We start from the raw sequence: 65,000 nt of genomic DNA, 5'->3' as shown, positions 1-65,000 counted from the left end.
AAAATTAGGTAAAACAAACTTATAAGTTAAACAATCCTTCGTTTTTTAGCTTCAATAATAAATTTACCTAACAAATTCAGTTCTTTTACATTGTGTGTATTTACTAATTCGATAAGTTTGAATATGGATGGTTTTTGCCAGTAATATTTTTTAATATATTTTCTTCTTAGATCTAGATGACGTGGGCAGGTAAATAAAAAATGAAATTCATCTTCTATCTCTATTAGGTCACAGTTACTGCAATATCTATTATTCCTTGCAACATTCCTGTATCTTCCCGTTTCTATTTTAAGATTGTGAGCTGACATACGTAATTTGGTAATCATAATTCGACGTTATTTTGGTATAAACTTTGTTGAATAATAATGCAGCAACACGGTATCTACCATGTATCTATAGAGATCACATTTACTTGAGATGGCCAACGAGTTGAATAAAGTTTGTTTTGCCTGATAATCTATGCGCTGTTTAATAATAGGTAGTAGACAGATGTCGGTAGCTGCCTACCTTAACCATATATATCCAAACCCTAGTTCTCATAATTTATGCTTTATGAATAATAACCAATTTCGTTTTGGGTTTTCCCACCAAGTTTATTTTAATAAAAAACTGATATGCCTCTTTTAGAATACAATTTTCACAATTTAACAACTTAAACCAATATTTAAACATTCGAATCATCTGATTGTTTGCCAGAGGAAGTCGTCCAAGCTCAAAATATACCATAGCATTGCACGTAGATTTTTTAACACACAGTATATTTTTACAAAATTCCATATGAACCCTTTCTATTCCAACTCCCTTATAACTACCCCATATTTCACAGCCATAATATAATACACTACTCACATATGTGTCAAAGAGGTGTAGCATAGTTTTGATGTTTAAATCAATGTGTTTACATTTAGATCGTAAGGCAAAAAGCGCTTTACGACCTTGCTCTGCTACATGTTTAACCATGAAACTGAATTTGTTATTAAATCTAAACAGAACCCCCAGATAAAATAATTGATCCACAATTGAAATTTTGTTGCCGTTATACACCCAGCTTTCTGATTCTCTAATAATTCCACTATTTCTGAAAACCATAATTTTGGTTTTATCGGTATTAACTGTTAATTTCCACTTATTCGAATACTCACTTAGATTGTTCAAGAGGCTTTGTAAACCTACGATTGACTCAGAAAATAAAACTAAATCATCTGCATATAGAAGAAGAAATAAACTCCATTTTCTATAAAACTATTTTCAAAGTCATTTAAAAACAAAGAAAAAAGTAACGGGGATAAAATTTCCCCTTGCATCAATCCAACATTATTAGAAAAAAAGTTCGAACATTTGCCATTAACTAAAACACAAGATTTAACTAATGAGTATAGAGACTTAATTGTAGACAAAAATTTACATCGAACACCCAGCTTTGTTAACTTGCACCACAGGCTTACTCTATCTACGAAATCAAATGCCTTGCGGAAATCTACGAAACAACAATATAACCTCTTTCTTTCAGATAACGTTTTCGAAATTATAGTTTGCAAAGCAAAGAATCTAATTTGATAATAACAGAATGGTCAAATACAACTTTTTTCGATGGACACTATTTGCTTAATGGTTTCTTTACAATAAATAACAATTCCTCCAGCCCTTCCGTCAATTCTAGGAACAGATTTAATATCATAACCAGGTAAAGTAACATCGTCATTTTCATTCACCAAACATTCATGCAGGCAAATAATATCATATTCAGCAATAGTATTAATAAAATCATTATCATTTAGTTTTTCTACAAGGGATCTGGCGACATTCCATGATATTACAGAGCTATGTCCCTGGCTGTCCTAATATTGTCTATTGTGGGATCTCCCAGTGGAACCTTATAGTCCGTGATATAATTAATATCCTGAAACTATTTTGTGTAAATTGTTTCAGTTCTATTCACGAAGCTTTTTCTTCGAAGTCGACATGTATAATTCATTTGAACCATTGTTGTCAGATTAACAGGCATCGTATACCATTTACACTTTTTACTTCATTCTATTACGTAACGGGATTAACTGGTATTACCAGATCGGACACTGCATTCAGTCTCAGACAAAGGACAGATAAATTGACCTACCTGGTCGGGTACGGCCTGGGTCTGAAACGCCGATTGCTATGAATGGCTACAATTGTTACAATTCAACTTTATTCTATTTCACAATACAATGTATAGAGAAACATATTTACAATATAATATATAGTAATTGTAGTGTTCGTAGTCGGTAGTACACAGTACTGTTTCATAATATATACACATTTATATCGAGGAGGTCAACTATTGTTATTAATTATTCTGATAAAAGTACAAAGTTTCTTCAGTGTTTTTAAGTATTATACGTCTCTGGTAGTATTCATTAATTCATAAAACTTAATTACATTTGGTCTCGTCCAAAAATATTTGTCTATATATAAAATTCGAAACCCAGATAGTGACGGACACTCAAGGAAGTAATGGAATTCGTCACCAATTTGTTGACTGTTACCACGGAATTAGAATAGTGGTAGAATTTATCTAAGTCCGTGCTGTTACAGTGTGGACATTTTCTTTCATTATACTCTATATTATGCCATCTGCCGGTTTCAACAATAAATTTGTGATTAGTAGTCTTAAATTTACAAAATGTAACTCTATCTGTATCATTTTAAATATCTAAGTAATTTTCAAAATGACAATTATTTTTTTAAATCCTATGACATGTAGCTTTTGATGAAGTGTGTACATCACTCTGTCATTTCTGTAAATACTGGTCGTACAATCTTTGTTTAATCACATGCTTTAGCCATGTGATATTACATTCTGAAGTATATTGGACATTCCATAGGTAACTCATACCACATTCATTTAAAATACGTTTAATAAAGCTTATATATGGAACCGGTTTATCATCAACATTATGATGATGGCAAAGAAGTTTATACAATATAATATTAATGTTCTTTTCTTTTGAATGAGTCAATTGCGATTGCTATGAATGGCAGATGTCATTAAAAAACGAATTACATGAAGTTTGTACAGTCAAACACATTTTAATGCCATAAGTTTAATCGAAGTAATTATGACCGAGCGTAAGCTGCTCTATGAGAACGATGTTTACCGTAGCACGTATCAAATAATTAAAGAATATATGATAGACTTGTGAATCTTAAGAAACTTCGAGGTAGGAGATGTTTTTATGTAGGATTTTCGTTGTTGGGACCGATGTTTCACTTCGGGATATCCGAGTTTTTCGAGTTTTCAGAGTTCGAATGATCAGAGTTTTTATTACTAAGATTAAGAAGAGTTTTGGCCGGGAGCGATGAAATACTTCGAGTTAAACGGGGTCATCGAGTTATACGAGTTCGAGATAACGAGGTTCGACTGTACTTAATTGCCACTGTGTAATGTGCTTAGGACATAACTCCAGTTAGGACCTAGACATCGGACTGTACGGGTGTGTTTTTGGATACTCCAGAAATCACCCACCGACGTAGAGAAAGTTATTCTAATACATTTATATTTGGACCATACAACATCTCCAGAAATTTTCCTTCAAATTAGATAACAACATCGCTCAAAAGTGTTAATACATGTAATAGTCAGAACACACAGCACTAGCATACATAGTCACCAACATGAAAGTGGACATTTTCCCATCATGTATAGCCCCTCATTCAACCCAATCATTTATTTCTCTTCAGTTTTGCTTGATAATTTTATAACTGTAAACTTTAACGTGCAATAACGAGTGTCATGAAAAACAGTAAAAAAAACATCCATAATTACAGAAATAGATACTGGTGTACCTTGTGGTGTATACTGGTGTACCTAGTGGTGTATACTGGTGTACCTAGTGGTGTATACTGGTGAACCTTGTGGTGTATACTGGTGTACCTAGTAGTGATAACTGGTGTACCTTGTGGTGTATACTGTTGTACCTAGTGGTGTATACTGGTGAACCTTGTGGTTTATACTGGTGTACCTTGTGGTGTATACTGGTGTACCTGGTGGTGTAAACTGGTGTACCTTGTGGTGTATACTGGTGAACCTAGTGGTGTATACTGGTGTACCTAGTAGTGTATACTGGTATACCCAGTGGTGTATACTGGTGTACCTAGTGGTGTATACTGGTGTACCTTGTGGTGTATACTGGTGTACCTAGTAGTGATAACTGGTGTACCTTGTGGTGTATACTGGTGTACCTAGTGGTGTAAACTGGTGTACCTTGTGGTGTATACTGGTGTACCAAGTGGTGTATACTGGTGTACCTAGTGGTGTATACTGGTGTACCTAGTAGTGTATACTGGTGTACCTTGTGGTGTATACTGGTGTACCTTGTGGTGCATATTGGTGTACCCAGTGGTGTATACTGGTGTACTTTGTGGTGTATACTGGTGTACCTAGAGGTGTATACTGGTGTACCTTGTGGTGTATACTGGTGTACCTAGTGGTGTATACTGGTGTACCTTGTGGTGTATACTGGTGTACCTAGTGGTGTATACTGGTGTACCTTGTGGTGTATACTGGTGTACCTAGTGGTGTATACTGGTGTACCTTGTGGTGTATACTGGTGTACCTAGTGGTGTATACTGGTGTACCTTGTGGTGTATACTGGTGTACCTAGTGGTGTATACTGGTGTACCTTGTGGTGTATACTGGTGTACCTAGTGGTGTATACTGGTGTACCTTGTGGTGTATACTGGTGTACCTAGTGGTGTATACTGGTGTACCTTGTGGTGTATACTGGTGTACCTAGTGGTGTATACTGGTGTACCTTGTGGTGTATACTGGTGTACCTAGTGGTGTATACTGGTGTACCTTGTGGTGTATACTGGTGTACCTAGTGGTGTATACTGGTGTACCTTGTGGTGTATACTGGTGTACCTAGTGGTGTATACTGGTGTACCTTGTGGTGTATACTGGTGTACCTAGTGGTGTATACTGGTGTACCTTGTGGTGTATACTGGTGTACCTAGTGGTGTATACTGGTGTACCTTGTGGTGTATACTGGTGTACCTAGTGGTGTATACTGGTGTACCTTGTGGTGTATACTGGTGTACCTAGTGGTGTATACTGGTGTACCTTGTGGTGTATACTGGTGTACCTAGTGGTGTATACTGGTGTACCTTGTGGTGTATACTGGTGTACCTAGTGGTGTATACTGGTGTACCTTGTGGTGTATACTGGTGTACCTAGTGGTGTATACTGGTGTACCTTGTGGTGTATACTGGTGTACCTAGTGGTGTATACTGGTGTACCTTGTGGTGTATACTGGTGTACCTAGTGGTGTATACTGGTGTACCTTGTGGTGTATACTGGTGTACCTAGTGGTGTATACTGGTGTACCTTGTGGTGTATACTGGTGTACCTAGTGGTGTATACTGGTGTACCTTGTGGTGTATACTGGTGTACCTAGTGGTGTATACTGGTGTACCTTGTGGTGTATACTGGTGTACCTAGTGGTGTATACTGGTGTACCTTGTGGTGTATACTGGTGTACCTAGTGGTGTATACTGGTGTACCTTGTGGTGTATACTGGTGTACCTAGTGGTGTATACTGGTGTACCTTGTGGTGTATACTGGTGTACCTAGTGGTGTATACTGGTGTACCTTGTGGTGTATACTGGTGTACCTAGTGGTGTATACTGGTGTACCTTGTGGTGTATACTGGTGTACCTAGTGGTGTATACTGGTGTACCTTGTGGTGTATACTGGTGTACCTAGTGGTGTATACTGGTGTACCTTGTGGTGTATACTGGTGTACCTAGTGGTGTATACTGGTGTACCTTGTGGTGTATACTGGTGTACCTAGTGGTGTATACTGGTGTACCTTGTGGTGTATACTGGTGTACCTAGTGGTGTATACTGGTGTACCTTGTGGTGTATACTGGTGTACCTAGTGGTGTATACTGGTGTACCTTGTGGTGTATACTGGTGTACCTAGTGGTGTATACTGGTGTACCTTGTGGTGTATACTGGTGTACCTAGTGGTGTATACTGGTGTACCTTGTGGTGTATACTGGTGTACCTAGTGGTGTATACTGGTGTACCTTGTGGTGTATACTGGTGTACCTAGTGGTGTATACTGGTGTACCTTGTGGTGTATACTGGTGTACCTAGTGGTGTATACTGGTGTACCTTGTGGTGTATACTGGTGTACCTAGTGGTGTATACTGGTGTACCTTGTGGTGTATACTGGTGTACCTAGTGGTGTATACTGGTGTACCTTGTGGTGTATACTGGTGTACCTAGTGGTGTATACTGGTGTACCTTGTGGTGTATACTGGTGTACCTAGTGGTGTATACTGGTGTACCTTGTGGTGTATACTGGTGTACCTAGTGGTGTATACTGGTGTACCTTGTGGTGTATACTGGTGTACCTAGTGGTGTATACTGGTGTACCTTGTGGTGTATACTGGTGTACCTAGTGGTGTATACTGGTGTACCTTGTGGTGTATACTGGTGTACCTAGTGGTGTATACTGGTGTACCTTGTGGTGTATACTGGTGTACCTAGTGGTGTATACTGGTGTACCTTGTGGTGTATACTGGTGTACCTAGTGGTGTATACTGGTGTACCTTGTGGTGTATACTGGTGTACCTAGTGGTGTATACTGGTGTACCTTGTGGTGTATACTGGTGTACCTAGTGGTGTATACTGGTGTACCTTGTGGTGTATACTGGTGTACCTAGTGGTGTATACTGGTGTACCTTGTGGTGTATACTGGTGTACCTAGTGGTGTATACTGGTGTACCTTGTGGTGTATACTGGTGTACCTAGTGGTGTATACTGGTGTACCTTGTGGTGTATACTGGTGTACCTAGTGGTGTATACTGGTGTACCTTGTGGTGTATACTGGTGTACCTAGTGGTGTATACTGGTGTACCTTGTGGTGTATACTGGTGTACCTAGTGGTGTATACTGGTGTACCTTGTGGTGTATACTGGTGTACCTAGTGGTGTATACTGGTGTACCTTGTGGTGTATACTGGTGTACCTAGTGGTGTATACTGGTGTACCTTGTGGTGTATACTGGTGTACCTAGTGGTGTATACTGGTGTACCTTGTGGTGTATACTGGTGTACCTAGTGGTGTATACTGGTGTACCTTGTGGTGTATACTGGTGTACCTAGTGGTGTATACTGGTGTACCTTGTGGTGTATACTGGTGTACCTAGTGGTGTATACTGGTGTACCTTGTGGTGTATACTGGTGTACCTAGTGGTGTATACTGGTGTACCTTGTGGTGTATACTGGTGTACCTTGTGGTGTATACTGGTGTACCTTGTGGTGTATACTGGTGTACCTTGTGGTGTATACTGGTGTACCTTGTGGTGTATACTGGTGTACCTTGTGGTGTATACTGGTGTACCTTGTGGTGTATACTGGTGTACCTTGTGGTGTATACTGGTGTACCTTGTGGTGTATACTGGTGTACCTTGTGGTGTATACTGGTGTACCTTGTGGTGTATACTGGTGTACCTTGTGGTGTATACTGGTGTACCTTGTGGTGTATACTGGTGTACCTTGTGGTGTATACTGGTGTACCTTGTGGTGTATACTGGTGTACCTTGTGGTGTATACTGGTGTACCTTGTGGTGTATACTGGTGTACCTTGTGGTGTATACTGGTGTACCTTGTGGTGTATACTGGTGTACCTTGTGGTGTATACTGGTGTACCTTGTGGTGTATACTGGTGTACCTTGTGGTGTATACTGGTGTACCTTGTGGTGTATACTGGTGTACCTTGTGGTGTATACTGGTGTACCTTGTGGTGTATACTGGTGTACCTTGTGGTGTATACTGGTGTACCTTGTGGTGTATACTGGTGTACCTTGTGGTGTATACTGGTGTACCTTGTGGTGTATACTGGTGTACCTTGTGGTGTATACTGGTGTACCTTGTGGTGTATACTGGTGTACCTTGTGGTGTATACTGGTGTACCTTGTGGTGTATACTGGTGTACCTTGTGGTGTATACTGGTGTACCTTGTGGTGTATACTGGTGTACCTTGTGGTGTATACTGGTGTACCTTGTGGTGTATACTGGTGTACCTTGTGGTGTATACTGGTGTACCTTGTGGTGTATACTGGTGTACCTTGTGGTGTATACTGGTGTACCTTGTGGTGTATACTGGTGTACCTTGTGGTGTATACTGGTGTACCTTGTGGTGTATACTGGTGTACCTTGTGGTGTATACTGGTGTACCTTGTGGTGTATACTGGTGAACCTTGTGGTGTATACTGGTGTACCTTGTGGTGTATACTGGTGAACCTAGTGGTGTATACTGGTGTACCTAGTGGTGTATACTGGTGTACCCAGTGGTGTATACTGGTGAACCTTGTGGTGTATACTAGTGTACCTTGTGGTGTATACTGGTGTACCTAGTGGTGTATACTTGTGTACCTTGTGGTGTATACTAGTGGAATACCTTTATCAAAGATCACCGGAAACTGACAGAAAAGACAGAGAACTCGCACAACAAATGAAGTTTCGACTTACAAAACAAGCTGTGTGGCTCAGAGGGTGAAAACAGAACCAGCTCTCTCCAAGAGAGCAAAGTCGTCAGAATTCGTAAAGATGGTTGAATCTTCACTCCCTTTTCCAGAGCTCAATGTGGAACTTACCCGTTAGCATTAGCTCCGGGCAATATCAGTGATCGTCTTAGATGATGATGGAGATTATGAACTATGGGTGAATTAGCACTCTCAAGACCTCATCCGTTGTCAGATTCGTGTCCGACACAAGAGCCAGACTAAATTTAATGTTTGGATTCAGTACAGCACGACACCAAATGATAATAATAGACTGACAATGCCCAGTTGGTCAAAGAGCTATGGGCATTTGTGTGCTAATATATCAAGTATACTTTATTATCTTGGCTATCAAAGCAATCTTCACAATCCAGAACAGTTGCACTCAAGGGCTAAGAACTTCCGACAAAGCTTGAAATCAGTTGTTTTCTTGTGAATCTAGAAACACCAATTTGAAAACAAACTCAGAGCCTCTCTTTATTTTTCTCTTCCTTTATTCCAAGTCTGCCATTCGAACACATTTGATACTCTTGCATCTTACCAAATATTATCTGTAAATGTCATCAGCTGTAAATAGGGCGTCTAATTTTGAAATAATATAAAAACAATCAAAAGCATTCCATTGATATTGCAAGAAAATGGTCTGGGAATCTGACAACTGACCATATGGTCATTTGATCCCTTCTTTGAATATATTCCACCATCTATTTTGGATTGATATTATTGTCCTTGGTAGGTAATGACCTAGTCCTTCTATATTCAAAACATTTTTGGTATACAAACGTTATAAGATACTTTTATTTTAAGATGAACACAATTATTTCGTCTTGACAATATCATTGCTTGGGATGGCCTTTAGACATTTGACAAATAGATGCCCGGTGTCAGTGCCAGAGGAAACTCGGGCTAATTGTATACATGAAGCTTTGTTAGAACCATGTATTTGAAATATAAAGATAACTGTATCTTTTACCTGTAAATGTAACTGTAGATCTCCGTAGAGGTGTAACTTTGCACTTGTAATAGTATTGTAATAGCGTTCCGATATTTTTGTTCTTGTAAGAGTTATTTCCCTTTGTATGTACGAGTTGTAAATGTATGGTTATTATTTGTTACAGAGCTTAATAAAATGCCCTAATGGAAAAATGTAACTAATTAAAACTACGCCTTGGGCTATTTATGTAAGAGTAACGCCGCTATTACATCCAGATTATGACATGACACACCAGACTTAATCTCAAGTTTCTGTTATTCGCTAGAGAAACGATCCGATGTCTCAGCAATAGGAGTCTGTTATTCGCTAGAGAACCGAGCTGATATCTCAGCAATAGGAGTCTGATATTCGCTAGAGAACCGATCCAATGTGTCAGCAATAGGAGTCTGATATTCGCTAGAGAACCGATTCGATGTCTCAGCAATAGGAGTCTGTTATTCGCTAGAGAACCGATCTGATATCTCAGCAGTAGGAGTCTGTTATTCGCTAGAGAACCGATCTGATATCTCAGCAATAGGAGTCTGATATTCGCTAGAGAACCGATCCGATGTGTCAGCAATATGAGTCTGTTATTCGCCAGAGAACCGATCCGATATCTCAGCAATAGGAGTCTGTTATTCGCTGGAGAACCGATCCGATGTGTCAGCAGTAGGAGTCATATATTCGCTAGAGAACCGATCCGATGGGTCAGCAATAGGAGTCTGATATTCGCTAGAGAACCGATCCGATGGGTCAGCAATAGGAGTCTGATATTCGCTAGAGAACGGATCCGATGTGTCAGCAATAGGAGTCTATTATTCGCCAGAGAACCGATCCGATATCTCAGCAATAGGAGTCTGTTATTCGCTAGAGAAACGATCCGATGTCTCAGCAGTAGGAGCCTGTTATTCGCCAGAGAACCGATCTGATATCTTAGCAGTAGGAGTATGATATTCGCCAGAGAACCGATCCGATGTGTCAACAATAGGAGTCTATTATTCGCCAGAGAACCGATCCGATATCTCAGCAGTAGGAGTCTGATATTCGCCAGAGAACCGATCTGATATCTTAGCAGTAGGAGTCTGTTATTCGCTAGAGAACAGATATGATATCTCAGCAGTAGGAGTCTGTTATTCGCCAGAGAACCGATTCGATATCTCAGCAGTAGGGGTCTGTTATTCGCTAGAGAACCGATCTGATATCTCATCAGTAGGAGTCTGTTATTCGCTAGAGAACCGCTCTGATATCTCAGCAGTAGGAGTCTGATATTCCCTAGAGAACCGATCCGATGTGTCAGCAATAGGAGCCTGTTATTCGCCAGAGAACCGATCTGATATCTCAGCAATAGGAGTCTGTTATTCGCTGGAGAACCGATCCGATGTGTCAGCAGTAGGAGTCATATATTCGCGAGAGAACCGATCCGATGTGTCAGCAATAGGAGTCTATTATTCGCCAGAGAACCGATCCGATGTCTCAGCAGTAGGAGCCTGTTATTCGCCAGAGAACCGATCTGATATCTTAGCAGTAGGAGTATGATATTCGCCAGAGAACCGATCCGATGTCTCAGCAGTAGGAGCCTGTTATTCGCCAGAGAACCGATCTGATATCTCAGCAATAGGAGTCTGATATTCGCTAGAGAACCGATCCGATGTCTCAGCAGTAGGAGTCTGATATTCGCCAGAGAACCGATCCGATGTCTCAGCAATGCGAAATCCTGTGAAGCGATTGCTTCAACAACTAGAGTCTGCTCTTCATTGATGTAATCGGTTTACAGAGGAGATGTCATCAAAATATCAGATGTTTGCATTTTGGAAGAAATATTAAGTCATGATTGACATACTTACTAAGTTTGTTGGAGGAGAAGGAGCGAGAGACTAGGAAATACAATTGTCATCCTTGAGGTTAACGCTACCATTTTTCTTTGCATTTGCCAAATCAAAGCATTCAAGATACGCTACCCTTCATTTGGCACAAATGGTACAAATGAAGGAAAAAGCCTCATACGTACACGAACAATTTATGAACTGGAACTTTGTGTTTACCAGGCCCAGACACGACCAAATACCCGTTGATCAAATGCACCAGCAAATGATGAACAGAGACAAATGGATTTTCTAATAAAGTCGAGTGTTTATCAATGGATTACTATAGTACAATAGAAAGCTAACTTTCTTTCTCACCTCCGTATCATATTAAGACTCATGAACATTTAACTATGTATTTTTTGAATATATTCCACCACATATTTTGGATTGATATTATTGTCACTGGTAGTTAATGTCCTAGTCCTTCTATATTCAAAATATTTTTGGTATACAAACGTTATAAGATACTTTTTTTTAAGATAAATTACGTGTATTAACAGGTAGCTTTCGGTGACCTCCTGGTTGCCTTCTTCAGCCCTTACTGAGATCAGTTGTGGGCTGCAGACTAATCTGGTGGTTCAGGCAAGGGACCCAGGAACTATCTCCAAAGTCATGTAACTGAATCAGGCTGGCATAGGCTGTAGGTGATAGCGCCCTAGGTCTTGGTTCAAGACTGGACTGGTGGCCGTGATGCAGACGGCCTTTTAGCCCCTCTCTGGAACCAGCGGGGTCCTTGGTCCAAAACTCTTATGTTGGGAGCCATAAAAGAGTGAAATATTTGGCTCATGTGAGCTCCAACTGGTGACGAGTATCTATAATGTTCTGAAAGTCGTTTCCGTCGGACTCTTTCTCTCTCACCCTCATATGCTGCTGGACATTTTGCTAACGAGATCTGGTATATGGCTCCTGACTTTTCTAGTGTCTTGGTCTTGCCTTTGGAGACATAAACAGGCTACGGGTCGTATTTGTAGGTTTAGTGTGTACAGTGACACTCAGCTTTCGGATCTTTCTATTGATCACCTCAGACACCCCGCCTACATAGGGAATGAAAACATATCCCTTCACTCGGTGCTCGCTCTTCACGGATTGGTGAGGGGTCTTCTTTCTGCTGATGTGTTGGCCCCATGCCCACTTACTGTAACCTAATATGCTGATCACCTGCTTAAGATGGTCAGCTTCTCTGTCCTTCATATCCAATGATGAGCAGATGGTACTGGACCGAAGGATGAGGATTCTAATTACATCCAGTTTGTGTTCAAGGGGTTGGTGACTGTCAATCTGTAGGTACTGATCTGCATGGGTGGGTTTCCGGTAAACAATGAAAGACAGAGTGCCATCGTCAAGTTTGGGGATCTGAGTGTCTAGGTCAGGGAACTTGTTGTCATGCATCCGCTTCATAATGAACTTGATGACAGGGTGGATGTTGTTCACATGTTCCGAGAGGGTGTCTAACACGCTCGACTTCACGATGACAAGGGTATCGACTGAATTATCGTATGTAACATAGAGCAAAAGTCACAGGATGGGAAAACGTATTTGTAACAGATGAAATTCCTTTACTGTCTCGGCTCGGAGCGTCAGCTGTCACTGCTCCACATTTGTCAAGGAACGTTTACTGAAAATTTTGAACCCTAGCGGTTCGGTTCCTTTTCTTCTCTAGATTTGTGGGCTGTATTTTAATTTGATAAATGCTTTCTTCATCTTACCGAAATTATCATAAGCTGGTCTCTGTTGGCTGTTCGGAAGGATATTTCAACTGAATAGAAATATTCATACATACATATATATATATATACAGATTTCCGTGTAATTATTTGTACATATAACTGGGTTTTTTAAGGGATCCAATGCATATTACTCCTGATCACAGGGACTTGACACGTTCCTATGACACAGAATGAAAAAAATACCCCACGGTCCGACCCCCAGATCAATTATTATTGACAAGGGCAGTAACATAGTCTTTCGAACTTCCTGATTTAAAAAAAAAAAATGATGTCCGATTCTTTCCATCCATGGTCCGTTTTAAAGAAAATACTCTAACCTTTCAAGCGATACCAAATATAACATATACCGAGTCAAAGTTTTAAAACCACCACAAGCAAAAGTCAGAATAATGCTCGCGAAATGCTAGGTAGACATTTGCTATACATCCGTCACCGATCCGATTTCCCTAATGAGCACAGCTTTGTTCGAATGCGGTCACTCACAATCGAGCTTGTCATACTCAACAAAAGGCATAAACATATCCACCTACCATACAGTAGTCTCTTTATAACATCGCTATTGGTTGTTGTCGGGGTTAAACCCATGGATCACTGACGATTTAACAACAGACGCCAGACACCGCATGACTGACCAAAGCTAATGTGCTTGCTCATTAATAAACATTACGTAACCCAATCAAAACTCCCAACGGGTCTGTCTAAAACCATAAAAAGGATAGATTCGATACATATGGGGACTGTTTTAGAGTATCGTGTCATCAGCAGCGGGCTACAAACTGTCACCAGTGTATGGGCGACTCTATCACAAAGACGTAAGGCGTGGCATACAGACATGGTGTGGCTGGTGGTATCATCTTTGTTGACAAGTAAGTACAATATCTCCAAGAACATTGAAACTGTTTTATGCATTTGATGGTTTTCTCTATTTTGTGTGATGCATGTTTACGTGTTATGCACATTCTGCTCTTATTAATTTAGTTATAATTTGAATAATAAAGATAGTGACAGACGGTGATCGATATTATTCAAGCAATTGTGTTTTGTCCTTTTTGGTTATTTATTGTAAGCTAACGTTCGATCTGTTTGTTACTTAATGATGTCAATTTATTAAATATAATATAAGTCAATAACAACATCCAATATTCGTTACAGTTATTGGAGCAGTCATTAGTTACGAAACTACACAGAACATATGCAACACGAAGACAGTCTTCGATACTACACATTTACCTGACACCACATATCTTAAAGTGTTGGCCGACTCCCCCATACAGTGTGTGTTGACCGCTCTGACGTATAACCGGTCATTGGCGACGTATGACGGATCATCGAAATTGTGTTTTCTCCACGATACCGTAAAACAGACGGCAAACTCCATTGAGATGTCTTTGCTCTCCTTATATGTAGTCAGTCAAGGTAACACAATACTATCTTTTCTTCTGTATGTGTTTTTGATTGTGGTCATATATCGTCTAAATAATATTCTCCAGAACCTGGTGATTCATTCCTAATATTCCTCCATAGAACTAAAACTGCTCATACAACTGGTTATACCGTTCTATTGCATAATTACTTTTCTACACGTTAACGAATCATTGTCCAATTCAACTCTCATACACAACAGCAAGGCACAGAGTTTCTTGACTAAAGTAAAGTCTTGAAGTATTAACAATTCCTCTCCTACCTACCGTACATCTGTTAACATGTATCTGTTGATTCGGTATTCAAAAGCTTATTCCGACTATCATGGCCCCCTTGATATAATTATGTCGATTGCTTATAAACAAACTTACAGCATCTTTCGAAAAAAGGGTTACAGGGGTGTCAGCCTTACAGTTGATAGATTTTGCGTTTTCATTCCGTTTTCATTCCATTTCATTCGCGTTTTCATTTCATTTCGTTCTCAAGATTTAATTCGTTCCGTTTCCGTCGCAGACTGTTTTTTTCGTTTCGTTCTGCTTCGTTCCATGTAAAACCCGCTTTACCCTAACCGTTCCGTTTCGCTCCGTCCCAGTCCGAGTCGAGCTATTACATTGATGTGAAACAAAATGGCGGTGGTAACTGAGGCAGCCTAAAAACCTTATCGACTCAACTTTTTAAGACAACTCTACACATTCTTCCGATTTTGTCGCAAAATGCCTGTTAGATGCAGTTTCGTCGAGTTTTCAGGCTTAGTGTACAAGAATCTCACGGATATACTTTATTCATACGAGCTCGTCGGTTCGGAATGAGAGAAAAAAACAATAAGAATGCACATGTGTGACTATTTTCCTGTCATCCGCGATAGGTACCTGTGGTTATAAGTAAGCTGTGATCCTTATCAGTATAACATGCATAAGTGCATTCAGAGACATTTAAAACGAATGATGTAACGAACAGTGCGGCTGAAGTTGCAGGATATTTACTATCCCGAGGCGGGGGGTGTTAAAAAATAGCTTACAATTTGTTTGTTTGTTATATGCCTAATAGGATATTAGTAATTATCATCCTCATTTTTGACACATGCGTTAGGCAACGCAGGTGTCTAGGGGATCGGCCATACTAGGAAATCTGCTTAACGTGGAATTGCACAGTAGATACTTACGCCACCTACGACTTTATATAGTCTTTCGGTCCTTACATGGTAGCTGATATATCCTTATATGGATGTCATTCATTCACATTTCATTCATATGCAAATGTTTTTCGCAGCGGCCCCTAGCATTTTCATTCATACCGTAGTGACGTCATTTTGTGGTTCGCCAACTAATAGGCAGAGAAAGCATTCACTTCGATACTTTCTTAACTAGCCATATGTATGTGAAAAATACAACAATGCATGTATTTTGTGAGTATACAATTAATAAAATATATTCTGATTAATTTTCTAACGATACTCTGCTTGCTGAAATTGTGCTTCACAAAACTCTTCCCCGAAGTGGATGGTTTCCTCTGACCTACTTACTGTAGTGTTCCTACCTAACTACAGTACACAATTCCCGTCACAATGTTTGGGTCACTAACGTTTTGCTATATATCACAAAAATTACCACTGCAAATAAGCCTGAAATTGTACCACTGACCACATGCATATGACTATTCCTTCCCTCAGAATTGAGAAACTCTCTCCAAAGTGTTCTGTCCATTTCAGTATATTCAAGAAATAAATCGACAGGACCAATACATTAACACAAAAGAACTGTAAAGCTAACCATGCTTTGATAACTTTAGCTATTCGTCAAACAGCAATCAGCCGAGCTGGCTTGATGTTGCCGAAGGTCAACGCCGCGGTTTTCCTGTATTTCTCCAAAATCTTATCTCCCTTAGTAGAACACTGGACTAACCTGATCAGTCGGATTTGAATGAAGTCGGTCTATTTACTATCCCGAGGCGGGGGGTGTTAAAAAATAGCTTACAATTTGTTTGTTTGTTATATGCCTAATAGGATATTAGTAATTATCATCCTCATTTTTGACACATGCGTTAGGCAACGCAGGTGTCTAGGGGATCGGCCATACTAGGAAATTTGCTTAACGTGGAATTGCACAGTAGATACTTACGCCACCTACGACTTTATATAGTCTTTCGGTCCTTACATGGTAGCTGATATATCCTTATATGGATGTCATTCATTCACATTTCATTCATATGCAAATGTTTTTCGCAGCGGCCCCTAGCATTTTCATTCATACCGTAGTGACGTCATTTTGTGGTTCGCCAACTAATAGGCAGAGAAAGCATTCACTTCGATACTTTCTTAACTAGCCATATGTATGTGAAAAATACAACAATGCATGTATTTTGTGAGTATACAATTAATAAAATATATTCTGATTAATTTTCTAACGATACTCTGCTTGCTGAAATTGTGCTTCACAAAACTCTTCCCCGAAGTGGATGGTTTCCTCTGACCTACTTACTGTAGTGTTCCTACCTAACTACAGTACACAATTCCCGTCACAATGTTTGGGTCACTAACGTTTTGCTATATATCACAAAAATTACCACTGCAAATAAGCCTGAAATTGTACCACTGACCACATGCATATGACTATTCCTTCCCTCAGAATTGAGAAACTCTCTCCAAAGTGTTCTGTCCATTTCAGTATATTCAAGAAATAAATCGACAGGACCAATACATTAACACAAAAGAACTGTAAAGCTAACCATGCTTTGATAACTTTAGCTATTCGTCAAACAGCAATCAGCCGAGCTGGCTTGATGTTGCCGAAGGTCAACGCCGCGGTTTTCCTGTATTTCTCCAAAATCTTATCTCCCTTAGTAGAACACTGGACTAACCTGATCAGTCGGATTTGAATGAAGTCGGTCTATTTGCAGGGTCGAACCATATTTGTGAGTTAGCACAAAGCTTTATCTCCCTCAGCTGTAATATTAGACTAACCCAATCAGTCAGGTTTTAGATGATTTTGTGCCGCTTTTGAAACACAAGTCAAAATTAAAAGAAGTACTAGCAGAGACGTATATATTGTACGTCTTTGGTAATACACATAATATTTGATAATATCCATGACTTGTTTACAGATAATGAACGGCAAAAGATGGAGTCCTATATTTTCTCTATCAAATATGTACATCACAAGATATTTTATCAGTACTAATGAAACATGATGCGGTGTGTTCAAGACAGGAATTGAAAGACATGTTTGTTACAAACTTGTTACACATTTATTCAATTTAATAACGCAGTGTTTCTGGTAACTGTTTTATGTTGTGAAAATATATATCTATATTATAGGAGTTTTTTGTACTAGAGTGGATCTTACTTATTATGATGTCGCTTATTATAATTCTTTTCCCATGTACCGATTTTATCCTATAACTAAGCAAAACAAATCATATATTATGATATGGTCAAAGGTTTGACCCCGCTTATTACAATATTTTTTTTCTGCCGTGAATGGATTTTATAAGGTAAAAACTGATGTAAGTTGTCCGTGTTTGACACCATGACAATTTAACAATGGGTCGGGCTAACTGTACATCGCCCTAGGTGATCAACTGTCCACTCTAGGTAACATTTTCACACCTCGCTTCACCCCCGTCGGTGGAAAACAATAGATCGATCATCGCTTTCTAGTCATAACAAAACATGTGCAGTAGTCAATTGCTATCTAAAATACACTGTAGGACTATGTATGAAATGGAAATGATTAGACCAATCTGATTAAAATCATCCCTTACATGGCTCCGTTAACCTACCGACATTTTCTGATACAAATTCTGATAAGAAAACGAGCATGCCTTCCATTAATATTAACGGTTTCCTTGACACGTCATCTGAGAAAATCATGCCGATTCAATGAAAATATTACTCCAGAAGGAAGACGTGTGTTTTTAATCATTTAAGAAATGGTTTCTCTATTCTCTATTGCATTACAAGTTGATTTCCCCGTGTCTACGTTGCAAAGTGTCAAAATCGGGGCATACCGTCCAACACCATGGCAACGGAAATCGATCCAAAGTAAACGTTATTGTCGTAAACAACTGACGATGACTGCTTTATTTACAATATACACCATTTTTGTTGAAAAGAATATTTGATAATTGTTTAAAAGGAAATATTTTGTATTTTTAGTTGTTATTGCTTCTATGCAATTTGGTGTAACCGCACGACTTGTAAGGCATGTGATTGTCACGTGGTCGGAATGTACATAGCGCGACAAAATATTGTCACGCTTCTATATATCTATCTATCTATATGTTATACTCCACAGAGACCAAAATGGCTTTAATGCGGAGGTGGTTGAGTACGCATGCGATACTTAGGTTCGTTTAATCCCAGTTGGTAGGGATTGATGCTTTAAATGCCTCTATTCCTTGCGCCCCGACTGTGATGTCGTCCAGGTGGTTCCAATCTGTGGGTGTTCGCTTATGGGCCAAAATGTACATTTTTGTGTTCGCAACTTCTTGGTGCAAAATAGGTTATATCATGACTATTTATATCACTTCTTTCATCTTATTGACTGTTACATTACGATATCGTTAGCTAGGATGAAATATAACGATAGTTCTTATAGTTCTTGCTCGAAGTTATTTGAAAGTGAAACACATACTGATCATTGCGACGGAATTTTTTCAACAAGCTGGTATTAATGACAATTAATAAATGAGTTTAATTATTACTTCATCAATTCGTAATAATATCTGATCAGGTTTCTACATTAATCTATGTCTGATGATTAATGGACATCTCACTTCCGGTTCCGACTACCTAAAAACGATCGAAAACAGCTTAATCTTTTTTTTTGTAATATATCGTTTATTATATTTTCTTTTCTCTGGCAAATATAATATCATGATAAGCGGGTTTCACTGTGCTGTTATTATTTATTTCTGACGGAATTTCGGACTCCTTTTGTGCAATGCAGTTGCCAAATACATTTCAAATGTTGCATGTGGTCAGGTAATAATATGTTTTTAACAAAGGAAACATTTTGGGCAAAAGTTTATTGAATTGTCGGGGGCTTGAAATCCCTGAGCACTCATCCCTTCGATGGCCGATTGGTTCTCATATTGCAGTAGTATGCCGACTGCATCATCGAGTATCTTGACGTGTGAACTGAATGCTTTTGTTAAGATTGCGAGGCACCTTGATGTCGAAGTCAATATATTAGGTTTTGGGTTCATTGCAAGCGTAGCAAGCTTAACTGATTTTAATATTTTCATTTCTTGTGTACTGATTCTGTAACTGTTTGTGTATTACACTGCCCGCGCAATATCTGTCCCCTCCCCTCTAACATGTTTATAAACTCGATGTTGAGCTGTTAACACTTCCTCAGCATCACATAAATTAGTCAGCGAACCATGATAGAAACGTTTGTACCTGTAAGGTCAGTGGTCCGTAGAAGTAACAGGGTACAAGTGTTAAATTTCAAGTTTTTAATCCGAGAATCTTTTCCTTGCATGATGGATAAACAGGTAGTTTTTTTCTGTTAAAAATTGAAATACATGTAAATAAATACAAAAAAATAGTAATATATTCATGATTCATTCCACTCTGGCATTTTACTTTAAAAGATGCAAGTTGGGAAAGTACAGGTACAAAAACTTAATTTTGTGCAACACTATAAACTGGAATGGTAACAAATGTACGAAAAAAATCTGGATCCGCCCATTGTCAGTTCTAAATAAAATGAAATAAAAACATTTGAACATGGAAAAAGCATGACTAATAAAAATTACTGTTAAATATTATATAAAATAATCAACTTTGTAACAATGAAAACAACCATTTCAGGCAGCACAGGAAGATTTGGAAGATGTGAATAAATCCAAAGAGGCTGCAATTATCAAAAACAACAGGATTAAAACTGAAGATATTATTATCTGCAATAAAGATTTAACACATGATCATTATGGGACTGTGATTAACTGTTTGCCTCAGCACATTTCATGATAGCACACAATACATCTACACTTGACTGACTTATTGTAGAATGGATTCCATGCTATACCCCTAGTTTACTCCCCCGGATGGGGGATATAGAAATTGATTTAAGTTTCATGCTGTTACCATTAGCATAATCATACGAAGAAGTGTATGCTGACATATCACAAAATCCTAGCTGACCTAAAGACATTTGTGACACACGTGCACTGCTGCTGGTCTGTAGGGAATATATGTTTCACCCTCTACCAATAGGCACTAAGGAGTTATTGCAACAGTCATATAATTATTCATTCGGAAGTCAACTCTATATTTATGGCAGAAGCAGAGCCCAAAGCTTCTTGAAGCAGTACTTGTTGTTGTTCCTCGGAGGGAAAATACATTTCAGACTGTTGCCAACACAGACATTAGATAACAGGAAATATTCGTTCACATTATTTTCCGGAAATTTAAATGGTGATTATCCTGCATCTCAACTGACTGTATTGTGTTCGTTTTCCCTAAAATGTTATATATATAACTATGTAAATTTTGCAACATCAAGAAACCATGTGTCTGGAGTACTTTCAGTACTTTGAATTATCTGTTTGACAGACCCACTAGAAAGATTGTGATACCATAATTATAGAGGCCCATACATTTTTTTATGTCAATTCCACTTTACCTAAATTCCCATACCACACCACAGGAGCACAGGGACCTACTAATTTGTTATAGCTACTTGTTATATTTGGCCATAAACTAAGGTGTTCAGAGTTATAATATATGTTTTAGGGGTTTAAATCAACTTTCGGTAAAGAGTAAAAATGCAACCCCCGATGATTATATATATAGATACGCATTGGGGTGGCATTTTTACCGAATTCGTCAATCTAAAACCCTTAAACATGTATAATTAATCTGAACACCTTAGTTTAGGTCCAAATATAACTGTAACACATTCTCGGGTCCCTGTAAACAGCAGCTGTTAGTCACGGAAGTTCTGTTAATTAATAATGTTAAAATAAGAAACGGAGTGGCTATTGACACTCGGGCTAGATAAGCAAAAAACGGTATGCCGGGTGGCGGATTCCGGAATGTTTTCATGTGGTGGTAGTAATTGTTCGTAGACGGTTGTGCATATCCAGATAGGACTAAGAACGATAAATGTAAGCTTTGGTCAACAATAAAACAAAGTGAATGAATTATTGACTTAATTTAACAATGTGTATCATTATATACACTCAAGAAAACGTGTTTAGTAACTTATTATTACAAATCATAATGCGTTGTTGCTAGGTGTTCCGAATGGCCGAGTAAGAGTATGCATGGTTGTTAGGATACCGGAATGTTTCTATTGTACTGCCGGAATCTAAGCTAAAAATCATTTATAAAAGTGATACATTTCAGTATTTGTTTTAAAAAGTAAACATCAAATGGAAAACTACGTTCACGTAACTTAATGTTGTTGTCATGGTCGATCTTTCCGAAAAATTGTTGTGCATTTGTTTGCTTTTATAAGAACCAATGTTATGTAACAGGAGAGGAAAAATGCTCGGCCAGACCGGGGTTCGAACCCGGGACCCTTCGAACTCTAGACGGATGCTCTACCAATTGAGCTATCTGGTCGCCGACGATCGGCCCAGTCCAGATCCGCTACATTCCTCCCTCCTTTAACAAAGTCTTCGACCCCGAAGACACACGAGACCCTATACCACCTTCTGTGGGTATATTTCGTTGAGCGCCAAGTGTAACAGGAGAGGAAAAATACACGGCCAGATCGGGGTTCGAACCCGGGACCCTCCGAACTCTAGAATGATGCTCTGCCAATTGAGCTATCTGGTCGCCGACGATCGACCCAGTCCAGTTCCACTACATTCCTTCCTCCTTTAACAAAGTCTTCGACCCCGAAGACACACGAAACCCTATACCACCTTCTGTGGGTATATTTCGTTGGGCGCCAAATGTAACAGGAGAGGAAGAATGCACGGCCAGACCGGGGTACGAACCCGGGACCCTCCGAACTCTAGACGGATGCTCTGCCAATTGAGTTACATGATTGCCGACGATCGACCCAGTCCAGTTCCGCTACAGTTACAGCAAAATGTTGAAAGTTACAGCTTCATGAAGGTTAATGATGAGCATTTTTGTTTAAGTGTACACTCTCAATTCTTATGTATGGCAGGTGCAGGTGTTTTTTTTCCTATTTTTTTTGTTTAAATGAACAAGATTTTCATTTCAGAATATTTATTGTTCAGATCTTAGATACAAAGGAATTGGGCAACAGGCAAAGCCTATGAGCGCCCTCTCCTTATAGTTATAAACAGTTTACACACATCATATTGAATTGAAGTAATGATAAAACATGTATATTATGTACATCAATAATGATATTTGCATGTCATTATTAAAAAGAAAATGGTAATGGTTGTACAAAAACTAGATTTTACAAAAAATGGCAATTGGAATTATGCTGGTGGACAGCACATAGTACAATTATGTACTGGTATCATTCAATACAGCAAAGTCATGTGAAAAAAGATAAACAAGTAAGTGTAATCTAGTTAAAGCGTCTTGTATCTTTAACGAATCTCTGAACCATCTACAAGATACTTATATTCATATTGATATCGAGTTTTCGACATCCATAAAGAAAAGTCTGAGTATTTAATGGAATAATGTCATTAAGAGCAGAAATGGATTTCAGGAGAATTTGCCTTTGATTAGTATACAGAGTACAATGGAAAAAGAAGTGATCACAGTCCTCAACAGGAGAACTACATAAGCAGGCAGGGGTATCAATTAGGTGAGATTCAAATAGATCTGAATTCAGGTTACTGGCACAGTTTCTAAGTTAACATAAGGTAATATTAAATTTTCGATCACCATTGTTTTTAAAAATATCAGTACATTGGGGTTGATAATCCATTTCATCTGAGTGTAAAAAATCTCTTTTTATAGATCCAATGGATGTCATTGTGGGATACAGGCAAGTTGGATTATTCCATTCAGACATTAGTTTCGGGAAAAAAACTGTCATTATATAACTGAGTTCTTGGTATAGGAACATCAAAAATTCTATTCTGGCGAAGATGATAATTATCAGTATTATCACTAATGTACGGTTGAATTATATCATAGACATGAGAGGGACATTTCCTATTATATATTTTATAAAAAGTAATATTTTGATGCAAGTGTCTTCTTCTATTAAGTGTTATAAAACCAGATTCTCTATATAAGATAGCATGACTTGTTCCACGTCTTAACCCTGAAATAATACGTGCTGCTTCTAGTTGGATATACTCCAAGACACTGCATTCATTCTGCGTGCAGTTTGCCTATATATTTGCATATTCCAGAATTGGACGTATAAATGTGATATATTTACTTTCGAGTGATTTTCTATCAATTTTGTATTTCAACATTCTAAGTATATTAATTCTTTTATAAGCTTTTTCGTATATATAGTTTATGTGGTTAGACCAATTAGCCTTGCTGTTGAAAAACAAACCTAGGTGTTTATGATTAGAAACATTAATAATTGATGATTCATCAAAATATAGGTTAGGATGCAGTGTCTCAGAGTCAACCCGCCTCGAGAAGAGCAGGGCTACAGTTTTATCTGGATTAAAGATAATTCCCCATTTTCTAGCCCAGATTGAAATTTTCCTTAGATCATCATTTAATATATTCGCACATTCTTGCCTGTCTCCCTCAATGAGACCATATAAGGAGGTATCATCAGCAAATAGCTTGAAGTTTGAAGCCAATTCATCACCAATATCATTAATAAATAGTAAAAACAAAAAAGGACCAAGGACTGAACCTTGGGATACCCCTGCCTGTAATGTTCTCCAATTAGACTTATACCCACCTATGACCACTCTCTGTTGAACAAGATATGGTAGCCTTACTGATGCTTGCATGAATGACATATATAAAAATATACATAATATCAGGTCTTAGATCCGTCTTAGATCCGTGATAATATACTACAGTATATAAATATATATCAAAATAAAATGTTTCTTTAAAAGCTATTTCAGTCATTCCAAAATTTTGTACCACTATAGGGCAGAGAATACTGTAAAAAAGTATTTTGGAAAATCAATTCAAAAATTACACATTTCCCCCAATTTCCTAATGTAAAAATTGTCAAACACTTTCTGAAAAAAAATAAAAATCAGGTATATCTTCAAATTTGATCTTACCTTACATAATGACCAAATATTTAGTCTGAGTGGAGTGTACACCAGTATTTAGGGAAAATATTGATTTTCTCTCTTTCAAATTTCAGCATTTACCATTCCTAAGGTAGAAAAAGCCAATTTCAAACTAGAAACCAAATTATTCAGATATATCTTCATATTTCAAAATAATCCTAATTAACAGCCAAATATTTAGTCTGAAATGTCACAATTTCAAGTTTTATCGAGTAAAACGAACGGCAATATACCAGCTAATATTAAAAACTAAACCAGGAACTAAATATTCTGATGTATCCTCCAACTTAACACATACACTACTTAGTGGTCATATATTTAGTCTGAAATCAGTTAAAATGTCAAGATTTCAAATTTTATCAAGTATGGCAGGTGGTAATATCATAATACCTCAAAAAACCTGAAATTGTATAAAAACCTCAAATTTTCAAATATCTCTCCTAGAACTTCTTTTTCAATCATCCTTAAAGACTTTCTATGACAATAAAGCAAAGGTATACTACAAATATGCTATTTTTGAGAAAAAGTCTATTTTGAAATATTGATTATCCTCAAATTTCCACATTTCCATCACAATTCCAAGGTGGAAAAATATTCAAATTCTCCCAGGAACGAAAGATTTAAATGTATCTTCAAATTTAACACTAATTCTACATAACAACCAAATATTTAGTGTGCAATCTGTTGAAATGTCAGGATTTCAAATTATATCAGATATGGAAGGTGGCAATATCAATTTTAAACTGAAAAATAAAAAATCTTTATTTTATGAAAACACTAATTTTCAAATTCCCGCAAGCAATGTCTTTTTTGATCATCTTTTATGAAGTGTCTCTTCAAACATTTTCTCCACATTTCCTCAGGTGGAAAATTCGCATTCCCCTAGAAAAAAAAGGGTATTTTGGTAAAATATTTATTTTCTCAAATTTCATCATTTTCCCCATTCCTAACGTGGAAAATAGTCAAATTCTCCTAGAAACAAAATATTATGATATATCTTCAAACTTCACACTTATTCCACTTTACGGACACATATTTAGTCGGAAACCAGTTGAAATCTCGCCATTTTATTTTTTATCAAGTATTACAAGTCGCACTTTTAAAACTAATACTGAAAACAAATTCACATTTTATGAAAACTGCAAATTGTCAAATTTTACCTCAGAATGAGACTTTGATATATCTGCTCTGACTTTGTATCACTATAAAACAGTGCGATACTGCAAATTTGCACTTATTGAAAAAAAGTGTATTTCGATAAAATGTTTATTTTCTCAAATTTCATCATTTTCACCATTCCTAAGGTAGAAAATAGTCAAATTCTCCAAGAAACAAAATATTCTGATATATCTTCAAACTTCACACTTATTCCACTTTACGGACGAATATTTAGTCTCAAACTAGTTGAAATTTCGCTTAATTTTTATTAAGTATTACAAGTCGCAATATACAAACTAATACTAATATCTTCCCTGACTCTGTATCAGTATAAAACAGTACAATGCTGCAAAGGGCCGGTTTCCAAAACGGCCCTTTCTCTGATTCAAATTTCCTGTTGGTGGTGCATTACCCATGCCGTTGTGGTCACAAATCTATAAAGTATAAAGATTTAGGTCACTTGGTTTGTTTTTTATGGCTCCTCAAAGTTGTACCTTTCAGAAGCTGTCTAAGTGTTGATAAAATGTGCATGTTATGTAAAATATTAATGAAAATCTAATCAAATGATGGTCACCGTAAAGAATACATTCATGGCATGATTGTGACAAAAAATCATGTTTCCATCGCGCCATTTGGCTGTTTTATGGAAGAAACAATCTCAAAAATGCCATTTTCGATGATAACATTTTAGACACAAAAACTGTGTTTTTTAGAGAATACACCCTTTTATGGGCGTTGGATGCAAACCAATTTTTATCCTATTAAACAGTACGTAATATGCTATTGATGAGAGGAAAAATCATCAAAATGTAAGTGGTGGAACATTTTCAAATGTTGGGTTGAATTAGCCTATGGTTGAATTGCCGATTTTCGACTTTCTTTAGATAATTAACAAAAAAACGAGAGTATTTGCTCGGTATGTTGAGAATATGTACACAGATATGAAAAAAAGTGAGAGAAACACTTTTTCATAAAAAAAATCCAAGATGGCTACTTCACAAGTCCCCGTGGTTGAAGACATTGGCTGACAAATAGACAGAACAACAAACAAAACGTGTTCCTTATGATTTTGGTTGGTTTTCGCATTTACGGGAGTGTTCATAGCTACGGGCGATTGTATAATACCTATATTTATAAGTTTGGTTAGTCACATGGTAACGGGGATCTTTCATATCGAGCCCCAAACATACTTTCGACATATGCACTCCGTTGCCGCATGGAAAACTATTTCAAGTTTTGTCGGAATTTCTTTACCTGTGGTTGTAATGGTCGAGGGTTTTCCAGCGTCCTGTAATACCCAAGGTAGTACAAGATACTGGAGATGTGCGCACACATTCCCATCGTTCTCTCTCCAACTGGGCACTGGCAGTAGTAGTCCTTTATTGGGGCCTCAACATCGGGTGAAACGGTGAACCGTATCCAAACGTTATATTTCGTTTGGCTTTTGTGTCGAGAATGTATTTGACATCGGAGAAGGTCTGGGGAGTGCTGGTAAAGCCACACCTCATAGTCTCCGTCATCACTTAAATGTTCGGCGATGTAACCAGGAGCCAGAGATATCTGATACGTTCCACACGTAATGGTTCTCAAGTAATCAAGATCGAGACGGGGAAACAGTACGGAAGATGCATCCATCTTGACAAACTCGGACCTTGCCCGTCTAGATAGATCCGGATCTGTCTTGACTCTCTGAGCTAAACCATTCGGTGTTGTCAAACGGTCCTTCATACGTTCAGCCATTAGCCTATCTTTGGCATCTCTCTCTGGAGATCTCTGGTAGATCGGTCCTCTAATACCATTCAGACAGGCTGTGACGGTTCGAAGCAAAGCCTCGATGACATTGATAAAGCTGTTAGACACCAATTGCGTTCGGAAGAACGTCCAGTGTTTCAGACGACCATGATAGGATTCCACAATCCACCTCGATTTGGTGATAGTTCTGTCAAGATTTGCTTGGACGTCAGAATGTTGACTTTGACCGGGTTTCAGGTATGACGGCATGCTAGCATTGAGGCCAGAGGCTTCGAGAACTGGTAGGACATCTCTAAAACCTCGGTCAACGACAACGTTGTCGTCTGGTTGTAGCCAAGTAACTAGCTTGTCCATGACTTTTTTTGTAATTGTAGCATCATTTTCGCTGCCAGTGAATGGTCCTACTGTGTCCAGAATGTAGCCATCTGGTAAGGCGATGCTCATGAATTTGAGATAGTTTCTCTTCTTCTGGCCACAGTAGGACATTCTCTGGAGCTTGTGGTCGGAGCTTTTCTGGATATAAATATAGGTGCCATCTAATATGGCAGTGGCTTTATCTCCAAAAAATGCTTCTGAAAAGACAGTATTGTGCCCGAGCAACTGTTCTCTTGTCAAGTGATCCGGACCTAGAAATTGTGGGACTATCGATGTGTCTAATGCCTGTACTATGGAGTGGAAAGTTTTGGACACACTTGACTTGGAAATTCCAAAAAGAGAAGAACACTGACTCCAGGAAATGTCGGTTTTCAGTTTTACCCAGAACAGTAATAGAGCATCGTGTGTAGTCTTGGTATATATACCAGATGAAAGATATGGGGAACAGTGCGAGTGGATTTCGAGGAACTGATCTTTGGACCAACCTGTCCAGGCCATGCATGCCGAGTCATCAAGAGAAGAAAAGCTTATTGTAAACGCAGACTGGTTCTGTGAAAGGACGTGCGACACCTCTAGGAGGTCATTAATGATTTCGGACGATTTTGATGGTAACTGAGATTCCAAGGAACCTCTACCATCAAGGACAACCTCTGTAGACGGATCTAAGTCGTTACCAATAAGGTGAATGGAGCAGACGCGGGATGAGGTGGGACACCACAGTTTGTGTGAATAGATCAGGTGATGTCTTGCACGTTTTGGTAAGACTGATGATTTTGTTCCATTTCTTGCAAAGGTAACAAGACAGAGACAGCATTTTTTGTGTGAAGATGATCCATTCAAAAGATCATGAAGGGTCAGCAACGGCAGGATATGGGACGGGGAGTCGTCTTCTTCCTCTATTTCCTGGTTCTGCTCGGGTTCAGGTTCAGGCTGATTTTTGTTCCGAAGATACTTCATGTAGCACTTCTGGCAAATAAGTGCTTGTTCCTTTGCTGACATCAATCCTTGTTGCACCAGCGTATCTAGGAGCCATTTATATTGTGGACTATTTACATTGCGTGCACTTCTGTTCTTATTGCCACTACGTTTCTTGAAGTATACTTGACACCCTTCTCCAACACATTTACCCTCCATCTTGAAACAATAACGATTGGTTTATGAAGCGTCGATAAAGTAACAAAATAGCAAGCCACCGATGATTGCTGTAAACAGCTAATACTTAGTAGTTTGGTACAATTATGCGAAAATGTGTGATAAATAACGAACAACTAATTACACAAAATAACAAGACAATATAATAAATCACATTCAATACCTCCAAGAAGCGCAGAATTGATTGATTACTTAGAACAAAATAAAGTATTTCATATGGATAATCTATCTATTCGATGTGGCGTGGTCGGCAGGCACAAAGAAAGTGAGACAAGTCAGGGTCCCAACCCTGACAGAGCCACAACGCTTTGGAGATGGGACAATAAAACAAGGAAAGTGAGACAAGAATAGCTAGCGTCGAGTCAATGATTCCGTAAACGTATAGACAAAGACAAGAAGATACGGATAAATGTACAAGGCCACACGATCAGAAAATTCAGAAGAGGACAACTTGAGATAGAACAGTATTCATGTATCAGGGTGTCCTCAGTGTAAATCTTTATATCGATACTGTTTATTTAGTCGTTACACATCATAAAACTGTCATGAAAATATCCGCTCTGATATTCAATATAAAAGTTTGTATATAATAAGCTATATAATAGGGTTTCAGACAAGGTTGTTACTCATTTCCCCTTTTCTTTCAATTTACAACCACATTCAGGCGGCGATATGAGAACGTTCCACCACATGGAATTAGCTGATTTTTGGTACACATATGAAACAAGTAAAGCTCTATCCGATTTTCTGATGGAAATTTGCATCCAAAACTATATAACGGGAGAAAATTGCAATTTTATGGCATTTTTCTTCATAATTGTGTCTCTGCAAGTGCATTTTCATCCGAAAATTTTTTTTTTTATGTTTTATGAATAAACACGATGTTTTGGAAATATTTATCAAAAGAAATTTATACTATGTTGCGAATTACAATTTCGAGATAACCTTCTTTTATTTACGAACTTATGTCTTTGATGCTGAAATTGACAACTTTATAAAAATACATTTTCACTGAAATTATGAAATCTGGGTGTCGGAAAGGTGTAAAATTATTCTTCGGAAAAGAAAAAAACAGTAGTTGAGCTAGATAAGAAATTATACGGGGGCAGGCTCCTATGGAGAATTAACATTACTGGAAACAGGCCCTTTGCACTTATTGAGAAAAAAAGTGCATTTTTGATAAATGTTGGATAAAAGTCTTTTTTATGTAATTTCATCATATTCTAGATTTCCTTAGGTAGAACATGAAACTGGTAGATATTACTACCCTATACCCATATATGCATAAGAGACAAACTCAATTATACTTTCTATTTTGGTCCAGGGTCTTGCTCTCTGAATATCTCCCAATGGACTCCCTCCCTTGATCATAACATGGAAAGATTTGAGATCCGTACCTTATTACCATATATTCAATTGCATTGTATGAACAGATGAATACAGGTATACTCATGTTCATGACTTAATCCAAGGTTCATAACATGCTGATGGAAATGGCTGAAATACCAAAGGCAACTCTAAAATCATATACACATATATATATATTCATTACAACCAGACTTGCTTTGTAACATCCTTGATACCAGAAAGAATGAGAACTTGGGGATACATTAGCAATATTACTTTGAATGATATTTTTTTTCTTAATTGTTTAAATATCAAGGTGAACAATACAAGACTCTTGGTTCTTTTTGCTCCATTACAAAATATAGAGGAGTACATAGCTGCTACCCATCAGTTTGTCATTCCATCCTAGGTCAAGGTCACATTAAGGTCAAAGGTCAGATTTGTTGTCAAAGTCATAAATTTTGACCATTGAAGAAATCGTAATAACATTTAAGGAACACATGTAGGATGGTAAAGCGGTGAATAGGGTACTATTTTAGGGTCAATACAGCCATATTCATGATCACATTTAGGTCATAGGTCAAATTCATAATCTGAGCCATAACTTTTGAACCTCTGAAGATAACTTGATAAAAGTTTAGGAATAAATGTAGGATGATAAAGCGATGTGTTGCATAATACCCTAGGGTCAGTACATCCAAGGCCATTGTCACATTGATTACAAAGGTCAAAGTCACTGTTTGAGCAAAAAGTTTTGACTAAGGGTAACTCAATGAAATTAAAGGAATAAATGTAAGATTGCAAGATGGTCTGTTGCAAACCACAATTGAGTCTGTACATTAAAAGTTAAGGTCACATTGAGGTGTTAGGTCAAATTCATTGTCCAGGCCATAACTTCTTACTCACTGAAGATATCTCAATGCAATATAAGGGATATACATGTATGTAGGATGGCAGGACAGAGTACTGCAAATACTAATTGGGTCCATATCCCCAAGGTCAAAGTTATATTAAGGACATAGGTCAAATTCATTGTTGGGGGTCATAACTTTAGCTTGCTTAGCTTGCCGAATCACGGAAGATCACTAAATTTTAGAATTAAATGTAGGATGGCAAGACAGTGTGTCGCAAACCATGATTGGGCCTGTAGCCCAAGGTCTTGATCACATGAAGTTCAAATATAAAAATACATTGTCTGGGCCATAAAACCTCTGACTTGCTGAAGATAGCTCAATGTGTAATTTTACCACTTTACGTCTGTACATCCAAGGTCTAGATCACAGTGAGGTCCCACTTTATTTCAGTCTCAATGACTTTTGCATGGAGCATAATCCATTAAGATCTTGTTTCCAAAACTAAATAGAATAAATTCTGTCATAATATGTCTGTAGTTATTTGCTGAAGTAATGTATCTCTTCCTTTCATTAGGGTTTATTATTAATAAAGTTTGCTTCTAAGACTTAATCCTAAAGGATACAAATACTCTGCCCAGCTGAATATTGTTGTCACATTTTATGACTTCTTCGGTTATTGATATTCAAGGCTCAACAGATAAATTCTGTATTCTGACTGAAGAACTAGGTGAGAGATACAGGCCTTCAGAACTTCATGTTAAAGATCTGGGATGAAGCATCAAGTTTTAGTTCTCCTTAGAATTTGTATGACTTTCTCATAGTGTTGAGTTATAATGATACAGGTATGATTAGTAGGAAGGCTCCACCTTTTAGCAACATTCTAAAAATATATAACTATTAAAATAATCATGACAAAGTATTCTCATTAAAAGTATAATTATGTAGTCACAGGGAAAGGGCCAGGTAATCTTGGTAGCATGTAAGTATCAAAATCTTCATGTTGAGCAACTGTATATACATGTATTGTAATAGAGTGGTGATCTCAAATTATTTCTATGTTTTGATATCAAGCTTGATTACAGGAATGACATTGACTCACTTTTAAAGTCACAGGGGCAAAATATGTTTAAACATTAGAACAACTTCTTCTAAATAAATCTTTAACATGCTAGAATGAGGGCTACCAAGGGAATTAGAGGGCTAATTAGACTGTAATTACAGTGTTACCATGTAGGCGGTAATTATTGAAAGGCCTATGGTTAGTGGGCTAGAAGTAGCAGGGTCACTATTGAAGGGGTTTCAGGGAGGGGTTAAAAGTAGGCGTAAACAGATAGAGGCTACCAGGTACATTTGTAGGAAGCCCATCATTATGATTAAATGTTAAGGTGTAGGGTATAAAAGGTTGTAAGGCCTATGGGTAGGTAGATAAGGAGTATTTGTTTGTTTAGGGTTTAATGACCTTGCGACAGCCAAGGTCATATGACGACTGGTGCCTAGGGAGACACCTTCACAAAGAGATAGTAGGATGCAGGGTGCCCTACATAAGTCATCATTTACGATACATATGTAGTGGGATACTGCAGGTACACCTGGATAATTTGAAATATTTTTTGTTTCTTTAATGTACCCTAAATATGTACAGAGGACATTGAAGAAACCATTCCAATTCTGCAGGATAGGTATAGGCTGTTAATGCTGGGGGAGGAGGGGTTAACAACTTAACAGTAAGAACATTAATGGGTAAATAAAGGGACTAAATAGTAGAAGGGATAATTGGTACAAGGGTACATATATTAGGTGGTAGTTAATGGGAATGTGGCTATTAGGTAGAGGATTCATGTTTAGGAGGCACTATGATACAAATTAATGGATAGGGCCTACATTTAAAGGGCTAACAGGGTAGCTGATGGGAATGGGGCTAATTGGTAGGAGAAAAACAAAAATGGAAGGGCTTAATAGGTAGGAGCGAGGAGAGGGTGAATGGGTCTTAATGTCTGTTTACCTTCTGATGAACCTTAAACCCTTGATCTTGCCATGAAGAGAAGTCTGTTTCAATTTTGTCAGATGTCAGCTGATTGAGTGCACCATTTTTTTCTAGAAGAAATAGTCATTAATTTCATCATACATAAGATCCGTAGCGAACTGGACTGGGTAGATCAACAGCAACCATGTAGCTCAATTTGTTGAGTGTCCGGCCAAAGGTCAGAGGGTCCTGGGTTCAAATCCTGGTCTGTCCATGCATTTCTTTTTCTTCTTTTTCAAAAAATGGGTGTAATGCTTGACAAGGGGATACCCCAATCTGGGTTGTAAAATAGTTGTCCTTGGGGCTGAAGACTTAGAAAGAGGATTGAGGATTGTAGCCTAACTGGACTGGCCGGTCAATCGTCAGTGACCAGGTAGTGCCTATTGACACTCGGGTGGTAATAGCGACGGTCAATAAAAAATACCCCCAATATTATGCTTCGAATATCAAGCATATAACAATTATAGAGGGTTATTTTTTATATCACTATTATCATTGATTATTAACAGAATTTCAGAATCATTTGATCACATCATGATTATAAAAACCATCATAATCAGTACATTAAACCTATTTCAGTAGATTCGATAAGGTCTGTCTGGGATTTCCACCTAGACTTCTGAACTCAAGATGAGCACTCTGATTAATTGAGCTTATTACTGGTTGCCAGCGATCCACCTACTCAGGTTCCGCTTACATACATTCCTCCCATAGTCTTTGACTCCCAGGACAAGATTCTTATATGGGTATTGCTACCAGACCAAGATTCAAAACTGTGACCTCCAAACTCTTAGACATGACAATATTAACCAAAGGAGCTTCCTGCTCCCTGGTGATTGACCCAGTCTAATGCCGCAACATTATAAAGCGTCAATCTGATAGTGATTTTGTCTATGTTTAAGAAAGCTATCAAGATTTTCATCCTGTAACACACATGTAATGACTTGTACATGTTTTTCAAGAAAAAAAAATAGTGTACAGAATTTTGAAAACCAAGAAAATTCTTCTGCACTGAAAATTTGTAGCATTACAAATACAAGTTAGCATCATTAATAATCAAGTTCGAGAGGAAGCCCACCAACATACCCTGTGTCCTGCATACACACACGCAAGCGCGCATACACTATACACACATGGAGGCACGTCCTTAAATGACCTTAGCTATTAATAGGACTTTAAACAAAATTAAACCAAACCAATCGAGAGGAATCAATTGATATATTGTTTAGTTTAACATACAGTTTTGTATTAATAAATACAAAGAATTTATTTATGAATAATACAAAAACCAGCTCAGGATGATAAATGCCATTTTAAGAAGCACCCTTAAAGTTTCCGTTTCATAATACCTGTTAGGTAGTAAACACAAAGCATGATGTTCAGAAATTACATTTCTAATCGCACTCCTAGGCCTAATATTTCGAGAGAAAAAACAATCAAATATTACATGCAAAAAGGATTACAACGTTACTGTGATATGAAATTGATAAAGAAGTAGGAAATGTTATACAGGCATTGAATCAACAACTTATTTGCCCTACTAATCTAAGCCTAGGAGCTATTGCATTTTATCTATATCAGATGTTACCTATATAGTGTGACAACTCATTTCCTCGCTTATTGTTTTGAAAATGCAACACATTTATTTTCAACTTATATTGATAGGTTTCAGCAATAGACTTTCCTTATTAATTACAATTATCCTAGGTGTTTGGAATTCAGTTTCAGATCAGTCCCAATTTGTCACACTGTATGACAAACAAAATGACGTCAACTTGGAGAGCCTGGTTAAAATGCCACCTGAACTAAAGATAAAGGTTACCGACAATTATATTATATTATTTTATGTCCATCAAAACCTTGATGGGATGTTTGTGGTTAAATATTGTTTGATTTTAATGAATCTTGCTAAGTATGTACAATTAACAAGGACTGAGCAAGTTTAATGCTGAGCAAAACCCGGTTTAAGTTTTCTGGTTTAAGTTTTCTGCACAAAAAACATTACAGGATTTTAATGAAACTTTGTCAATATTTATATTATACAAAAACGAAGACTAAATTTGAATTTTAGCAAAATCTGCACATAATTAATTAGCATCCCGAGTTCCCACAAGCTAATTTGCTTAAATGTGATTCAAATGTAATCAAAATTTGTATTCATGTACAATATACAAAGACTGAGGCTAACTTTGAAGTTTCAGCCATATATACACATACTTATTTAGCGTATTAATATTATGTCAAGATTTTTCTGGAACTTTGTCAATATTTTATTTCATTGAAAGACAAAGGCTGAGTTTAAAGTTCTGTGCATAATTATTTATCACACTCTTGATTGATTTGATTGAATCCGCACTATACCTTGATGCAATTTGACTGGATATTGATGATAAGTGAACTCTGCTTAGACCAAACACCAGAGGAATAGACCAAACACCAGAGGAATAGACCAAACACAAGAGGAATAGACCAAACACCAGAGGAAACATATTATTAACCGGGTTCCGGTTTGTAGAGAGTCTCATTCAACATTGTTTCTGAATTCTTGTTAAGAATCAATTTTACCCATGCGATATCACCCTTTCACTCCCAAATGTGTCGGTCAGGTGTGTAATAATTTACCTGTATCAGCCTAATGTGTTATGACATAACTTGTATCAGCCCTGTGACATCACAGCCTGTATCAGCCTGGTTAATAATCCAGATTTTAATCTGTATTGTAGTTTATATTGCGCCTGATTCTAAAACAAGTACGTGGTCTGCTAATGGAGACCAAGTTTATAGACACTTGCAAACAGAATAATTATGCTAGATGACTTAACAGAAAAAAACTTCAGGAAAAACATTTGTGAATTTCATTGTGGACCAGATAAAATGTGCAAATACAACAGGAAAACAGTAAGCGATAGAAAACTTGTAGCCAACTGGTTATCTACACAAAATGAAAACAGATAGATTGAAACAATTTCTCCCCCACAACTAGAAAATCATCTTGCCCATTTTTTTATTGTCCGTCAGGAACGCAGAACACACAAACTACAAACAAGAAACACTTTGTTCTCACAGAGAAGAAATATTCTTTTTACACGATATAGGCGATTTATTCAGTAGATGCAATACAAAATCTATATTTATTATATACTTGTTAAGAATACAATGAATTTTAATGTAAAATTGATATTATTATCAATTAAATTTGAAATTTTGTCCGGGGCATTTCTTGTGTACTATTTCACCTGGAGTAGCCAGATGTGGTGTACAAGGACATATTGGGATGGCAGAGTGCAAGAAGTATGTATCAGGATACTTACCTGGTACATCCTGACGTAAATGTATTGTTTGTCATACTTTGCCTTGTTTTCAAAAGAAGGCAGAGAGATAATTTTATGAACTATATTAATACAAAACAAATTTCTGCGTTAAGAATTTGATGATAGTAAAATTATCTTTTTACTGATTTTTAGCTCACCTGGTCCAAAAGACCATGGATGAGCTTATGTCGTAATGCAGCGTCTGTGATCTGTCAACTTTTCCTTTAAATCGCTACATGTCCTGAGCAACTTAGTGGATTTTGACTAAATTTGGCCTGCAGCATTCTTGGGCAAACGGGACTACATTGTGTATAAATAGAGGTTGTGGCCCTTCTGGGTGCAGAGGAGCGGGGTAATAGGGGAATTTGAAGTTTAGATATTTTAAATCCTTCACTTCTGTACTATTGGAGGGATGTTATCCAAATTTGGCAAAGAGCATCCTCAAGGAAGGGGACTTAATTTTGTTTAACAGAACTACAGGATGTGGCTCCTCCGGGTGCAGAGGAGCAGGGCCCTGTGAATAGGGGAATTTTAAGTTTAAATCTTCAAAATCCTTCTTCTTCTGTACTATTTAAGGTATTTTATTCAAATTTGGCCTGGAGCATCCTTGGGCAAAGTTCACTAAATTTTGTATAAACAGAGGGTGATTGTAGTTCCTCTGTTTGAAGAGGGGCTGTAAGGGCCCAATAGAGGAATTTGAGGTTTAAATCTTTAAAATCCTTCTTTTTCTGTAATATTAGATAGATTTCATCCAAATTTGGCATGGAGCATCCTTGGGTAAAGGGGACTCAGTTTTGTAGCAACCGAGATGTGTGGTCCCTGGGTGCAGTGGGGCAGGGCCCAGTATGGGGATTTGAGGTTTAAATCTACAAAATCCTTCTTCTGCACCATTAGAGGGATTTTATCCAAATCTGGCAAGGGGGACCCAATTTAAAGGGGAGATGTGCCCCCTCACCCTTCTCCCTTAGGGCAGAGGGGCGAGAGCGAGGTCCAATAGGGGGGGGGGGGGCACAGTAATAAATGATTAAAATTCTTCTCTTTTAGTAAGATTCGACAAAATTTAGCCTAATTTAGAGCATCCTTGGGCAAAGGGGACTCAATTTTATGTAAATAGACGGTTGCTTTTAGGGGCCAGAAAGAAGGGACCTAATGAGAGACAGAGCCAATATTTGAAAATAGTTGCTATGTGTTATCTGTAGGAAGGTTGATTGATACTACAACAGAATCGTATATTGCATAACTCATTATGGATAGATTATGATGAATAGATTATTCATAAAGAAATAAAAACATCATCAAAGTAATAGTTTAAATATCATTGAATATTCACAGAGTAAGAAAATGTTTTTTGCACTAGAGGTAACTTCAAGCAGAAATAAATTTACCTAGGTGGAGTTTGGCACTGCTGTGAAATAAAATTGTACCTGGCAGCTAACATCTCCTGACCAGTATCTGAACTGTAGGTGTGTACTGTGTACTAATTTACCTTATAGACAGATAAAGGAAAGGGCTAGATTAATTGACATTGCATTTCCCTCACACAAGGTGAATAAGATAAGGTACAGCTTGAAAAGTAATTTCAAATTTTCTAAATATTTCCTGTTAAATTAATATATATGATCTTAATAACACCATTTTATGACATGAATAGAATTAATATAGTATCATGTAATTGCAATTCTTTTATCAAATATAGCTTATGCCCGATAATGATACTTAAATGTATCTAATATATATATATTCATTAATGTATATATAATAATTAATAGTTTTCTGCCCGTGCCTGCCCGTTCCTGTAAATCGTCGAACCCCTAGTCACGGCATGATGTTTTCTGCACCAAATCGCATATTTCCAGATAGGATGTGATATATAGATGTAAATAACTTCAAGAAATGTGATATTTCACAGTAATAAAGAAGTATTTTGTTCATAACTGGGTCGTATGAGGTAGTATTGGGTAGTATTGGGTGGTATGGGCACGGACTTAGATCTAATCTAATCCGTGGTATGGGGTAGTATTGGTCATAGTCACGGCAATTCGGTGATGTTTTCGGCACCAAATCGCATATTTCCCGATAAAATATGGCAGATGGAAGTAAATAACGTCTGCAAAGGTGATATTTCACAGTAATAAAGAAGTATTTGGTTCATAACTGGGTCGTATGGGGTAGTATTGGGTAGTATTGGGTAGTATTGGGTGGTATTGGGTAGTATTGGGTGGTATTGGGTAGTATTGGGTGGCATTGGGTAGTATTGGGTAATTAGACGCGCCGGGTGTGTACTGTGTACTAATTTACCTGTATAGACAGATAAAGGAAAGGGCTGGATTAATTGACATTGCATTACTCTCACACAAGGTGAATAAGATAAGGTACAGCTAATCAGAATCCCATGTGACCAGAGGGGAATGGTCAATGCCCATATTCTCATGTAGATAATAGATAAGTCGGTGGGTGGTCACATTGCCCTAGCAAACATATATAAATCTGTCACTGAAGTGTTGTAACTTAAAGTTCCCCGAGATTTAAATACTGAAACATATTTATTTTATTGTTTATAATGGTGTACAAGAATAAGATGTTAAATTACATTGGTTAATCATAATTTATTTCAATTGTATACCATTCTACCCACAGGTGTTTATTCCCAACTGTGAAATTTGTGTGTGGGCGGGGGAAGGGATGTATTTACTACAGTATGCACCTGAGGGATATGAATAAAAAGAAATCAAAATCTCATTTACGTTTTTCTTTCCTTTCAAATTTTTCCTAAAAGCAGGTAACTTTTTTTTAGATATCTAAAAGGTTTATATAAAAAACAAGTAAATTAAATCATTTTGACCCAGTAATGCATCTATTTAAGTATTTTATATAAGTAAATATATATGCACTAATGCTTTAACAGGTTATCACTCTTAATCTTTATAATATGAATATATTAAAGCATACTTGAATATTTTTTATAAATTAATTTAAGCATCATTTTATGTATATGAATTTTTAAATTCATTTTTGAGCGGCTAGGCAGTAAGAAATTTATATAATTATTGTAAACTGCACAAACTTATAATATTATACATAAGTAGAAGACAAGCATACTACAGTTCACCCAAATGGATACTGGATGCTAGGAAAAACAACATTGGTTGAGCCATTTATGAATTTGATGTTTAATTCTTTTATTGGACCAAAAAGTCTTGAGTATGTGTGAGAAGTACCCAAAGCACCCTGCCAAATACTGTTTTCCTTCACCATTGCACCGATTTGCACTTGCACCAAAACATTTATAAATATTGATATATTTTATCTATATACATGTATTTATACAGAGTGGAGGCAGTTGAAAACATAATTGCTTTTCATGAGCAATGTGTATGAAACAAAAAAGGTACAGCCAACAAAGCAAAGTTTGAAGCTTGAATAAATTGAAATATGCATATATTACTTGGTATAGCATATAAGAAAAATGAATACCTTACATATATGTTACTCCTTCAAAGGACAATAATTTAATCAGTTTAAACTTGGGAAGTTAATTAAAGTCAAGTTCAAGATAACAAGTTTGATTTATACATTATTTTCTACATTAAATATATAATCAAACCAGGAACATTTTACAATACTTTCATTATAGGGACATAGATGTCCCTGGCACACTATCCTAAACCCATGCAACATTGGGACAAATGCGATAAGGCTAGGTTTAATTGCAGGTAAACTGGACAATAATGGCCATGGCAATAACGGTGGGCGTGTTATTTGTGAGGTGTGTACTTCATTTAGTGTTCATTTAAATAATTGCTCCATCATGCAACAGGTCCCCGAAAATTCTAGTGATGTGTAGAGGGTATCACTAGACGTTTTAAGTGTTTTTCATCAAAATAAATGACTTACTGATTAACGAATATCCGATTGGAAGAGAAACATTGCCAAACATTTCATGGTGCCAATGTAATGGTTATACTGTGTATGATATAACACGGACCTCGATAGCAATGCCATAATGTGATGACAAGATCCATCAGTCTGGAACTATGCAATATCAAAGTTTTACTTTTACGTATAGATTAATACTTTTACTTTTACTAAGTAAAACTTTGATATTACATATTTCCAAACTGATGAATCTTATTGAAGATATTAGAATTAACTACAGACCATAGTCTAAAAATTTAGGCATTTAGAGGGATTTAATATTAATAGTTCATTGTTTGAGTGGAAAGTAAAACTTTGATATTATGAACTAACACAGGTTTAAGATTCTGTATATGAATTTATATGGTTAATGCAGATGCCGGATAACCCATTATTACTAGCGAAAAATGTAATTCTAATTCTCCGACACCGGCGTTTATTATACGTTTTTGCATACCTAACACTTTTTAATATTGTTGTAATATAATTAAACATATAATATTACATGTATATTGTAATGATGATCGTTAATGTCTCGTAAGCCGACCAGACTGGACATCACATTTTAACCACACACTCTCCTACACACATTGCCCCTGCCTCGCCCTAATTAGTTACTAGCCCAAGCCACCCTGTATACCGATATGTGTGATCTGTTATTTGTAGAGTAGACGGTCGACACCTACTCCACACGTTGCCGTGGTCGCTAACGCGTAGAGTCATTATTTCTGTGTGCAATCAAGCGTGAGCTTCAGACCACTCATTCGGTTCTATTCGATCCCCAGCGGTGGCGGTAAAAGGGAGTGATGTCAGGTAGGGTACAGATGCAGATACAGATAATTTATTAGAGTCTCACCTTCCGCATACATATATACAATGGTAACATAAAATATACATAAAACATATGACGAAAGCCACTCTAAAGGAGTTACGAGCGACTAAGAATAATTTAAATGCGTTTAAAAGCACTTCACTTAAAAGAAACTTGCTTTTAAAAGGCTATAAGAGAGAAATGAAATTATATTGAAATTTCAATGTACAATAATCAATGATATATAAAATAATTACGACGTTTAAGAAAAGCTGCTAAAGCTTTGGCACTATATTTAGCACAGTTCTCATTTGATAAAACAAAGTGTAGCTTCTCCTCATAACTAAAATTCATAAAATTACTATCAATTTCTATAGCTCTATCATATTAAATATCACGTATATCGTCAAAAACCGGACATATAGTAAGTGTGTGCTCCTCATCCTCTAGGGTTACATAAATCCCTCCGATGGCACGGTGGGTTTCCCCCGTGAGTTTGCCTCCACCTGAAAATATCATTTGTTCCCTTAGCGACGTCAGTAGATGTAAAGTGGGGGTAATGCCTCAATCCACCCCAATCTACCTCAATCCGATTTAGGCAGATTGAGGCAGATTGAAATTCGATTGAGGTAGATTGAGGCAGATTGAGGTAGATTGAGGTTCGATTGAGGTACGATTGTGGTACGATTGTGGTTTGATTGAGGTAGATTGAGGCTCGATTGAGGCACGATTGAGGTAGATTAAGGTACGATTGAGTTAGGATTGAGGTTCAATCGAGGTCAGATTGATATTCGACTACAAGTTAGTAGGTCACTACATTTTCTATAAAAGGAAATCGTTCCCCAGAGGTTTCAGCTGTACTACATGACTCAGAGTCAGATCGACGCCATCATATCATGTTTAAAGATCATACCAAAACGTGCATGTGTCATAATGGAATTAAACACAGACTTGCTTGATAAAAGACTGCAAAACGATTTGATTGAAAAAACCGAAGAAAAAGCCTATCGGAGAATTATAAAAAATCTGCTATGTCTCTCTGATGCATTAATTGAAAAATGAAAAATAACTGAACTATTCGTATGTTTAGGCTGTGAGAATCGTCGAGCTAGTCAACATGAACATGAATGTCTGATGTATTCCAGTGCTGTTGTTATAGACTTACATTTTGACGAAGCATTGACTTTTACTAAAAAAAACTAGATTGGACCCTTTTTGAACCTTTTAAGGCGCCAAAACCTCTAAGTGCGGCTGAGCCGGTCTTGTCGCCAAAGGTATAGAGCATAAATAGTGTTTGGTCAGCAACCACAGATGGGTGTTCATGTGAACCTTTTGTTAATCACATCATGACCAATAAAGGTTAAAAGTTCACGTGAATCTTTTGTAAATAACAAAACGACCAATGCAGGTTACAAGTTCATTTTGAATTGCCTATACACATGATATGTCAGTATTTGGGTTCACCCACCCCTTTTGATAAAAAATGTGATGATATGATAAAATTTTATTTCCAATTTGGTCAAATTTTGAACTAACCATATATTTTTTCAAATTATGTTGTTTTGTAGTATAGTTTATGTGAGTTTGACTTTTGTTTGTGTAACCCTTAAAATTATTTAGAGTATAACATTTGCATGTTAATTGATTTACATGTATTTCAATTTAGTTTTGCAAATTTGTTGCTAGTTTAGACACTCATTCTTTATGTCAGCTACCCCCCCTTTAACTATATGATATCTGATATAAAAGCCATTTTTTTTTATCTGTAGCCTTTTCAGTTTCGATTGCAAAGATTCTTTGTGTCAGTTACCTCCCTTTATTTGTAAGTGTATTATAAATGTTTTGAAATCTTTGGCAAGAAAATTAAATAAATCAGTTGATACTTGTTAATTGTGAAAACTGTTAACAGGAATTTATAAGGATCCACATGTGTAGTTGTTTTCTTATAATAATCTATATTTTTTTTAAACAAGAAAAACAAAACCTAAAGTATTTTAAAATCAATACCAAGATTTCCATTACATGTATTAAAGTTGTACAGTATTTTTATAAGACACTACTTTTTGCATACCATGTGCCAATTGATAAATAATTGTTATGTAGTTAGTTTTGTTTAATAATACTCAAGATATTTATGATTACTGATGCTTAGGTTTCATGTATATTTTAGTTGGTGCTCAGTTTGTGACTAAATAAATCCATTTCTTTTTGCAATTATCCTAAATTTATAACTTTTTGACACATAGTCACCTTTATGTTAATAGTTTGTGTCTCTTTATTAACATTCATCTCTACATCCACTTCATCATTTCCAGCTCGTTTAAAAAATGTATGCACAAAGGAATTACACTCCTTAGATATAATGATGTCTTCAGACATTTTTAAACTTAGATGTGGTGTGATACTTCTAGTTTGATGTGGGTAGACACTAGCTAACTTTGATATATGTTGATTGACATCTCACTTCAATAAAACTATTAAGACATATAACCCAGACACTTGTTACGACCCTGAGTTGACCCTATCCTAGAGCAATGAATGTGAGGGCAATTAATATCATACAGTGATGACCTTTTGTTACGTGCCTACTTGCACTGAACACTCAAGTTGAAGTAAGGCTTAGTCTAATCTCTGTGTAAATAAACACAATACTACACCGATGATGCTAATCTCTTTAACACATTTTATGTCTAGTGTTAAAATTACTGACCCATCAACATCTTCAGAGGTGAAGACTACAATTAGTTTATAATAATCATTCCCTTTTCTATGAGCCTATACAAGTTATTGATTTAAACATGAAAATGTTATTACGTTCATGATCGTCAGATCAATGGAGACAGGTCCTAGGATGCGTTGATCCCTCTCAATGTTAAATGAATTGGTATATTTTATGATGATTTTGATTTCTTCGTACAGTTTGATGTAAACTGCTGTCGTTTTTGTTTCATCATTGTATTCATACATTGCATAGAGTTTTATGCCATTCTGTAGACGAGAGACACTCTGTGATTGTAAAACACAAACCTCCATTAATGGTGCCTCGAATTGACCATTGGTTAAATTCCTTTTTACCACAATACGCTGTGTTATTCTACTCTCAGATCATTGTATAAACATGCAGACTGTAAGATAAATATGAGTTATACACCACACGTGGTATATGAGCTTCCAGAGTTTTGATTGGTCGAGAAGATGAATTTTGACCGGGACGACTTTTTCCACGCGCTTTTTGCCACATGCTGTTTATTTTACGTCGTCTGTTGTCAACATCCGACAAATGTTGATGACTTTGTGAGGTTATGCGATGGGGAAAATTGGGGTAATTAAGGCAGTATTAAAAGAAGATGATATTTAAAGATTTGATCGTTAGTTTCAGGCAAAATTGCTACAGACGCTCGATATCGTTTTGACGTCACACCGTCGCGTGTCCAGGTCGTGAAACCAATCAAGATCTGTCACAGTGTCGGGAACTATTTCGTTCTCCCAACGTCCCGTTATCGCTATTTGGAGGGTCTGACTATGGCTGAACTTTCACTATAAACTTTAACCATAGAACCGTCATGAAGAAACGTCACAGGCCTATGGTTTTGGACAATGACAGCGATTGGCTCGTCTTCATCACTTGGCGGGAGGCAGACTTCATGCGATATGCGTACGCGCATATAGTCTACGATCAATCTATATGTATAAATGCAATACTGCATATTCTTAATACTTAAAGACGTTCATCTACTATAAAATTTTTTATGAAGTTGTTGCCAAAACATTTATTTTGACAACTATTACATTTGTAAAAATATAGGTCTTTTTTGAATATTAATAAGTGACTTTTTACATATAGGTCATATCACTACGCCAGCCTTGTCAACAAACACATGTGTGTATGTTATTCATATCAGGTCACACTCCAGCTGTTTCCGACTGAGATTGTGGTAGAAACAGATCACACGACTCGTTGTTGTTGAGTATGGTATTTATTTCACTCTCGTTAGTTAATTTCCAAAAGTTACAGATAGACACTCGCTAAAGCTCGTGTCTTTTGTAACTTTTGAAAAATAACTAACTCGAGTGAAATAAATACCATATTCAACAACCACTCGTTGTGTAACCTCTATTTCTCTGACCTCTATTGATAACTTTCTTTGGTCTCTGTCACGGAAACAAAGTATCATCACATTTATAGTGTCCGTTTCAACATCTACATATCGTGATGTATAATTGGTACCTTCCGTTGTAAGACCAAAGTGTTCGCAGGTAGCGTTGTCCATATATATGTGTATCAATGTGTGATGAAGGAACTAACATTGATACTAGATTTACCAGAAGGGTATTACAAGTTAACCAGGCATGTAAGTGCTTCTTTACCAGTAGGACAGGGTGAACTCTGGATAATAAGTCTTAGTTTAACGTAATGGGTTGTAATATGACTTTTTATATAATGTCATAAAAACACATCAAAATACAACCTGAATAACCTTGATGAATTTTGTATCTGGAAGTGGGTGTGATCATGCGACCTTTGATAAGAATGTCGTAATTTAAAACTAAATAAACATGTTTGATTGTTATCTAAGAATTTCTGTTGTCATTAGAAAAAATAAATCTGACATGTTGACAAACGACTGTATGATTTGGTATGGTTTAATTACCATGAAATAGTAACAGTGATGTGATGTTCACACAGTATATACTGTTGGCAGATTGCTACTAGGTGTGAATAGTGCAAATAATTAGTAATCACAATAGAAACTAGTTTCTATACAAGTTGCTTTAGGCAAAAGATGGCAGAAAACCAGTTTTCGCGATAAAGGACTTAAATTTCAATTAAATGTTTAATACGGGTTGTTGGACAATCTAAACGGATTTAATTTTTCATCTTTTGGACAATATTTGTTTTTTTGTAGAGAAAAACTCTATTGCTGTGATGGTAAATTTCAGACTGAAAAAACCCCAGCAGATTTTATATAATTCTCCGATAAGCCCTTTCTTCGTTTTTTTCAATCAGTTAGTTTTGCAGTCTTTTATCAAGCAAGTCTGTGTTTAATTCCATTATGACACATGCACGTATTGGTATGATCTTTAAACATGATATGATGGCGTCTATCTGACTCTGAGTCATGCAGTACAACTGAAACCTCTGGGGAACGATTTCCTTTTATAGAAAATGTAGTGACCTACTAACGTGTAGTCGAATCTCAATCTGACCTCGATTGAACCTCAATCGAGCCTCAATCGTACCTCAATCTACCTCAATCGAGCCTCAATTGTTCCTCAATCGAGCCTCAATTGTACCTCAATCGTGTCTCAATTGTACCTCAACCTTACCTCAATCGTACCTCAATTGTGCCTCAATCGTACCTTAATCTACCTCAATCGAGCTTCATTTGTACCTCAATCGAACCTCAATCTACCTCAATCGTACCTCAATCGTACCTCAATCGTACCTCAATCGAGCATCAATCATACCTCAATCTACCTCAATTGTATTTCAATCTGCCTCAATCGAAACTCAATCTGCCTCAATCTTCCTCAATCGTACCTCAAACATACCTCAATCTTACCTCAATCTGCCTAAATTGTACCTCAATCTGCCTTAATCGAAACACAATCTGCCTCAATGTGCCTCAATCGAACCTCAATTGTACCTCAATCGTACCTCAATCGAACCTCAATCTGACTCAATCGTACCTCAATCTGCCTCAATCTTACCTCAATCGTACCTCAATCTACCTCAATTGTGCCTCAATCTGCCTTAATCTGACTCAATCGAACCTCAATCTGCCTCAATCTACCTCAATACTTTACAATTACTGACGTCGTTATTAAAGCTCTACATAGCGTATGTTTGACGTTGACAATATAAATGACGATAAATCAAGTTTTAAATATTATGGAACTACGTGTACATTATGTTGTGAAATAGCCGAACTTTTCGGTCAGAAATCGGTCGATGGATTCATAACAAAATTATTATATTTTTACATTAGTTTCTCTTGAATGTTTACCCTTGGTTACATAATTTAATTTCGTGGTTTATACCAGAGAATTTCTTGAATAAGTCTTACTGTAGTGAAGATTTAAAACGGACCCGATTCCATGAGCTCATTATATCAGACCACTACATTTATAATCGAAGTTGTATATGCAAATACAGACTAGTCTCATAGCGGTATTTATAATTCAGTAATCTACGAAAATAGTTTTTATTGTGCGTTTTTCCCCGAATTTGCACAATTCGATTATTCTAGTTTAATAGTTACATCAGACACGTATATATACTACTGGCTTTATATGTCTCTAGTTACATATAGTTTTACTCGCCCAGTAATCTTTCTTACAGTAAATGTCTAAAGGTGACTTACTTCTGTACATAAAACTGTATTAGTCTTCGAACTTGGCTATTGACATAGATATTACGATGCTCTCACGACTCGTTATGCAAATGTTTACATCGTGCGAGAGATACTCAAACGCCTCAAAGAAAATGTGCTCTTAATTGCAAAATATAAACCCAGGTTTAACATACATATCGTAATTGATTAAAATTGCCTTATATAATATAACTTTCGTCTACTAAAGGTTTACTTGGAGCATTTTTCATTCTGAAATATTTTATTAGTTATCACAACTTATAATTACAAGACCCAGTAATCTTTCTTACAGTAAATGTCTAAAGGTGACTTACTTCTGTACATAAAACTGTATTAGTCTTCGAACTTGGCTATTGACATAGATATTACGATGCTCTCACGCCTCAAAGAAAATGTAAATGAGAAAAACCCTATTGCCATGTAAAGTGCTCTTAATTGCAAAATATAAACCCAGGTTTAACATACATATCGTAATTGATTCAGATGTTCCTGTGGCTCGAATAAATTATGTAAAATTATTTTTCACGTGTCCACATGTAGTAGTTCTTGCGATTGAAATGCCTTAACAGAATATTTTGCACTTCAAGTTTCGTATTCGTTTTAAACATTCTGGTTTAAAATTGCCTTATATAATATAACTGTCGTCTACTAAAGGTTTACTTGGAGCATTTTTCATTCTGAAATATTTTATTAGTTATCACAACTTTTAATTACTAGACCCTCTCCCGATAGTATGTATTCTATACACTTAGTTCGATAACACGTGGATGAATCATTTTATACAAATACACATTTGTAGAACTGGAATTTATCTTATTCGTTCTGAAGTTATGACAGTCTAATTAAACTCTGGTTATATTTAACCGCACAGACAACAATTGAACGGTTACCCTGTAATTTCGGCTTTTGCTTTATGATTTAATATTGCAATAAAAGACGAGACACGCTTTCTGATTGACTGACATGCATTTAAAGATTAATATAAACAAACGTTTGTTTGCTCTGATAGCTTGAAGAAAGCTGCGCTGGCAATCTTTAGAGTGAGTATCGAACTAAAAACTTAGCTTGTTTCAGCTTAATAAAGTACGTGTTGATATGTGCTGTACAAATATTTACTTTATGTAGCACCTCTGTGTAAAATCTTATATAATAAAGTGATACGCAGTAATAGACGTAAACGCATACTCATGTACGCAGTGGATAGCGAGCTGCTCATCATTGAGTATTTACCCTTACCTCGCCGATATATCTTTGGCCATGCACCGAATTTATTAAAGAACATGGAGATAATAATATGTACAACCCTACTATGTATTGGATACTTTGTGAAATCGTCAAGTGGAAGTACGTTCATCATATGTTATTTCAACAACGGACAGCCTATACCGAGAGCATTTTGCGAAACAAGTCACAAACAATCAATTAATTATGCGTCTCTGATATGGGCTAGATACCAAAGATATGGAATACTTACGTATAATAGGTAAACAAATATGCAAATGTGTATTTATTTACTTAACATTAGTATCTACTGCTAATTTATCGTAGCTAGCCACTATCGAATACAAAGGAAATCTCGATTAAAATAGTTTATCATCTCAGATCGTTTTATTCCATTTCCTATTCAATCATTCCTCGCGTTTCGTTCCACCTACTTTCAATCCTTTCCGTTCCTGTGAGCAAAACATGTTTCGTTCCGGCCTATTCGCGCTTTGTTCCAAACAGTGAAATTATTTTCGTTCCGTTCCGTTTAGGCATTGTTTCATTCCGTTTTCGTTCCGTTCTCGTTGAGTTTTCATTGCGTTTTCATTCAATTCCGTTTGTCAACAGAAACGCTGACACCCTAGGCCTGTACCGTGTAGCAAGTTAGTCTAGTCGAAAATATATTCAGACAAGGAATAAAACATAAAAACGCACATTCTCCTACAACACGGCCACAAATAGATCGTTGGATGCGGTTTGGACATCAGGGTCATGACATACTCACGCACTGGAATTCACGAAAATGTGAATCCAATTAAGCATGCTCGTATTAATTTTGTTCTGGGGGTAGTCTCCCATAGAATTAATTTGTATCTGAAATGCATATTCCACGTGAATTTCCAATTGACGATAAGTTTCCTCTATATTATGAACCTTTCACGAAAAACTCTCGTAGTTGATCTTGGCCATGGTTGTATTTTGATCTATAACAATTTTTGCTTAAGGATAAGTTATTATAATGCCGTTGTAGTGTTAACGTTAAGGATAAGTTATTCTAATGCCGTTGTAGTGTTAACGTGAGGCATGTTAGCTACGACAAACTTTTAATGTAGAATAATATTAATGTCAGTGGTATGTTACCGCTTGTTAGCAATTACTATTCGTTTGTTACCATCCCTACAAACCGACTTAAAGAGTGGACCGTTCGCCACGCTTGTGTGATTTTTTCCATGACGTTATTGGGTTCATACTAATATGTTACCATACTAAGGTTATATGATATGTGCATTAATAAATAATGATGGATTTATTTAGAAATTATCTTAAGCATCTCAACATTACCATTATTAAAATAGTATTTCTCTAGACACTTGGCGCGACGTAAACAAAACCGTTATGGTACATAAACTATTGCTAAATAATGAAAGAGAACTAAATGTGATTTTTTATCACTGGACTATTTATATCTTAAATTCATAACGGGATCGGGTCGTCCAACCCTGCGTCATTTCGCTTCAGGATAATGAAACCTTGCAGCAGGACAATACCAGACAATTTTAAAGGATGATGGTGAGGAGGGTTCAGGCAGTGATCTCGGCCCGTAGAGATGGTGAGGAGGGTTCAAGCAGTGATCTCGGCCCGTAGAGATGGCGAGGAGGGTTCAGGCAGTGGTCTCGGCCCGTGGAGGACACACGTAGTATTGCAAATACACTGCAATAGGGGATGGGTAGCTCTATTGAGACCACCGCATGTGTTACACCATCATTTTACTCTCATAAGTCCGCGTTATAACAAGGAAGCACCAACATACCCCGCCACCAGCACTCATACACACAAGGACCTATACATTACACATGTAAAAGGATCGTTTTTTCTCTTCAAAACCAACACCCAGGTTCGGTGATCTTGGGTCCGTCAGGGTCTTACATTCTGATATGATTGAAGTTTGGTAAATAAACACAGAAACCGAAATATAAAATTCAGATAGTTTATTAATGACATGGAAATATTTACGCACCGGGATACGAGTTTAGACCACGCTGTCACACACTCGAGCACACATACACATCAATAACATGGCTTTATTTCCAAGTGGTACAAGGCCTAACTGACTATATATACAGACGGCTACACGGCCATATGCCTATTGAATAGACGCCGGAATGATATACTGACGGCTACACGGCCAAATACCTATTAAAAAGACGACGACATGGTTCAAACACGACTCTAAAACTCCTACAAAAATAGTACATGGCTACAGAGAAACTACTGCTAGTACTGTGACTGGTAAACTATCTACGCTAACATTATCCTATTGTGGTTTAGAGACCCTATACCTACAGCTACTCCTAACGTAGAAAAGAAGTGAGCCGAACCAGCCATGTCAAGACTTTTATTCTGACTGCTGAAGCACACATGTGTACCGACTTAAATAGGCAAAACCACGTCACTTTGCACGTGCAATAGTCGCGCAAAATTACTCGGAACATTTCCGCTGTTGCTATAGAGTTCCGAACAGTATATCAACTTCCGGTTTATCGATCATGATGGAAGACTAGGCCTGGTAAGCAGACAGCCGTCAAATATAACTCTTTAAAGTTTACAAATTTACTGAACTTTTACACACACATGGATGCACGTCCCTTAATGGCCCTAGATGTAAATAGGACGTTAAACCCTATATAACCAAACCAAATGTAGCCTTCGCTTTGTTACGTAACCTCTGTGAAATGGGTCCATGTCACAAGACAGGGCTGATTTCTGGCTTACGACCAAGGCGCAATATGTATCACTGTAGACGAAGGCTTCACAACAGCTCAACTTTGAGCAAACCTGATTGTCGTAGGTTGAGTCTCTAATAGCAAATAGCGAATACAAAAAAGACAGACCTCAGTTCTGACAAAAATCACAAAAACTGCATCAGAATCGCCCCTTTTGTTGACGAAGGGGATTCAGGGTATTAATGGTGATGTCAAATCCGTCTAACTACTTGGATCTGGCGAACTCTGCATAGAAATATATCAGACAATAGGCGAGCAACCGCCTTGGAACGACCCGTTTTGTCCGCATCGTTGTCAGTGTGAACCTACTCATCTCTGAATTGGAGCAAGAGCAAAATATATAATATCAATATAATTGAGGCCGACATACTGAATCCAGGTTCCGGAGGAGAAGGTCCCAATCTATGAGTTAAGATGGATCCTTCTAAGGAAGGACAACAGCATGACCATTAAACAAATTTATACTAATTTTCTCTGTTCTAAGCATTTCATCAACTGTGACCAACAGTACAGCATTTTCGTTTACATCGCAAATCCCTTTAGATACTGAAACTGTCAAAATAACGATTTAAACGAGAAAACGATAAAGACGGTAAACGGTCGGTCTATGTTGTGGTCATGACGACCAAAATGACAGACATTGCCAACCTGCGTTGTGTGAATTGCGCGGGAAAACATGTGTCTGCGTCCTCGTAGGCTGGAGTCCAATCTGCAATGTCACTGCTAGGAGTTTATGGTTCAAATTTCAGAGGACATGCCTGCCTGCCGTCATCATTACAGAGATCTAGTTCTCTCTTATCTACATCTCAGTCTCAAATGAGATTCGAATTCGCATCACAAGACACAATGTTTGTTTCATTTATCTTCCTCCGAGTGATTTTCTTAATTCTGCTCAACTAAATGACATTGTCGCCCAAATCCCAACACCATTCATGGGTTCTCCCAACATAGACAAGAGAGGAATATTCAATGGTTAAAAACAACCTGAGAATCTCGACGAACTAATCAAAACCTAAGAGTATCACACTACACTGCCAGAAGGAAACGGGGATGTAAAACTTGATTAAGTTTAATTGGATGCGTTGTTACACACGCACAATATTAACGACTGCAGTTTTTCCTTTAGGTAGAATTTGTAGTTTGATATTTTTTTCTGATATAAAGAAAGTTATTTTATTTCAACCATAAACACATTTTTAATCCTCCTTTTTGATTTCAATCAAATTTCGTACTTTAGATATGAAAACGTGTGAAGACATGGCTCCAAACAGCCATTCTGGAGTATACCGTATCACACCTGTACCAGGTGACAGCTTCGACGTGTACTGTCACATGGATAGTAAAGGAAGTCCTTGGACTGTAAGTATAGCAATCTTCAAACACTGTACTGAAACTCTTTTTTTCTCAACCTTTATATAAACACAGGTTATGTGTGGGGATTTAGGTTTTTACTGATGACGTTTTTGCGCGCCTTGTATCCTTTATGCTTAATCTCAGATTCTGTGCTAAAACCGAAAATATTATTCCGGGGATAGATACATGAAAAACCACATTTTGTCAAAGATATGAAAGAGTGTTTTGAGAGGCGTAAAGTCGATTACAGTTTTCAATATCTTGACTTGACAATTTGACCGTGTGACATAATTTAAGCAAGTTTGTATCAGCCCTGAATCCATCCTAGAGCATGAGAACGGCTTATACTGATGGCGTTATAGCGCGCATTTTATCCTTTATTCTCAAACTCAGATTTCTATGCTGAAGCCCGCTATATTGCTCTGGTGATAAATAACTGAAAAAATCGACATTTTGTCAATGTTTTGAAAGAATGTTTGGAGAAGCGTAAAGATTTCTAGATTTGATAATTTGACCGTATGAATGATTTCATGCCTGCCTGGGAATTAGAACAGTATCATGAATATTTGTCCTACTAGAACATACCACCGAGAAAAAGGTGATGAATTTTCTTCAAAAATAGGGTTGGTAACATATTTTAAGGTATCGTTTTATTTTACCAGGGCTGAAATGCATATATTCCTTGACATTTTAGAATGGGCCTGTAAATTGTTCTTCTCTTTTGACACTGGAAATATACAATCATGTCCTTTGTGTTCTTCCTGTTACTTTCAGGAGCGATATACATTTCCTCATACTACAGGGAAATGTCGCATCATAGGCGATGTAGGATTGTATATCCCATTTTAGTGATGATTTATTGTTAAACGAGGATTGCATTTATATCTCAAAATTATCACTTTATATCTAAAATAGAATTACCACTTTTTGACATTCATTAAAATAATTGTATCTAAAGTAAAAGATGATGTACTATATGATTGTATCTGAAGTAGAAGATGATGTACTATATGATTGTATCTGAAGTAAAAGATGATATACTATATGGTTGTATCTAAAGTAAAAGATGATGTACTATATGATTGTATCTGAAGTAAAAGATGATATACTATATGATTGTATCTGAAGTAAAAGATGATATACTATATGATTGTATCTGAAGTAGAAGATGATGTACTATATGATTGTATCTAAAGTAGAAAATGATGTACTATATGATTGTATATGAAGTAGAAGTTGATGTGCTATATGATTGTATCTGAAGTAAAAGATGACATACTATATGCTTGTATCTGAAGTAAAAGATGATGTACTATATGATTGTATCTAAAGTAAAAGATGATGTACTATATGAGAATACACAGCTGAATGCTGTGCTCTTGTTATTCACTGTTTATTATGACATTTATAACTGTATTTCACAGGTCATTCAAAACCGAAAAAGCAATGAGGTTGATTTCTTCAGAAACCGTGATCAGTACAAAAATGGATTTGGCAATCTTCTCGGCAACTTCTGGTTAGGTGAGTTCTTCCAGCTTTACTAACATTGAAATACAGTCTCTAATTTGTGTTTATGTTCATACTGTCAAACATTTTATGCCTATTGATATTGAGAATCAAGTGTGTGTTCTTGTTTTATCATGAATGCATGGTCGGAGTGTTGTATTCTTTGTTTGTATATATCTGTAATGTATAATTTGCGCTGATAAACCGCAAGGTTTAAGGTTATAAAGAATAAATTAATGTTTACCGGTTCTTAATTTTCCTCTTTTGACACATAACCCGTCACGATACAGAACCTCTGCAGTTGTAAATGATTCCGCAGTCATTTATTTAAAATTACGACACACAGCATAAGTTCCGAATTTCATGATTTGGTATTTTTAGTCACCCCTGTCGTGCGTTGTCCGTGAACATTTTACATTTTCAACTTAAACTGAAATACTGTCAAAGGGATTTCATTGATACTTCATGGGAATGTTACTGACATCTCCCTTACTAAGTGTTGTTATTTTTCGGGTCGAGCAGAAATCCAATATGGCCACCACGGCAGCCATTTTGAAAAAATATTTCTAACTTAAAGTCAAGTGCAACCTGGCCGATTTAACTGAAACTTGGTAGGAATGATCGACTCATGGTCTTGACAAAGTGTTGTTATTTTTCGGGTCCATCAGAAATCCAATATGGCCGCCAGGGCCGGCCATTTTGAAAAACTATTTCAAACTTAAAGTCAAGTTATATTGGTCCGATTCAACTGAAACTTGGTAGGTATGATCAACTTATGGTTCTGACAAAGTGTTATTATTTTTCGGGTCGATCAGAAATCAAATATGGCCGCCACGGCCGTCATTTAAAAAAAACTATTTCAAAATTTAAATCAAGTTCTACTGGGCCAATTTAACTAAAACTTGGTAGGAATGATCAACTGATGTCCCTGACAAAGTTTTGTTATTTTTGGGGTCAATCAGAAATCTAATATGGCCGCCACAGCCGCTATTTTAAAAAAGCTATTTCAAACTTAAAATCAAGTTCTACTTGGCCCATTTAACTGAAACATGGTAGGAATGATCAACTCATGGTCCTGGCAAAATGTTTTTTTTTCAGGTCCATCAAAAATAAATCCAAAACTGCTGCCAAGGCTGCCATTTCGGAAAAAAACACCTATTTAAAACTTAAAATCAAGTTTTAATAGGCTAAAATAACTAAAAAAATCGGTCTAGGAATGATTAATTCATTGTCCTTAAAAACTTAATTTAAAGTTATACTTAACTTGTTTTTACTCAAATTTTAGTAGGAATGATTGACATCATTATCTCCACTTCATATTTCAACAACGAAAATGAATACTGTAGGTCCTCTTGTTTTATCATGTATGCATGGTCGGAGTGTTGTATTCTTTGTTTGTATATATATATACACTATACTGATAAACCGCAAGGTTTAAGGTCATAAAGAATACTTTTGTTTACCTGTGTTTTATTTTCTTCAATTGACACATAACCCGTCACGATACAGAACCTCTGCAGTTGTTTATGATTTCGCAGTCATTAATTTAAAATAATGACACACAGCATATTTTCCGAATTTCAATCAGTATGTTCATGGTTTGGTATTTTTTCTTTGTTCCTGTGTTACATCTGAGTATATCAGTGAGAAAACATAAGACGTTTGCCTCTGTGTGTTAAAACAGGAAACGAACACATCTTTTCCCTCACACGGACCCCTTGTTTGCTCCGTATCCAGCTGGAATCCTTGAATGGGACATTTGGTTACGCTGATTACTCGGAGTTCCAGATCTCTGATGAGGCCGGTAACTACAAATTGTCTGTGACTGGTTTTAGTGGAAATATCAGTAAGTATGCTATGTTGGTAAATCTTTTGATCATTATTAATGTAACAGCTGATTCTTGTTTGGTTATTGGACACTTACTTACAACATATTCGAATTCATCAAATGTCATGTTCATTTTAAATTTTCTGTGATACGTCAGGGAATTTAATCAAGTTCATATTAATATTCGTATACATGTAATTATATTTTTTTGAGTTAGTTATATATATATAGTACGTTGATGTCTTAAAAAAAAATACAGTTAAATATTGCAATTAGTGTATTTGCTGTCTTTGGTTCTCTCTAGTCAAGGGGATTAACGTTTTTTAACATCAGTTTTATTTCAATTTTGTTCTAATATAATGTATCTGTTAGACAATCTAATTAGATAAGACTTATGATACCGCTGCGATACAATACACTTATTTCAAACGATCTTTTTTATATCAGAGGGTATGGTAATGGAAAGGAATTACATGTCCTATTTTAATTAGATTAAACATTTGACAACTTTATATTGTTTACACTGTTTCAAGAATTTCTTTGGTTTGGTTGTCTCCGGTTTGCCCTATTTACAGCTAACGTAATTTCAGGACATGCCTCTGTTTGTGTAATGTTTGCGTTTATGTGTTCTGGAGGCGGTATTTTGATGTATGTTCTTCCTCGCGATAGCGCGGATATCTGATGCCGAATTTAGAGTGCTTCCTCACTGAAATACCACGCCGTAAGCACCAATCACAGGATACAATATTCAATATATGACCAATATATTTTGTATCTCTTACTTATATGTACTTATCCTTGTCTATATCACAGCTGATTCCTTAAAAAAGAGTGACGGTGAATTGTTCTCAACAACAGACAGAGACAATGATCTTGACGTTCCCTACCATTGTGTTGAAGAACGACACGGAGCTTGGTGGCACAGAAAATGTACACACGCTAACCTGAATGGTATGTACGAACATTACCCCACAAAATTCTTTGCGATGTATTGGAAGGATTTCTTTGGAGACGCCTATCTTGATCCAATGAAAACTTCAAAAATGATGTTGAAAAAGCCTTAAAGAAAGCGACATTTGATGTAGTGTTTTATGTTTATGTATCGTCAATTTCCAGGAAGAACAAATATTGGGAAAATATTGGAACTGAACACAATTTTTACATATCTGGGAAACCGTTTTACATGTAAAATCTCACTGTGAAGGCGGAATACGTATCTCCACGTGTTTAGAGTCGCTCACTTTGCAAAATTATACAAATGTGTTGATGAAATCCCTACCACTGATGAGGACGTTTATCTAAACAAAACATGGATACAAATCCTAAATCCGCAATCTCAAAAAGGAAAAACAGGTTGTAACTGTTCTTTATCTAAATATAAACAACACCATCGTCTGAAGAGAATATTTGAAGAAGTGGACCGGGCACTCGAAGATGTAGCTGGAAACTGGAAACTGGAAAATCAAGGATAAACTTGAAGGGTGGGTTTTATGGATACACCCACTCCCTACATAGCTGTTCCTATATAAATAGTGTTTTGTTCTTGACATCGAGGTCAATAGTTGTACGTTGACATTGTGAACCGCATTTCATTTCACGACACCGTCTGATCATAGCATACCTTCATATCAAGTCTGACGTCCATGCACTGTACAGAAAACGTTACCAAGATTTGCTTTGAAAACCAACGCTGACACTGTTTTTATGCTTGAGGTCATATTGAGGTTGCAGGGAATCTATTTCATTATGCGACATATTGCTTGACTATGAAGTACCCTCACACAAAGTCTGCAGTGTATACATGAAACGATACTCAATTATGCGTCAAAAAACTGTATTGCACTGTATTTTAGTACTTGAGGTCAAGTTCAAAGGTCAATGTGACTTCATTTTCGTATGCATCTCACCTAGGTCAAGAGAAAATGTCAGATATTGATCACAGTGACCTCATTTAAAAATGTGACGGAGTGCATTCCTTTGATGTACCTTTATACGAAGTTTGATGTCAATTCTTAAAAACACGGCTGAGATATGCTGCAAAAGCGAGTCAGCACGGAAGCACAGACGGACGAACCGCATACTTTATATACCTCCGACTTCGGTTGAAGCAGACAATTAAGTTTTCTTCGGTTATTGTATTGTATATTCTTTTCACCGGTCTTAAATATTTGTTCATTTTTAAAACATTTTACTTCTAGTGTCGCCCACCTCATTTACGATGAACCATTTAATTTGTATACAAAATATGATGGCCTCCGAAGAAAATAAATGAAAAATTGGAAATGTGTGTAAATCTAAGTCCAATCTATGAGATGTCACGTTCTTACATCGCGTATTCATGTGGTGATAACAACAAAATAAGGCACACAATATGGGTAAAAGCATAATTAAAAACATATCACTCAAAAATTGTCTTTGTAGTTATATTCTTCTTGTTAAATGGACACCGCTAGAAATACATACAGAAATCTATTTTTCAAGAATGTCGATATCTTTTCCGAGGACGTTGTTTCGCAAAAAAGTTTGATTGAAACAGTAAAAAGAGTTAATAACTTAGTTAGGAGTGAATATTCATTTTTGTAATTTTTGACTTCCCCCTTTAATTTCCGCACGATCGGTTAACTAACAGACGATTTCTCCAAAAACCAAGAGAAATCCAACCCTATCATTTTAATTCATAGGTATGTACCAGAGTGTTTAGTCTTAATATTGTAAAAATACTTCACACGTGTAAGATTTTCTTTCAATCTTAAACAGGTCATTCATACGATTTAGACACAGTATCCGAATGGGATTGTAACTGTTTGTATATGTAACACCTTTTTGATTGGACAGAACGACATAAACGCGGCAGTATAATCACAATGTACTTGTCGGAAAATGTGTTGAATCGTTTCGAATATTACATGAATAATGACAGCAGACGACACAAGGGCCACGATAGAAGACAGCCATACATCTGTGCAGATCAGTTGGACAATCGAGTTGCCCGAAGTTCCAGCAAGCAAACAGAAACAAGAGAGCCAAAGGGCATGCATCGCTCACCTGAATATTTTAGCAATCGTTGCATTAAATGTTATACTGTACTACAAATATTTCACTCGGAAACTTCGTCGACTCAATCAGTTGAAACTACCAGTCAAATATTACTATATGATTCTATGCTTTTTGCAAACTTTGGTGACCTCTATCCCAAGAAGCCACTAGTCAAATATTATGATTCTATGCCTTTCGATTATTCAGAAGAAGTTGATTGATGTTTTTGACATATTTGACCGCTGTGACCCTGAAAGTTGGCCAAAGTCATTTTCATGCTCAAACTTTGTCATGCTCAATCTAATGAGGTTACCAGCCAAATATAAAGATTCTATACCTTTCAGTTCCTCCTCCGAAGTTGCTTGAAATGTTTGCCATATTTGACCCCTGTAACATTGAAAAAAGTTCAAGGTAATTTGCACTTTCAAACTTTACTAGGATCCACCCCAAGAAGCTACCAGCCAAATATTAAGATTCTATACCTTTAAGTTCTTTTGAATAAGTCGTCTGAAGTGTTTGACATATTTGACCCCTGTAACCTTGAAAGTAGGTCAAAGTAGTTATCATTCTCAAACTTTGCGGGCTCTATCACAGGAAGCAAGCAGCCAAAATATGAAGATTATATCCCTTCCAGTTCTTCAAAAGAAGTCGTTAGAAGAGTTTGACACATTTGATCGCTGTGACCTTGAAAGAAGATCAAGGTCATTTTCATCCTCAAAGTTTGCGGGCTCTTTCACAGGAAGCTACCAGCCAAACATAAAGATTCAATACATTTCATTATGAGAAGTTCTTTTTACATTAGCGTTTTAAAGAAAAAGTTGACGGACGGACGACGGACACTGCGGTATGGCATAAGCTCGCCATGGTCCTTCCGACCAGGTGAGCTAAAACTGACAAAAACTTATTTAACTTTTTTTTATTTGGTGACTAGACAGACTGATCTTAGGGAACTCGATTCTCTCTACACACACCTTTCCACAGCAATGCATTGAATTTAAAGCGGGAAGAGATGTTCTTTCGATCTGCGAACAGGAAATCATCAAGATAACTATCTAGTGAAGATTCATGTGACTTGGACTCTACCAGCCAATAAATGACTGTAGCTACAAGCTAAGGAACATCCCATTGGTAGAAAATCAATGTAATAATCCCAACCTAACTGATACCCGAGCAAGTCAATGTGCGAAGGATGATTAAAATTCTTTTAACATCGAACTTTCCAAGCAGTGCGCCCTGGTCTAATTTACTTATAGGTATCATTTCAACAATTTTGTAAAACTGATAACCATCACATGCCGTGTTATCGAGCACAAACCTGGGTCAATATGATCAGTAACACTTATCCCTGGAAGATAAGAAGAATAAGTAATCAACACTAACCGCCTAATGACTTGGGTACTACCTCTATCGGTGAAACTTATTGAATAGAAATAGGTATATACTGCGAAGGCCCTTTGATTCTACCCAATTTAATCTCTTTTCCAAAATAGCAAGCAAGTCATTTAATCTGACACTAAGCCTATCCTTGATATAGTATAATGTTATTTACACCAATCAGTGACACTGTTTCCAAACTCTAGGAATTGACAATATGTGGATTAGTGTTTTAAAACCAGATAAAGCTTTAGCTTTGACAGGTGTTCCGGCTTTGACCCAAATATAAATGGCCTTGACATGAGGGCGTCCTCTCGGATGCAGTTGATTATATCCTGTTCCAGATCGGGTATAAAAAATCGAGATGGTCAGATATTTCCTTGTTTTTAAAAACAGCACATCGACGATATGGTGCTATTACAAGAATTTGCATGTCATAATCATAGCAATACACAAGTGTAATAAAACCTTAAGGTGCAGCGATAATTGTGTTAAAAGATTGTTTTTCAAATTATAAATGTTACCTGACACTTAGAACTTTATCAGTCTTATTATTTCATCCTCAGTATATATCATTTTGTCTTTGTAGTGTTGGTTTTTGTCACAAAATAATCTACCCTGTGGTTTTATCGCCCTTCGCTTTTCTTGGAATCAAAGTCTTTCAAAATAGGAAAACGAATGCGTTCCTTAGGTGTGCTAATATATGAAGTGAGAAAATCAAAACTTTTGATAGACGAAATATTTTGAGGAGAGAATATTCAAGACTGATCAAAATTTCTTTTCTCGATATTATTTATTTATTTTCTCGCTGCCATACGGAGGTATATATTTTTCGGTACATTTCCATTTCAATAGGAATATGCCACCATATTTTGGGCATCAGAGTTAAAAGTATTTCTAAACAAAGCTGAACTAGTCTTTTTTGTGAGGTACAGTGTACGCAGGTTGATGAGACTTCGACAGGATTTCAATACATCTTCATAAGGTAATGCAAAACATAACTATTTATTATTAATAAACACAGAGACAGATTTATTGAAAGCATGTATGACTAATATATAACGGGAACAAATTTCAATCACTCATTTAAAACAAATCGTGGTATGTATTTAGTTTCTTGATAAAATAGCAAATATCGAAGTCTTCCCTTGGAGATGCAAAACTTGTGAAAGTACTTATGTTAAAATGAACAGTTATACACAAAACAAAATAACCTAAAACATTGCATCAAAGGAAGTAAACAAAAAAAGGGTCATGTGACATGTTTGTCTAGTTGTGACATAGCATGCACGAAATCAAAATACAACAAGTTGTATGCCAAAGGCTAATTAATACCCCGCTCCAATAAAAGCCAGAACTGTAAGCTAAAGGCTAACTAAGGCAAATCATTGCAAAGCAATAGTCTCCCACCAGTAATGCTTTCTTTATTGGCTGATCTGTACACTTATTTAAGTAAATAGGTCACTGACAATGTCAAATGTCAAAACATACCTTCAAACCAAATCTTGTTAGCCCTAATGAACCAGTTTTGATGAAATCGTCCTAGTAGTAGAGATTCAGTACAAAGAATTTTAACAAAGGACCATAACTCATTAAAAAGGGCCGAAAGGATAAAAAAACATATCCTGATCCACGACATCAGGGAGTAATTACCACATATGTAAACTTTCTTTGAAATTGCCCCAGTAGATAAGAACAAGTTGTGAGGACAAGGATTTTTCAACAAAGGGCCATAACTCCATAAAAAAGGTTGCCATTTTGACGCAACAAATGTTACCTTCCTTAGACTTTCTACACAGACAAACTAATGTTTGGTTGTTGATAGTAACTGGTTACTCTATTTGTTAATAAGTAGAATAATGATTCCCACATTATTAACCAAAGTTAATCTACTTTCCAACTTGCAATACTTGGGATCGATAAACTTTCTGTTCTGAAATCCTTTTTCTATGTTTTCGAATGTGTTCCGCCAGACACCCATCTTTATATGACTTTAACACCTGCAATGACATGAAACCCTAAAACAAAATCAGAAATAGTCAATAATGGAGTCGAATTTAAGCATTGTCGTTTTTCTCGTCTTTTATGATAACAGTATATGATGATACAATTATCATGTTATATTTATAAATGTATTTCCAATTCGGAACCTTTTGTCTGCCTAAGTATATAATCAAGATATGTGCGTGTATTAAAGAGGGTAAACAAATGTTAGAATAATAATAAACAAAGACCGTTTCGGCCTTAGTTACTCGTTTTTCCAACATATTCAAATCTCTAGTTTTAAATTCCACCATACTATATAACATGTGTTGATTTTATCTATTCTACGTAGTTAAATGCAATGAAGATATGTTTTCGTATCCGCCTCGGGACCTTTGCGCCTATGTTATAAAGCTGACCTATTAAATACAATTGCTTAAATGCGGACGTTTATTTGTGTGCAAACATTTTTCACATGATGCCTTACAACGCCTTCCATTCCCAACAAATCCTCGATGGACTCTAATCGGAGATCAACTGTATGATATTCACTACGTACGTGTACTAGTACTGTAACTACAAAATACAAGATACAAGAAACTTTATTTAACGTCGCATACAGGTAAACAAGGAACATTACCTCTTGAGAACTATTATTGCGACAAACATATGTAAAATAACAATAATACATTATATTACAAGTAAAGAGAGATAATCACATTTATTAATAAAAAGCAGTAATAATTATCACAGAAAAAGAAAGTATCATATCCCAGGTTTCTTAGTGATTGAGAGTCCCCTACCTACAAAGGCCCCCGGGATAAGACCCTTTTGAAACAATAAATATATAAAAAATAGTGTTAATACATGTATATGGTTATAATAAATTTCCATGTAGTATTCAGAATAAGTAAATAAAAGATATAGTTAATAGTGAATGAATACTTGTATATCACACAAGAATTACTTAGGACTTATGTTTAAAACACTATGGAGTGGAATATACATACAATGCTAATATAACAAAGAATAAAAATTGACAGAATATACACTAGTATAGTGTGAAATTAAAAAATGATACCGAAATAAATTAACAAAATTGATCAAGTTTTGTAAACATTTATATTTTAGAATGTATGGAATTTAAATACAAATAAGATGCTGCAAAAATATAGAATAGAATTAAAACATTAACGAAATGAAATAAGACAATAATAGTATCACACAATCCAAAATGTCAAGTGGCAGAGGTAACCAGGGCACAGTATGAAGGTTCACTCTTTGCAGATATTGCAAAGGCAGATGGGGCCATCCCAGGAATGGGCCAGTCTCCTGAATTCTTAAAAGTTGTCAACTTTTCGGAAGTCATTTGGGAGACTTTTCCACACGAAAAGTTTCCCAAATGACTTCCGAAAAGTTGACACACCCCGACAGCCTCAACAGCAAACGTATGTCCCTACATCACAGTGTTGACCCTGGGCAACACTGCAGTATTTTCTTTCCTGAAGTCATACTTAGACATCTTAATATTTACAAGGTTATGAACATATTCAGGAGACATTTTGTTTATGATTTAAAAAAACTCACAACCAAAATCCTTCAGACGCCTTACATGAAGCCTGTCGCTGTTGGTAATACTCAGTAAGTGTCTGAAGGATGAGTTGTGATCATTATGTATAAACCTTAAAGCTCTTTCTTGTATCTTTTNTTGAAGCCTGCCGGTGTTGGTAATACTCAGTAAGTGTCTGAAGGATGAGTTGTGATCATTATGTATAAACCTTAAAGCTCTTTCTGGTATCTTTTCTAACTTTTTGACACTATTTATGGAACAAGAGTGTAAGACTAAAGGACAGTAGTTAAAATTTGAAACAATAAAAAGAATTATAAATTACAAGTCTACCTTGTTTGGTTAAAAAACTCACGATTAGCTTTGAAATGGACTATTGCATTGAGGCTTTTCTACAAATTTCAGAGATATGAGCTTCAAAATTAAAAAATGAATCGGAGTTCACACCAAAAAGTTTCACAACATTGTCAGAAACAATATCTATTTCGCCAATACCAAAAGACTGTATAGCATCTACCGAACGTTTCTCTATACAAATGGCCTGGACTTTATCAGTGTTTGCTTTCATCTGGTTTAATTTAAACCAGTCA

General features: G+C 36.7%; 1 non-coding gene across 1 annotated transcript; it reads right to left on the bottom strand.

Moving 5' to 3' along the window:
- Positions 1–22,035: 22,035 nt before the first annotated feature.
- On the bottom strand, positions 22,036–22,108 carry Trnas-aga. Its single transcript has one exon. It is a non-coding gene; the product is annotated as a tRNA-Ser (tRNA).
- Between the last annotated feature and the right edge of the window lie 42,892 nt (positions 22,109–65,000).

The sequence above is a fragment of the Mizuhopecten yessoensis genome, unplaced genomic scaffold, assembly GCF_002113885.1.
Source record: "Mizuhopecten yessoensis strain PY_sf001 unplaced genomic scaffold, ASM211388v2 scaffold2605, whole genome shotgun sequence".
Taxonomy (NCBI): Eukaryota; Metazoa; Mollusca; class Bivalvia; order Pectinida; family Pectinidae; genus Mizuhopecten; species Mizuhopecten yessoensis.
This window is presented reverse-complemented; position numbering and strand designations above follow the sequence as displayed.